This window comes from Eptesicus fuscus, chromosome 7, assembly GCF_027574615.1.
Source record: "Eptesicus fuscus isolate TK198812 chromosome 7, DD_ASM_mEF_20220401, whole genome shotgun sequence".
NCBI classification, from domain to species: Eukaryota; Metazoa; Chordata; class Mammalia; order Chiroptera; family Vespertilionidae; genus Eptesicus; species Eptesicus fuscus.
The window spans coordinates 100,871,736-100,932,683 of record NC_072479.1 but is presented as its reverse complement, the minus strand read 5'-3'; the positions used below and the strand labels follow the sequence as shown (position 1 = coordinate 100,932,683).

At 57.8% G+C, this 60,948-nt stretch overlaps 2 protein-coding genes across 3 annotated transcripts; both read left to right on the top strand.

Annotated features, from left to right (window-relative positions):
* The first annotated feature begins 1,123 nt into the window (after nt 1-1,123).
* CARD10 (caspase recruitment domain family member 10) lies at nt 1,124-29,394 on the top strand. 2 transcript variants are annotated; one of them, XM_054719494.1, is made up of 21 exons: nt 1,124-1,403; nt 1,574-1,825; nt 2,673-2,810; nt 4,404-4,729; nt 8,820-9,041; nt 10,222-10,377; nt 10,948-11,073; nt 12,175-12,366; nt 13,827-13,961; nt 14,427-14,542; nt 16,108-16,136; nt 16,577-16,700; nt 22,330-22,489; nt 22,913-23,024; nt 23,486-23,729; nt 23,913-23,982; nt 25,059-25,161; nt 26,856-27,014; nt 27,109-27,224; nt 27,611-27,723; nt 27,927-29,394. In XM_054719494.1, exons 1-21 carry the CDS (start codon nt 1,256-1,258, stop codon nt 28,159-28,161), a joined length of 3,276 nt encoding a protein of 1,091 aa, XP_054575469.1. In that variant the 5' UTR covers nt 1,124-1,255; the 3' UTR covers nt 28,162-29,394. The 2 variants fall into 2 exon arrangements, with proteins under 2 accessions (XP_054575469.1, XP_054575468.1); XM_054719493.1 differs by having other exon boundaries at nt 27,608-27,723.
* Nucleotides 29,395-31,949: 2,555 nt separating this feature from the next.
* MFNG (MFNG O-fucosylpeptide 3-beta-N-acetylglucosaminyltransferase) lies at nt 31,950-46,519 on the top strand. The gene is made up of 8 exons (XM_008144657.3): nt 31,950-32,422; nt 37,201-37,249; nt 37,583-37,685; nt 38,553-38,706; nt 41,499-41,584; nt 41,836-42,001; nt 44,161-44,246; nt 45,548-46,519. Exons 1-8 carry the CDS (start codon nt 32,168-32,170, stop codon nt 45,612-45,614), a joined length of 966 nt encoding a protein of 321 aa, XP_008142879.2. The 5' UTR covers nt 31,950-32,167; the 3' UTR covers nt 45,615-46,519.
* Nucleotides 46,520-60,948: the final 14,429 nt, after the last annotated feature.

Here is a 60,948-nt window from a genome sequence, read left to right as displayed (position 1 = left end):
GGTGTAGGTTGTGTAGGATACTGTGCTGTGGGAGCTCCGGTGTGGCACCGTGTGCCCGTGGGACTGGGCCCGAGGGACCTGTGCGCCTCCATGCGAGGTCCCCGCCAGGTGCGAGCAGGAGCCTCTCGAGGGGTGCAAGGGGGGGGGGTCGTGTGAGTGTGTGTGTGTGAGTGTGTGTGTGTGTGTGAGAGTGTGTGTGTGTTTGAGTGTGTGTGAGTGTGTGTGTGTGTGAGTGTGTGTATGCGTGTGTGTGTGTGTGAAATGTGAGTGTGTGTGTGTGTGTGCGTGTGTGTGTGCGTGCGTGAATGTAAGTGTGCGTGTGAGTGTGTGTGAATGTGTGTGTGAGTGTGTGAGTGTATGTGTGTGAGTGTGTGTGAATGTGAGTGTGAGTGTGTGTGAATGTATGTGTGTGTGAATGTGAGTGTGAGTGTGTGTGAATGTATGTGTGTGTGAATGTGTGTGAGTGTGCGTGTGAGAGTGTGAGTGAGTGTGTGCATGTGAGTGTGTGTGTGTGTGTGAGTGTGTGTGAGTGTGTGTGTGCATGTGAGTGTGTGTGTGTGAATGTGTATGTGTGTGAGTGTGTGTGTGAGTGAGTGTGTGTGTGTGTGTGTGTGCGTGTGTGTGTGAGTGTGTGTGTGTGTGTGTGCGTGTGTGAGAATGTGAGTGTGTGAGTGTGAGTGTGTGTGTGTGTGTTTGAGTGTGTGTGTGTGTGTGAGTTTGTGTGTGTGTGAGTGTGTGTGTGTGTGAGTGCGTGTGTGAGTGTGTGTGTGTGTGTGAGTGTGTGAGAGTGCGTGTGAGTGTGTGTGTGTGTTAGTGTGTGTGTGTGTGAGTGTGTGTGTGAGAGTGAGTTGTGTGTGTGAGTGTGTGTGTGTTGTGTGTGTGAGTGTGTGTGTGTGTGTGAGTGCGTGTGTGAGAATGTGAGTGTGTGTGAATGTGTATGTGTGTGTGTGTGTGAGTGTGTGTGTGTGAGTGAGTGTGTGTGTGTGTAGCGGGTGGGGTGGCGCGCAGGGGGCGTGGGGAGCCCGCCCCGTGACGGGCAGGTGTGTGGCGGCGGGCGTGCGGGAGGGTGTGGACCTGCGTGTCCAGCCCCGCCCACGGGAGGCCGGGCAGGTGTGGGCGGGCCGCGCGGACCCCGCGGAGCCGCGCCGCCGGGAGAGCCCGCGGGAAACAGGAAGCTGGGGGAGGCGCGGCCGGACGGCGGGGAGGCAGGGCGTGCGGGGGGCCAGCCGGACTCTCGGCCCGCGCCGGGGCGGCGATGAGGGGAGGCCCGGGCAGCCCCGGCAGCGGCGTGGACGGGGACGGAGCCGGGAGTGTTGGGGGCGCCGGGGACACCGCGCCTTTGCGCCGGCGGAGCCGCCGCCCGAGCGCAGAACCCGGCGCCCGAGGCGGCGGCGGCGTGCGGGGTGAGTCGGGGCCGCGGGGGCCGCGCACAGCCGGGCCGACGGGGCGCAGAGGGGGGCGCCGGGGACGTGGGGCGCCGGGGCCGGCGGGCGACGCCCTGAGATGAGATCGCCGGCGCCCCCCTCCCCCGCCCCGGGGCACCCCGCTGATCTCCGGCTCCTCTGGCCCGCAGACCCCGAGGACGCGACCATGCCGGGCGGGGCCGAGGCGGGGGAGGCCGAGGAGGAGGCTGGGGCCGGTTCTGGGTCCGAGGCGGAGGAAGACGCTCTGTGGGAGCGGATCGAGGGCGTCCGGCACCGGCTGACTCGCGCCCTCAACCCGGCCAAGCTCACGCCATACCTGCGCCAGTGCCGGGTCATCGACGAGCAGGACGAGGAGGAGGTGCTGAGCACCTACCGCTTCCCGTGCCGCGTCAACCGCACGGGTGAGCGGGGGTCGGGGTCGGGACCCCTCGGGCCGAGTGGGCGGCGCCCGGAGCCCGGAGCCAGAGGCCAGCAGCTCCGTCCCTGGGGCCTCGTCTCCACACCGCCGGGGGGGATGGCCGGTGTGCCCACCATCCCGCCACCTCCCAAACCACTGTCACTGCCGGGACCAAGCAGGTCCGCGGCGCCCACAGCGGCGTCTGGGTTTTGTCTGCCTTGGGGTTTCCTCCCACGTCCTGGGCCCACATTAGAGGGGAGGGGGGTGGATGTGGTCGCCAGGGCGGCCAGGCACCTCGGGGTCACAGCTGGTGCCTTGCATCTTCCTGCGCCCTTTGGTTTCCTCAGTTCTCTGTGCCCCCCTCCGAGCCACGCACTCCTTGGAGGCTCATTTTCCTCCAAGTGCTCAGGACCCAGCTCAGCTTAACGAGGGTGCCCTCCCGCAGCGCGGGGCTCTGAACCAGGGCCGGCAAAGGGCTGAGGGCCTCATGGACTTGCAGGAATTGGCCATGGGAGAACTATTTTACTTTGCTTTTGGCGATAGAGGGGGCTTCGGTGGGTGTGTCATGGAAAAGACAGGCAGCATTTGGGGGGCCTGCGTGTGTGTGTGTGTGTGGGGGGGGGGCAGGCGGGAGGGGGCGCACTGCTGAAGCTCAGGTGCTGTGGGGGGGCTCCTGGCTCTCCTGGCTGTGGCAGGCGGGTTCTCCCCACGATGAGTTGAGACAGGCCCTGTGTGTATCAATGTCTTAAAAATGTGGGGAATGTGGGCCCTGTAACACTGTGGGGGGGACTGGCTAGGCACTGGGGGAAGCCCTCACCTTGAACCCTGGGCGCCCTCCTGCCGCTTCCCAGGGCGCCTCATGGACATCCTGCGCTGCCGTGGGAAGAGGGGCTACGAGGCCTTCCTGGAAGCCCTGGAGTTCTACTACCCCGAGCACTTCACGCTGCTCACGGGCCAAGAGCCCGCCCAGCGCTGCTCCATGATCCTGGGTGAGTGGGTCCGCAGTGGGTGCCGCAGCTCCCACACCCTTGCAGAGGTCCCTTGCCTTGTCCCTGTCAGGGAGGCACTCCCATGAACCCTGTTGAACAGATAGGGAGACTGAGGCACAGAGAGACCCGAAGAGGTTTGCCCCAGGCCCCGGAGCAGGCTGAGTGTGGGGCTGGGATTCTAATCCCCTTAGTCAGAGTTCAGAACGCAGGCCCCTAAAATTGATTGCAGGCATGTATGCGTCAGACATCCATGGGTGTACAGTTTCTTATGTAAAAAGTTCCAACAGTCCAGGTGACTTTAGAATAAAAAGGAAAGACCTTTACTTCTTCCTTCAGCTCCGCGCTGCTGGTAACACTTCGTCGAGTCTCCCTTTTCTTTGCATGTATACACACACACACACACACACACACGCACGCACACACACACGGGATCGTTCTACATGTGCTGCTCTGTATTTTGCTTTTTCTCAGAACAGTTGATTTTCATGATTCCCCCCACATCTGTTACACTTGTTTTAAATGACTGCATAGTGTTTGTTCCTTAGCGATGCTTGCCGCAAGTCACTTACCTGGTCCCCTGTTGATGGACATCTAGGTTGTTTCCAGTTTTGCAACATTACAAACAAAGCTGGGAACATCCTTCTGCGCGCATCTTTGTGCAAGTGTATATCTCAGGAGGGGAGGTCTGAGAAGTAGTTTCTCAGTGAGTGTGTGTATTTTAAATGTGAAATCAACATACATCCGAGCAGCAGTGTATGGGTGTCCATTCTGCTGTACCCTCATGCATCCTGGGGATGTAAAAACATTTTTGCCAGTTTGATATGTCAAAAATAATGTTATTGTTTTTAAGTTTGTACTTCATTGAGAGATATAATTCATAGCTTACAAATTAGTAAACCTTGGGTAAATGACATGACCTTTCTGTGCCTCAGTTTCTCTGTCTTCAGGGTAGGTACAATAATAGCACCTTTCTTAAGTGTTGTCATGAGGATTAAATAAATTAACATGTATCTAGCCCAAAGAATAAAGTTAAATGTTAGTGGCTATTATTATTATAGCTGGTGAGGTAGGGCCTATTTATTAGCCACTTTTGTTTTGGCTACTGATAGTTTTTTCCCTTATTTTTATTTGTTTGTTTGCCTTTTTAAAATTGATTTGTAAAAGCTCTTTATATATTGTGGCTCTGAATTCTTATATTTTTCTTTTGCTTTGTTGCTTGTTTTTTTAAACTTTGTTACATCTTTCATCATTCTGAAAGTTTAACATTTGTATAGGGATTTGTCTATCTTTTATAGCTTCTGATTTTGTGCCTTATTTAGGAGGGCCTTCCTTACCCCTAAATTATAAAAACATAGGGCGCCCCCCAAAAATGTATATACACTTTGAATAATTAAAAAGGCACTGTTTATAAAATACATTTCATTTTCAAAATTGAGCTATCAGCTATTAAAGTGTGTATACATTTTTTGAGACACCCTGTATATTCCAGAGTTTTCTTCTAGTGTTTTTGTGGTTTGGGTTTTTCTGTGCAGTTTGCTATCCCTGTGGGTTTTATTTGCCTGACTTGGCTTTTCTCCCCACTGTGTCCTGCAGATGAGGAGGGCCCTGAGGGCCTGACCCAGTTCCTGATGACAGAGGTGCGGAGGCTGCGGGAGGCTCGAAAGAGCCAGCTGCAGCGGGAGCAGCAGCTGCAGGCTCGAGGCCGGGTGCTAGAGGAGGAGCGGGCAGGACTGGAGCAGCGGCTGCGGGAACAGCAGCAGGCTCAGGAGCGCTGCCAACGGCTGCGGGAGGACTGGGAGGTGGGCAGCCTGGAGCTGCTGCGGCTCAAGGATGAAAACTACATGATCGCCATGCGCCTGGCACAGCTCAGTGAGGAGAAGAACTCTGCCGTCCTGCGCAGCCGGGACTTGCAGCTGGCGGTAGGCCCTGGGAGGTGGACAGGGCACCGTGGGGCAGGGGCGATCTTTATTAAAATGGATGGTAATATGGTAGCCAGCTTGTGTCCCAGAGCCACCATCTGCCAGCTATTGGACTGTGGGCAAGTCCTTTCACTACCCAGAGCCTCAGTTTCCTCATCTGTAATATGGGGGTGTTGATGGCACTTATTTCATTGAGTTATGGCTGTGGTTCTCAACTGGGGACAATTTTGCCCCCCAGAAACAATGGCCATGTCAGGAGACCTTTTTCGTCATTATAGCTAGGTGTGTTCTATTGGCATCTAGTGGGTAGAGGCCAGTGTTGTTGATAAACATCCTACAGAGCACAGGACAGCCCCCCAAACCAAGAATTATTTAACCCAAAATGTCAGCAAGTGCTGAGGTGGAGAAAACTTGGGTTACAAGGGTGTATCCGTTTAAGATATGTACAGTGCCTGCATAGAGTTAGTGCTCAAACCCTGTATTGTCATTAGCCATTGTTGGTTTTTGTTGTTGTTATTATTATTATTATTATTATTATTAAGTGCTTCTGGGTGCCATGCTGGTTACATGCATCACGTCACACGTTCCCATGAAGGTGCCATGCACTAGGTTCTCATTTTGAAACCCAGACACTGGGCGGAGATTGTAAAGGGACTTGCTCATCACGAAGCTGGGAATGGAACCTGGATTTGAACCAGGTCTGCCTGGCACCAGTGCTGGCCTTGCCCCGTGGTGCTGTTCTGCCCCATCTTGTCCAGGTGAAGTCTCACCCGGCCCTCTCCGGCAATGAACGAGGCCCCGCCTCTTACAGGTGGAGACACCGAGCCTCGCTTCTTGGTTTCCTATTGGCTCTCAGCATGGGGATGAAACTGGAATTTTACTGCCCCAGGGGATTGTTTCAAGGATTTTATTTTTAATCCTCACCTGAGGATATTTTTTCCATTGATTTTTTTTTTTCTTTTCCCAGAGAGAGTAGAAGGGAGGGAGGGAGGGGAGAGAGAGAAGGAAAGAGAGAGAGAGAAAAACAGAGAAACATCAATGTGAGAGAGACACATCGATGGGTTGCCTCTCACATGCTCCCCCATCGGGGCTGGGAATCAAACCTGAGACCCTTCATTGTGTGAGTGGATGCTCTAACCATTGAGCAACATGGGCCAGGGCTGTTTAAAAACCATCGAGCAACTCGGGCCAGGGCTGTTTAAAGGATTTAACGGTGCCAGCAGCACACAGTAGGCTCTCTCCAGCAATACTGTGCGAGGCTGCCTGGGGGGATGCTGACCCTGGGGTTGGAAGACCCATGAGCTGCAGCGGAGGCTGCGGCATTGCAGGTGGTGACAGGTGCCTGTTGGAGGCTGTCGTGTGGGTGGGTGCACTGGAGTGCGGGAGCCTGTGGCTGTGCACACCAGCATGTTGAGGTTTGGGGAAATGAGTCCTGATTGGGGGTGTTGAGGCCACAGGTTGAAGGGCCTAGACTGCCAGGCCCGATCGGGGGTGTGGGAGGCAGATGCTTGGAGTGGGGTGGCCAGGAGGCTGTTCTCTGCCTGCTTGGTGTTTGGCATGAGGTAGGGCTGTCTGAGGCCCAAAGACTGGCTGCAGATTGAGCGAAGGGTGGCCTGGCCAAGGGTTTCCTCTCTGGGCCTCAGTTTCCTCACCGTGCTGGAGGCAGGAGGTCACAGAGAAGGATGACGTAATGAAACAGCACCTCCTATGCCCAGGCGCGGTCCTCACTGCCTGCCATCCACCGACTGCTTGGATTTTCCAACAACTCTATCGGGACAGGGGTGGTGGCACTATTACTGTCCCCATTTATGGATGAGGAAACTGAGACACAGAAAGATTGATCAGAGCACTTTCCCAGGGTCCCACGACTGAGAATTTCTGACCTTGCTCTTGGCACTGCTCGGGTGGGGGGGGGGGTGGCAGGTGGGGAGAGCTGCGTTCCCCATCTTCATCCATGCCTGCTTTTTCTGAAATGGACATGAGACCTGCTGTGAGTGTCCTTGGAAGAAGGGTTCTGCTGCTCAGAGAGGACAGTGTGAGGGCCACCGGCCCAGGGAGTGGGGAGTGGCTGTGGCTGGATTATTTGTGCACCAAAAGGTTGCTGGTTTGACTCATGGTCAGGGCACATACCTAGGTTGAGGGTCTGATGTTCTTCTCTCACATTGATGTTTCTCTCTCTCTCAAAATCAGGTGAAGATTAAAAAAAAAAAAATAGAGGCATTGGAGGTGCCTCTGGATCTGCAGATTAGCTGTAGGTGCGCATAGTGTGACCACCTAGGGGTAAGAGAATCTGACACTAGGCAGAGAGTGGCTGCTTTTTCCCAGTTTAGGGGGTAGAGGGTAAGGGGTGAAATTCAGCTAGTGGATAAGTTTTTCTTTAAATGTAGCTACTGTAAATTTGCCTAAATTTTGGGGGCTTTTTCTGGCCACAAAAATTAGCCAAGGCATTGCAGATGGAAATGAGTAGAGCAGCTGATGGTTCCTGTCTTGGCAGCTTGGGTCTCCTTTCGCCACGGACAGGTGTGTGGTGGCTGTGACTTAATACTGTGCTTTATAAGGTGCAAATTTAATGAGCTGCCATTTCCAAGCAACATAAACTTACGGAACCAACACTGTAATTTTGTGCTAAGTGAGTGTGTACCCCAGGATTAAATGCATCCGCATTTCCTGGCATTCAGCAGAGACTCCCAGGTGCCCTGCCCGCTGAGCTCACTGCGGGAGTTTGCTGGCCAAGGGTCAGGCGGGGAGGCCGTGGTGTGTGGCTGCGGTTTGCTGGAGAGGGTGTGACCACGCTTGCCCTTGTAACTAGCTGTCTTTCTCCGACGGTTTACAAAGCATGTTTTGTGAGGGAAAGGAATGTGAGAATCATGAATTTCTTTCTGAGCCCTTTGCGGAGGAGGAGAAACTCCTGACCCAGCCTTCAGACCCGTGTGTGTGTGTGTGTGTGTGTGTGTGTGTGTGTGTGTGTGTGTGTGTGGCCATGCTCAGCTCTGGAAAGTGTGGGGCTGCCAGTCATTTCCCGAGAGAGGCCAGGGCATTCCTAGGGCACCAGAGGTCATTGTGCCTTTTTTCAACAATGACTTGGTTTTGTGACCTGCCACCTGCTGCTCCTCTTGCCACTGTCTAGCAACCTCGGACCCCACACGGATTTGGAAAATGCCTCTGGCTGAGTGCGGTTATCATCCAGCAAACCGATCGTGCATATGCTCTCAGCCCGCCGGCCACCGCACGGCCGCCCAGCCACCACCCTGGCCAGCTCCGGCTGCACACACCGTGTGGCGGCAGGTTGGGATTTTTTTTAAAGCTGTGCAGACAGCCACTGTCACACCCCTGGCAGCTCTGCAGCCAGCCTCTGACAGTTTAAAGGTCTCGGCCCACCTTCTGTCTTGTTTGATTCTTGCAATGACTTTGGGAGGCAGGTCATGGAACGGGGGAATGAACGGGCCCATTTTACCGATGAAGAAACTGAGGCCCAGAGGAGGTAAGGACTTGCTCAGGATGACAGAGGGCAAAAGTAGTACAACTGAAACCTGGACCCAGGCTTGGAGTTCTTGTTGAGGATGAACTAACAGCCCGATCTGCTAGAGGGGGGCCTGGGAACCCTCAAAACCAGCCTCTTCCTCCTCTTCCCTGGGAGATGAGGAAACTGAGGCCCAAAGAGAGCCCATGACTTGCCAAAGGCCACACTGAGTTAGAGGCGGAGCTGGGCCCAGACCCTGGTCCCCCAGTTCTTGGTGTAGCCCTCCTTCTCCTCCGTCAGCCGGTACTGGGCTCTGTGGCCTGTTCTCCGTGTCGGAACCGTGGGACTGATGAACCGACGAGTCGGTTGTGATGCAGCACCGCGGCCCAAAGTCCTTGAAGCAGAGGCCCCTGGGAGGGCGGCTTGGCCCTGCCACCCCCTTCCTTTCTCATCGTCTTTGCCCAGCCGGTACCTCCTTCATAGACAAGTCCAGGAGGACTCCTGCCCAGGCCCCTCTGGGGATCTGGGAGGCACCCAGGAAGGAGGAGCAGGCCTTCTCCCCATGGGCCTCCCTGGGGTCCTTCCCTGGGCTGCATCCCTCCCTGGGCTGACCCCTGTGTTGCTGCCCAGGTGGATCAGCTGAAGCTGAAGGTGAGCCGGCTGGAGGAAGAGTGTGCACTGCTCCGCAGGACCAGGGGGCCGCCCCCCGGGGCAGAGGAGAAGGAGAAGGAGAAGGAGAAGGAGAAGGAGAAGGAGAAGGAGCCGGACAGCGTGGACCTGGTCTCCGAGCTGCGTGCAGAGAACCAGCGGCTGACAGCGTCCCTGAAGGAGCTGCAGGAGGGGCGGCAGCAGGTTCGAAGGTGGCCACTGGGAGGGGGGTCAGAGAATGAGGAGTCTGCACCTGGGAGGAGATCGGATCGGCCCGGCTGGCTTCTTATCTTGGCTGAGCGTTCCGCTCTCTCTGGCCTTTAGTCTATGGTCTGTGGGTGGCCCCACAGGGTCTCTGGATGCTTTGCCACTGTGCACCTGATTTTGTGTGTGAGCATTTTTAGGGGGGAAGGGCTCCCAGCTTTTTTTTTTTTTTTTTAAATAGCACCATGTGAAAGGCACCAATGGTTCCATCCAGAGATTACTATACAAAGTCCAGTCCTACTGATTCCTTTCACACTTATTTTTTTCAATATATTTTATTGATTTTTTACAGAGAGGAAAGGAGAGGGATAGAGAGTTAGAAACATCAATGAGAGAGAAACATCGATCAGCCGCCTCCTGCACACCTCCTACTGGGGATGTGCCTGCAACCAAGGTACATGCCCTTGACCGGAATCGAACCTAGGATCTTTCAGTCCGCAGGCTGACACTCTATCCACTGAGCCAAACCGGTTAGGGCGGGCCCCCAGCTTTTATTATTTGTAGAAGAGTCTGGAAAGTTGAGACCCCTGAGGTCTGGGTGGCCCAGGGCTTGCTGGGGGTCCTGTGGCCGGTCAGTGGCAGTGTGGGCTGGCCACCTGGCCATTGCTCCACACAGGAAGTGGGGGGTGGGAGCCAGGGTTCTGGTGTACTTCATAGGCTTGGGGGTGCTGGCTGGGGTGTGGGTTTGGGGTGGATCTTGGGCCCATGGTCTACCTGCTGGGGACAGGCTCAGCCCCTACGAAGACCCCTTGTGAGAGGGGCAGGAATAGGCCTTGGAAATAGCACCGATCTGCTGCCCTGGCAGCTGGTGGGGGCCGGAGCAGGAGAAAGCGTGCCTAGTTCTTGTTTGGGAACATGATCCTGGCGGAACTTGTTCAAGCATGCCTCACGCCCTTAGCTCATCTGCACCCCAGATGTTCCCTGGAGGGAGGGCAGGGCTGGTGGACCACGCCCACTCTATATTCGGGAAACCAAGGTCCTGAGAGGTCAAGGCCCTTGGCCCAGGTGGCAGAGCTAGTGGGGTGGGTCTGAGGGCTGAGGGCTGCGGGTCCCCCTTCCCCTGACACTCAAGGTGGGCCCTAGGCCAGAGGCTGAGGCAGCCCTGAACTCTGACCCCCAGGAGGCAAGCCGGCCGGGAGCCCCGGGCTCAGAGCGCATCCTCCTGGACATCCTGGAGCATGACTGGCGGGAGGCGCAGGACAGCAGACAGGAGCTGTGCCAGAAGCTGCACACTGTGCAGGGGGAGCTGCAGTGGGCCGAGGAGCTTCGGGACAAGGTACCGTCCCCACCGTGCCCTGCCCCCGCCTTCCTTCTTACACAGCTGCGGAGGCTCCCGAAGAGGAGAGGGTGGTGGGCATCACCAGTTCACCTGCCGACCTTCCCTGCAGGTGTGCCAGGCACTGTGCTAGGAACTGCATTCATTCATTCTCAAGTATTTATTGAGTTACATTAGGGAACAAAACAAATGTCTCTGACCCTGTGGAGGGTAAACTCTAGCGGGGGCGACACACCGTCTGCCATACACGCAACCTAAGTCAACCGCTTCCCGCAGGGGAGGGTGATGAGGGCTGTGGGAGGAGCAGAGCAGGGCCAGGGAGCAGACTGCAGTTCCGACGGGAGGCCCAGGTTGGTCGGGAGGCAGTCATCACTATTGGTAGTCCCCTTTTACAGATTAGGCAGCTGAGGCCCAGGGAGGTGAAGTCAGGCCCAGCTGGGGAGATTGGATGGGCGCTTGTTTTGGGGGCTCAGGCCTCTCTCTCTGGACCGGTTGGGCACCTGCTGGTGGGCTTTCCGTGGTCACCAGCCTTGTGTTCCACCCTGTGCCGCTCCACCCGCCCGCCCGCAGTACCTGCAGGAGATGGAGGACCTGCGGCTGAAGCACCGCACGCTGCAGAAGGACTGCGACCTGTACAAGCACCGCATGGCCACCGTCCTGGCCCAGCTGGAGGAGATTGAGAAGGAGCGGGACCAGGTGAGCCCCGCCTGCTGTGCGTGAGGCCCTGGCCCGGGAGACGGGCAGACGAGGAGAAGCGGACGGAACTAGGATTGTGGAAAAGAGGCTTCCACAGGGCACTGATTGGCTAGGAGGGGCGTGTAGGCCAGGAGGACACAGACGTGGGGCCTTGAGCACTGTAGGTATGCCAGCCTTGCCCCTGAGCACACCTGCTCACCTGAGCTCCTGGGACAGTTAGGGAGTTGGTCCTGGCGCTCTTTACTCCTGAATTTCTATTCCCTCCAAGTCAAAAACAAGACCTACGCAGGGGAGGTGCTTGCAAATATTTGCTGATGAAGAAATTCTCAAAAGTTCTGGCTCCCAAGCCCTGGGCACCACGGCCCTCTCCGTCTGAGGCCACAGGGTGGGTGGGCTGAGGGCTCAGGCCAGCTCCTCTGGCCCCCAGGCCGGTGTGAGGCTCCCACGCACGGGGGCGGGCAGGAGGTTCTATCCTCGGACCAAGTTTGCATCCCGCTAGAGGAGTTGACGTCAGCACGCTAGAACGGGCCTCGGAAGCCCCTGGCGGGCTTGGTGAGGAGGCGGATTCAGGCTTCGTCCCGGACACTCTGGTTCTGTGCTTTGGGTGGGCTCAGGGATCTGCCCTTCGCCCGGTTGCTCCTGGCCGCTGGGCCTCTGTCTCCAGCTCCCTCTGGGGCAGTGGGGCAGTGGCAGGTCCAGGCACAGGCCCAGCTCTCAGGGACCCTGGGCTTCATCGTGGGGGAAAGTGCTTTGGATGCAATGGGATGGGTTTGAATCCAGGCTCCTCCACCAGGCGGGGATGCTGTGAGTTAAGCTGGCCACACACAGTAGGTCTCACAGTTTTAAGTTGTTCTTGGGAAATGGTAAGAGCCTGGACTCGGCCTGGGTTTGAATCCCAGCCCTGCCCCTGTTGCCTTGGTTTCCTTATTTATAAGATGAGAATGATGTGACGGTCTCACTGGGAGGGTGAGTGTGCTGATTAAATGAGCTGATACTAAGCCCAGGGCCCGGCACACAGGAAGTGCTATTCCCGCTGCCACCCCCATCTGTGCGGTCGGAGGCCAAGCCAGCCGAGTCACGGTGGCGCCTTCGCCCTCCCAGGCCATCCAGAGCCGCGACCACATCCAGCTGCAGTACTCGCAGAGCCTCATCGAGAAGGACCAGTACCGCAAGCAGGTGCGGGGCCTGGAGGCCGAGCGGGACGAGCTGCTGACCACGCTCACCAGCCTGGAGGGCACCAAGGCCCTGCTGGAGGCGCAGCTGCAGCGGGCCCAGGGCGGGCCCTGCCTCAAGGTGATGGGCAGGAGGAGTACAGGGTCCTGGTTGGCACGCTGGGGCCCTGGCAGGAGCTTTTGGCCAGGGGTGGGAACTCGTGGGGCCTGGTGGGAGGCCTCGGTTGAGGGTGGGAACGTGGGGGAACTGGCAGGAGCCCTCAGCTGGGAGTGGGACTTGCAGGGTTGATGGGAGCCTTTAGCCATGGTGGGATCACGTGGGACCCACTGGGAACGCTCAGCTGGGCCTGAGAAGATGCAGGTTCTGGGAGGGAATGTGTGGGTCCTGGCTGGATCCCTCACCCTGCGCCAAGAACGTGCTGGCTTGGAGGGAGCTCTTGGCCAGGAGGGAGGATATGCCCGGCTGGTGGGGGACCCCAGCTAAGGTGGGTGTGGGTTGGTGCATAGGGAACGGGACAGAGGCATGGGGCATGTGGGTCTCTGAGTTTCTGGGCTTGCTCCTGGGGCACCAAGACTAGTTTGAAGCCTGTCTTTGCAAACACTTGGAGAAGCCCAGTGGCCTGAGGGCCTGTGAGCATCTTGGAATGCAAAACATGGGCCCTAAAAGCCCCTCAGAGACCAGCCAGTCCAGTTCCCTCATTGCACAGGGCCCAGAGAGGGTCAGGGGCTTGCCAAGGTCACACAGCCAGCCAGTGCTGGAACTGTGTCCACAGACCCCTTGAAAACAGTTCCTAGTTCTTAGAACTCCGCCTTTTCTTATCTTGATTTTACTTGGAGATAATCAACAGGCCAGGTGTTTAATACCCGGAGGAACAGAACAAAGGAAGTGTGAGTCTGTGACTTCTCACTTTTTAAACCCCTCAGTGGTGTTTTGCTCTTAGGTAACAACAAAGCCCTTACTATGCCCTAGAGGCCCTTCAGGTGGGCCCTTCCCTCTTTCTAGCCTGGTCCCCTGGGCTCCTGGAAGGTGTCACAGTCCTACTCGGGGCCTTTGCACATACTGTTCTGTCTGCCTAGACCCGTGGTCGGCAAACTGCGGCTCGTGAGCCACTTGCGGCTCTTTGGCCCCTTGAGTGTGGCTCTTCCACAAAATACCACGTCCGGGCGCGCACGTACAGTGCGATTGAAACTTCGTGGCCCATGCGCAGAAGTCGGTTTCCGGCTCTCAAAAGAAATTTCAATCGTTGTACTGTTGATATTTGGCTCTGTTGACTAATGAGTTTGCCGACCACTGGCCTAGACCATCCTCCCCAATTCTATTTGGCGCCTACTTACCCTGAGTGCTCAGTTTAAAGCACACGTGCTCTGGAAAGTACTCTGATGCTGCCCGGCTGGGTGGCCTCTGCGTGCCCGCCCTGCGCTCTGCTCCGGGCGGTGTAGGGCTACTTCCTTCGTCTGTCTGCTTGTTTACAGCTTGTGTCCTCTGGGCGGAGCGCTCCATGAGGGCAGGCGTTCACTAAGGGACTGTGGCTGGCCCTGGTCCAGCACTGCTGACCTCATCCCTCCCCCTTCCTCTCCCAGGCCTGCACCTCCTCCCACTCCCTGTGCTCCAACCTCAGCAGTACCTGGAGCCTGAGCGAGTTCCCCTCCCCGCTTGGAGGCCCAGATGCAGTCGGGGAGGCCACTGTCCTGGGGGGATCCGAGCCCCACATCTCGGTAAGACACCTGCCCACCTGAATATGGGGGGGACACTGATAGTACTCACATAATTACTAACATGGAGAGGGCCCTCCAGTTTGCTGACAAAGCCCTTACTAGGTCCCAGAGGCCTTCAGGGGGGCCCCTCCCTCCCTTTAGCCGGGTTCTCTGGGTCTCAGCCTTTGGCTTCCTGGCAGGTGTCAGAGCCCTGTCTCAGGGCCTTTGCACATGCTGTGGAGTGTATTTCACATAGGAGGAAATTGAGACCCACAGAGGCAAGCACCTTATTAAGCTTATCCAGAGCCAGCTCCGCTGCTGGGCCTGGTACTGGGAGACCTGGGGGCCACTCACACTGTAATCTTGTAGAGCTCACTCCTCCGCTCTGGGCCCCAGTTCTCACCTGTGGAATGGGCACACACCTAAGTGCACTGAGCTGTGGGAAGGTGCAGTGGGGGTGACCCAGGCCCTGTCGTGACATTGCAGGAGGAGGCTACAGACAACGAGAAAGAGATCAACCGGCTGTCCATCCTGCCCTTCCCTCCCAGCGCAGGCTCCATCCTCCGCCGGCAGCGCGAGGAGGACCCTGCACCTGCTAAGAGGTAAACAGGCCCTAGCCAGTTTGGCTCGGTGGATAGAGAGTCGGCCTGCAGACCGAAGGGTCCTGGGTTCGATTCTAGTCAAGGGCACGAACCTCGGTTGCAGGCTGGATCCCCGGCCTGAGAGGCAACCAATCGATGTGAAAAACAAAACAAAAGGTAAACAGGCTGGAAAGAGAGCGGCAGAGGCCCAGCCACCTCCCAGAATCCCTCATGCCAGAGTCAACACTTGGCGCTCACCTCCCTAACTGCCTTGAAATGGCTAGAGCGCTGGAAACCCAGGCCCTGAGAGCATAGGTGTGACTGAGGTCAGAGGTTAAGACAGGGCCAAAGGGCAGAATAGGCTCAGCCCCAACCCAACACTCTGGCGGCTGAGTCACTAGAAACTGAACCGCAGAGTTGCTCAACCCAGGGGAAGCCTGGTGGCCTAGGCCAGGAGTGGGGAACGTCTGGCCCACGGGCTGTATCAGGCTCGTGAAACCACCTGGTCTGGCCCTGCCACGGCGTTAGGGGTGAGTTAATTAAATGTTTGACCCAATATAGCAGGCTGACTTTTAACCCTTTGCACTCGCTTGCTTTTTTCTCGATTCCTTTATTCTAATGCTAACCGTGTTGAGTCACACTCAACATCCGAGTGCAAAAGGTTAAGTGGATAATTCTGTATGGCCCTTGAATGATGTTAAAAATACCCACCTGGCCCTGGGCAGAGAAAAGGTTCCCACCCCTGGTTTAGGACGAGGCCTTGCAGAGACTGTTTCCAGGTGTCAGGGGCCTCAGGCTAGAAAGCTGGCCTCAGGTTTGGGCGTCAGCAGCCAATGGGGCCAGAAAAAGGCAGCCATGTCCACTGGTGGCGGGACTGAGGGTGGGGACGACCTGCCCTTCCTGGTGTAGGTCCCAGGCACGGGCTCGATCCGATGGGTGAATCTGCCAGGAATGGGTGGGTGACGAGGGGGTCATGATCTCGTCAAGCCTGTCATGGCCGCGAGTTTGACGTGCTTGATCTAGCCCAGTGGTCGGCAGACTCATGAGTCAACAGCCAAATATCAACAGGACAACGATTGAAATGTCTTTTGAGAGCCGAAAACCGACTTCATGGGCCACGAAGTTTCAATCGCACTGTCCGTGCGCGCCCGCACGTGGTATTTTGTGGAAGAGCCACACTCAAGGGGCCAAAGAGCCGCATGTGGCTCACGAGCCGCAGTTTGCCGACCACTGGTCTAGTGTGAGAGGCAGCCCAGGAGCCACCAACGACAGTGTAGAAAGTGAAGATGAGATGGGGGTGAGAGGTCAGGGGAGGCTTCCTGGAGGGGGTGGCGTTAAAGAACAGGCCGGGGCATTCGAGGTGGAAGGCCATGGGGCTGAGGCCAGGATGTTACCTTCTTGTCTCTGAGAGTTTAGGGGAGCTGGGTGGCATGAGTGCCCTGTGCCTGGGACTCCCACCTGGTCTAGCCGGCATGTGCTTGGGGGCTGCAGGACCTTTTGGCGGCATAGGGGCAGGAGGAGGGATTGGGGCAGATGCCCACGGACTCTCAGCTCCTGCCCCTCCTTTCCGTCCTCTCTCTGCCCAGGTCCTTCAGCAGCATGTCAGACATCACAGGTAAGGGCCCTCGGACACTCCATGGGGAGCTCACGGGGTGGGAGTGGGGTGGAGCTTTTCAGCTTACCTGAGGCCCATGCGGCCTGCTCTGCCCCTGGCCTGTGACTCCCTCCCCGAGGCCCAGCTGTGCCCTGGACAGACAGGAAGGCTCTGCTCCCCACCCCCAGGAGGCGTCTGGGGGAATGGGTTTACCCTGAGCTCTGCCCTGGTCCTGGCTGTGCTGTGCGGGGCCCCTCCGCAGTTCTGGTCCACCCTTCACCCTCTTCTAGGGACTGCAGGGCCATCCGGACAGGCCCCGGCCCAGCCCTGAGCCCAGTGGGTCCAGTGTGTTCTTGGGGCCTCAAAGCTGCCTCAGCCCCAGGCCTCTGGGCAATGGGTGGTCTCTGGGCCCTCCCCCGTTTTTCAGTCCAGCACTCTTGAGCCCCATTCCTTCTCCCCAGGGAGTGTAACGCTTAAACCCTGGTCCCCCGGCCTCTCCTCATCCTCGTCCTCCGACAGCGTGTGGCCTTTGGGAAAGCCGGACGGTCTCCTGGCCAGAGGCTGCGGCCTGGATCTCCTCAACAGGTACGGAAGCCGCCTGGGTGGGGGGAGGTGGGGGCCTGCGGCTCAGATCCGGGAGCAGGATGAGGTGGGAGGGAGCAGCAGCCAAGCCTTTGCTGTATGCAACTGCCAGTTGGATTCAAACCCCGTCGCCACCGTTTATCACCTGTGTGACCTTTCTCAGTTTCCTCAAAGGGAACAGTGAGCTCTCTCTTCTGCATGTGGGTGGTTTGAGGGTTAGGACTCATGTCAGTCAAGCGCCTAGCTTTGCCAGGCACAAAGTAGATGCTCAGTAAATGGTAGTTGTACTTGTACTGACACCGGCCCTCTGCCTGTCCTCCCCAGCTCTGAGCTCCTGCCCAACAAAGCTTCGAGCTGTGGGTGGGGCGGGGCCACTCAGGAGCCAAGAAACACTTTGGCTCAGAGTGTGCGGGAGGCAGTGAGCTCTGTGTGTTGGTCATGAAGGGCCTCCCCGGCCAGGCTTTTGAGCGGACCTCGGGAGGGGAGAGAGGGACCTCGGGAGGGGAGAGAGGGACCTCGGGAGGGAAGAGAGGGACCTCGGGAGGGGAGAGAGGGACCTCGGGAGGGGGAGAGAGGGACCTCGGGAGGGGAGAGAGGGACCTCGGGAGGGGGAGAGAGGGACCTCGGGAGGGGAGAGAGGGACCTCGGGAGGGGAGAGAGGGACCTCAGGAAGGGGAGAGAGGGACCTCGGGAGGGGGAGAGAGGGACCTCGGGAGGGGAGAGAGGGACCTCGGGAGGGGGAGAGAGGGACCTTGGGAGGGGAGAGAGGGAGGCCCGGCTGAGAATGTGGCCTTTGAACTCAGCCGTGGCGAGAGGGCAGGTAGGGAGGGCGGCTGGATGGCTGGAAGAGGGAGAGAGCAGAGGCTGTTTGGGATGGGCTTGGAGTTTGGCGTTGACTGGAGCACATGGGGGTGGGGGTGGGGAGGAAGGCCAGGCCACCACAGGCTCTGAGTCAGGCTGGAAAAGTGTGGACTTTGGCTGGTGCGCGCTGGGAAACCTGCGAGGGATTAGCTATTACTGACTGCGGGCCCGCTGCTGGCTGCCTTCTAGCATTCTCCCTTTCCCTGGAGGTGGGCGTTACTGTGATTATCCCGGCTTCCTTGGGAAGGAGCTGAGGCTCAGAGAGGTTAAAGGGCTTGCCCGAGGTTCCGCAGCTGGGGAGTGCCCTGGCCCAAGTCCACGGTGACCTGATCAGACTTGGGTTTCGGAGAGGGCGTAGGAAGCACTGAGGTCAGAGCTGGAAAGTGGGGATGCTAGATACAGAGCACAGGTCACCAGGAAACCAGGGCAGAGCAGGACCCGGGGCCTCCCGCCCGCTGGAAGCCGCTTGGCCAGGCCCGCGTCCAGAGCCCCCCCCCCCCCCCCGGCAGTGGGCCAGCGGGACATTGTTTCTCCCTGTGCAGGACGTGCTTCTGAGGGAAGGGGTGGGGCACCTCCCTTCCTGCCTGCCGGGCCCTTCCTCCCTCCAGCTCGGGCCTGCACAGGGGTCTTGGCTCCTGTCCAGGGGGCGCCGGGATGTGGCAGGGGGAGCAGGAGCGTGGTCAGGGGCCACCGCTGATGCCCGAGCTGTTCCTGAGGAGGAGGGGGATGGGGAGGACACAGGTTAGGGTGGAGGCAGAGGTGGTGGACGGGGAGAGAAAGAGGTTGAGGGACAGGCGGAGAGGGAGGTGAGGTGCCGAGGCATGTGTCCTGGGCTGTGCGACAGTACGGTGCGGCAGGCAGCTTGTCAGTCGGCTGAACTCTTGCTCTACTGTGGAATCTGGGGCATGCCACTTAGTTTCCCAGGGCCTCAGTTTCCTGCTCTGTAAAATGGGGTCACAATTGTGCCTGTCCCCTTAGGTCGCTGTGCGGGTTCCAGTGTTCCTGTTAGAGTGGCTCAGAGTGAGTGGATGTGCCAGCTCTTAGCTAATGTCATTGTTGCCCTTGTTGCTTAATTCTCAGAGTGGCCTGCGGGGCTGGCATTTCTAGCCCCTTATTCATTTAAGGAAAGCGAGGCTCGGAGTCAGGAATTTGTCCCAAGGCCACTGAGTGGTGGAGTCGGGGATTCCTGGGTGCCGTCCTTCTGTCTAAGTCACATTTTTATGGTTAATCCTCACCTGAGAGTATTTTTTTCCATTGATTTTTAGAGAGAATGGAAAGGAGGGAGAGAGGGGGAGAGAGAGAGAGAGAGAGAGAGAGAGAGAGAGAGAGAGAGAGAGATCCAGAGAAACATGGATGCCTCCTGCACGGGCCCTGACCAGGTCTGGGGATTGAACCTGCAACCAAGGTACATGCTCAAGGTACATCAAATCTCCATCCTTCGGTGCGGGGCTGGTGCTCTAACCACTGGACACACTGGCCAGGGCCCTCTAAATCAGTGGTTGCCAACCTTTCGGACCTCACGGACCACCGGTTGGTGACCGCTGGTCTACGTCACTTTAATCTCCCACTTGTGTTCAGTACTCACTCCATGCTGGGTATTCTCAGCCCTGTCTCCCCGGCCCTGCTGGGCTCCTAGGGCCTTGGGGCAGGCAGAGGAGATGGGCAGTGGGGGTGCTGGGGCAGGCTGACGGATAGATGGACAGATGGACAGGCTGAGGTTGGAGGGGCGTGTGGGGAGAGGACCAGGTGCCGTGCCCCCCGCCAGGACCCGCCTCTGCCCGCACTTGTTCACATGCACTCAGGATCCATGGCCCCTTCGGTTTGCACAGGGGCTTGAATAGGTCATTGCCCGACTGTACCACCCACCAGCTGTGCAACCCTTGTCTAGTTATAACTGCGCCATGCCTCAGTTTCCCCTTCTCCACATGAGGGGAGTCACAGATGTCTCCGTAGGGCTGCTGGCAGGATTAAGTGAGGTCATCTGTGTGGCTTGCTCAAGTCTCTGCTTCACGGGCCCCCGACCTGAACAAAGCAGCCATGTTCACTGCCGAGGGATCTTCCCACAGTGCCCTGGGCTGGGGTTGGGGCCACCACTGCCAGAGCTGGCCGAGTGAAGGCCTGCCCTCCCCGCCTGCCTTCCCTGGGACTGACCTCCTGACCTGATACTGAGGGAGGGAGTGGGAGCCCTCACCTGGTGGGCAGGTTATCCCCATCCTCTCCCTGCCCACAGGCAGGGTTGGGGGGCAGTCGGATTGTGTTGCTGGAGACCCAGGAGTCCCAGGAGGTTGGAGCAGGCAGCCCTGCCCGTACCACGTCCCTCTGTCCCCTGCTTCTTGCTTGAGTGCCGAGGCCCGGGACTGAGGGGGACTGGATCTGGACCCTGCCCTCAGCGAGCCCAGGTGCCAGGCGTTGGTAGCCTGGGGCTGTGGGGGCTCAGAGAAGTTACTTGGCCCCTCAGGGGGGTCCTGAAGGAGGGGATGCCTGGTGTGTGTCTTCAGGAAGCACAGGAGTTGGCAATAAGACACGGAAGCAGGAACAGACTGATGTATTTCAGAGGGAAGGGGGAGCGGGAAGGCATTAACCAATGAACTTATATGCGTACGTGCATAGCTCACGGACAGGCCTGGGGAGGGAAGGAGAGGGGAGTGAGGTGGAGGGCGTTAGTGGGGGGGAAAAAGAGGACATCTGTAAACCTCAACTCTAATTGAAAAATAACAAGATGTTACTAAAAAAAAAAAAAAGAGCCTGAAACCCGGGTTGGAGGGTGGAGTTGCCCCCACGCTGGGATTGCAGGGAAGGAAGGGGCGTGCAGAGGCCAGGTGGAGGCTGGGTGCAGGCTGCTCACTGGGTCCTGGGGAAGCCGTGACGGTGAATTGACTGTGGGTGTGAAACAGGTGGGTGACTGCGCACAGAGGGGTGGCTTGTCCTGAGTCACCTGATCACAGTGACTGTCGAATGTTCACCCGGCACTTGGTTCTTACCAGGCACTGTTCTAAGAGCGCCCGTGTTCTGACTGGCTGAATTGTACAATGAAACAGGAGGCTGCTGAGGACCGGAAGTGGAGTAGCCAGGCCTTCTGGCCCCAGAGTCCTGCTGGCGCCCACCAGGCCACATTTCCAAAACTCTTCTGTCCGTACCCCAGCGAGAGAAACCGTGTGCCCCTGCCTGAAGCACAGGGTCACCGTAGTTGGACTCACTTGAAGGGAGGCAGGCTTCTATGTGCTAGTCTATCCCATTAAGAAACCGAATTCTTCTTCCCCTGGGAACAGGCCTGCAGGTGGGAGGCCCCGGAGCCCTCTGGTCCCCCTACCTGCTCTGGCTTTACATTCCTCTGACCCTCATGTGCAAAGTGGGAGACGGGTGCTGCCATGTCCTTGCTTGATGGATGTGGTGACTGAGAACCAGGCAGCCAGCTCGCTTGCCCCGGTCTAGGGCGCACTTCATGCTGGGGTTTGGAACTGCTCCAGCCGGAAGGCCATTGGGCAGCATAGCCGGGCCCAGCATCCGGTCTGCCACGTCTGCACAGGCCTCTCCACGCCACCTCGATGCAGCCAGGACAGTCCCAGCACCCATGTCTAGCCTCAGCCCCCCCAGGCCTGGTTCTTTGTTTTGACTGAGAGAGGACAGGAGCTGAGATGGGCTCTCAGGGCCAAAGTTTCCCGCTCTGGGTGCTGATTGGGTTAAGGTCCTTGTAGCCTCGCTCGCCCAGGCTGGCAGTAGGGGGCAGTGTGACGGGGGGCTGCAGCTGGAGGGTGGGTGGGGAGGTGGGTGGATGCCTGGGCTCTCCCTGAGCCACCTCTTCAGCTGGGGCACACCCCCTGACCTTGGCCTCTCCCCTCCCCAGTACCAGGCCCAGGGGGTCATGGAGGAGACTTCGAGTCAGTGGTGTGTGAGCCTGGCCATGAGGCCTCATCAGTTCTCATCCAGGGACAGGCAGAGAGCCCTGCCACGAGGGAGGTCTTAGTGACTCTGTCTTAGCCTTCGGTGGCTCCCACCGCCCGTGAGAGGAAGGACAGAGGCCGCGCTCCCCGAAGGCTGGCTGCCGCTGGCCTTTCTCGGGAGCTGTCTCCCGGGATGTTAAGTTAGTCAGGAGCTTCACATGGCGTCTGGCACATGGGAAGCACCCAGCGTGTATCGGCTGCTGTTATTATTGTTACTGAATTCTCCCACAGTCCTATGTCCTGTCCCCCACACCTTTGCTCGTGGCCGCCCCCCAGCCTGGATCACCACCTCTGCCTGTTACTGAAGGGCTTCTGTTCTTGACCACGGAGTAGCCCAGCGGCGGCTTCCTCCGGGGAGCCACTCTCGTTGCTCCCACTGCCCCTGTGGCCATCTCTGGTCTGCGTTGTGTTCTCATGGTGACCTTCCTTCCTCGACTGTGAGCATAACAAGCTTTCATTAGTCATCTACTATGTGCCAGGCACGGAGCTGGGTGCTGGCACCCAGAGTGGAGGGTGTTTTCTGATGGAGGAGACAGCAGGCGACATGCACGGTGTGGACGGTTGTGCTTCTGCACCTCACCGTTTGCTGGGGTCTGGGAGGGAGAGTTCGCTTTGGACCTGAGCTCTGGAGGACGAGCAGAATCTGCCAGGCAGAGAAGAGGGGGAAGTGCCTTCCAGGCATTGGCACAGCAGGTGCAATGGACCAGGGGTGGGTGGGTGGGGCGTGGGCATCATGGCATACTTGGGGAATTGCTGTGGTGTTCCAAGAATGTTGAACTGAAGCAAAATGTTGACTGAACTCTAATTCCCATCCGCTTCTCTCTTCTCAGGTCTCTGGCCATACAAGTGTCTGGCCGGAGCCCCCCGGGGGGACCCGAACCCCAGGACAGAGGTCCAGATGGCCTGCCTTTCCTTGGGGACAGCTGGTCCGGGACGGTGGTGCGGAGGGTGCTCTCTGGGCCTGGGTCTGCCAGGGTGGAACCGAGAGAGGTGAGCCCCTCACCCAACTGTGGGCTGGGGGAGGAGTTAGTGCTTTAGCCAGGGCTGGATGCCTTCTCATTGGTGGCTCTAGGTCACTGGGCGGGGTTTCTAGGGATTGGCTAGAGAGGAGGCAGGCTCACTGATTAGCGGCTGGTTGCCCCGCCTCAGCCAGCATTAACTGAAATCTGATTGGGCAGGGGCTGGGAGGTGGGGCAGAATGACAGCCCGCCTGCTTTTAAATATGGGAAGGACCTGGCTGAACCTGCTGGGTGGAGAGGCCTGTTGAAGGTAGCGGAGCCGCACTGCCCTCCGAGGTGGAGGCGTCTGAATTGTGGAACATGGTTGGTCCCACACTCAGTCTTCCTCCAGAGCCAGGGCTGTCCTGCCTTGGGGAGCTGACCTTTCTCCCTCTCTGCCTGGGTTTTCTCCCAGCCAAGGGCAGAGGCTGCGGGCCTGGAGGGGGCCGGCCTGGATGGCGAGGCCCAGCGGAGGACCTTGACCTGGAACCAGGTGTCCACACTGCCCTTCCTGATGGATTCTAAGGGTAAGTCTGGCCCGGGGGCAGGGGGAGTGGTGACTGGGAACTCGCCCGTCCTCCAGGGTCAGAGCTGAGGGCCCAAGAGAGGGTTCATCCAGCCCCGGGGGATGGCACAACTGAGGCCCGAGCCGGAGACCTTCCACCTCCTGACCCTTGGCGGTGCCCTGCCTTCCCGTGTCGCTGCCTCATGCTGGCTGTCTGTCCTTGTGCCCTTCCTCTGTCCTCAGCAAGCAGCTGGCAGTGAAAGGAGCACTGGACAGGAGTCCAGACACCTGGGTTCGAGTCCTGGTTCTGTCCCTCGTGGGCTTGGTGGCCTTGGGCACGTCCTGCTCTCTCTGGGCCTCGGGCTCCCGAGTTAAGAAGAGGAAAGGGGTCCTGGTAGCTTGGGCTTTGAGAGGGCCACATCCGATGCCTGACTTCCTCCTCCTCTTGTTCTCCCTGCTGCCCCCTGCCCCGTCCATGCCCAGCTTGCCAGTCCTTCCACGAGGCCCTAGAAGCCTGGGTGAAGGGGCTGGGCGCCGAGCCCTTCTACATTCGCGCCAACCTCACTCTGCCCGAGCGGGCAGACCCCCATGCCCTGTGCGTGAAAGCGCGGGAGATCCTGCGGCTGGTGGACCCGGTGTACAAGCGGCGGCAGGAGTGGTTCTGTGCACGGGTCGACCCCCTCACGCTGCGGGACCTGGATCGGGGCACAGTGCCCAACTATCAGAGGTGACCCAGAGCCAGGAGCCTGGGGGTGGGGTCCCGTTGGGAGCAGGGACGGGGTGGGGGCCTCTTTCTCCCTTGGCAACCCCTCACTATCCTCTGGAACAGGGTGGGGGGCTAGAGGAGAGGCTGTGAGGGGTTCCCTGTTGCCATACTAACATGACAAGACTCCCCCCTGTACCCCTCCAGAGCCCAGCAGCTCCTGGAAGTTCAGGAGAAATGCCTGCCCTCCAGCCGGCCCCGAGGGCCCCGCAGCAATGTAAGCAGGGCGGCACCAGCTGGGTGAGGGCTGCGGGGAGGGGGTTCGAAGGGCGGGTCCAAAAGGGAGAGGCCAGGCTCCATTCTCTGGCAGCCCCGCGGGAGGAGAGGGGGGAGGCCCTCACCTCGCTCCCTCATCCCTCACCCCTCATCCCTCACCCCTCATCCCTCACCCCTCACCCCTCATCCCTCATCCCTCATCCCTCATCCCTCATCCCTCATCCCTCACCCCTCACCCCTCACCCCTCACCCCTCATCCCTCATCCGTACTTGGTTGGCGTTTGTATGCCAGCAAACAGAACAGCAGGACTCACGTGCAGGGTGGTTGAGAGAGTAAATGAGATAGAGCGTGCCTCGTGCTCACGAGTATGCCTGGCACACGGTAAGCACTTGACAGAACAACAGTCACATCCCCTTTTCCAGTCCCTGGATAAGGACTGGGCTGTGTGGTCCGCCCCTGTACACCTGGGCAGAATGAGTTGCCATAGTAACGCAAGAGACTATGGCACTAGAGTGGTGGCTGAGAGCGCAGGCTCTGGAGCCAGACGGGCTGGGTTTGAATCCCAGCTCTGCCACTTAATCAGCCATGCAACCTTGGACCACCACCTGCCCCTCCCCGGAGGCTCTGTGTCCTCAGCTGTAAAAGGAGGGGTTACACTGCCTGCTTGGCCCCTTGGCGTAAAAGGCTTTAGTGGTTCATGCACATCCGTGGCCTACTTAGTATGTGTCACATTGTAGGCTTTTGATAACTGCCAGCTATTGGTATAATAAATGCTGCTGTTGTTGGTTTCATTCATCTTCCTCCCCAAGGCCACATTGCTAGTTCATTGGAAGAGACCCCAAAGTTTCTCTCTTGTGACATCAGGTTCCTCTGGTCTCTGGGCCTCAGTTTGTCCATCTGTAAAATGGGGGTGGGCACACCTCACTTCTTGGGTCCTTGCCTGCCTGGGCAGGGACAGGAGAAGACCCGGTGGCATGGGGCCCCCTCCGCCTGGGGTTTCATGTACTCTCCCCTCTCCCCAAGGGTGGAATAACGCAGAGTTCACAGGTGCCCCTCTTTCCCTCTGCCCGCCCCAGCTGAAGAAGCGAGCTCTGGACCAGCTGCGGCTGGTGAAGCCCAAGCATGCCGGGAGTCCTGCAGGGGACTCCCCGGAGCAGCTGCTGCCGGAGCCCTGCTCAGGTGAGTGCGCAGGTGTGAGGGCGCAGCCGGGCTGCCTGTGGAGGCCAGGAGTGCGCCTCTGGGTGTCCTTTGGCCTGGAAGGGCCTGTTGGGAGGGTTCCGGTGGGGCGGGGCCCACGCCAGGGGCCTGAGAGACACGGCTCCCTTGGTGGGAGATGGGCCTCCGGGGTTGAGAGAGCCGGTTGGTGCAGGAGGCGCGTGTGTCCTCGTGTGTTCGTGGTCTGTATGAGTGTGGGGCACGCGTGAGCTCGGGCCTGTTCTCGTCTGGCAGAGCAGGTGTAGCTGTGCCATGAGGACCGCAGAATAGGTTCCTGGAGGCAATAGGGTGAGGCTTTGGGCCAGACCAGGGGGGAGGGGCTGGGAGAGCCCACATGAGAGAATGGCAACTCTGAGGGGCAAGGAGACGAGGATGGTGAGGGAAGACGTGCTGGAAGGGAGATGGTTTAAACCGAGTCCTTCAAGGAGGAAGAGGAGTTTGTTCCAGGCAGAAGGCACAGCTTGGCCTGGCCCGTGTGGCTCAGTTGGTTGAGCGTCATCCTGTGCACCAAAGGGTCATCGGTTTGATTCCTGGTCAGGGCACATGCCCAGGTTTCGGGTTTGGTCCTAGTTGGGTTGTGTATGGGAGCAATTGATCAGTGTTGCTCTCTCTCCCTTTTTCTCTAAGAAATCAATAAAAAACATTTAAAAAAAGAAGGCACAGCTTGTGCAAAGGCCCAGTGGCATGGCTGTGCCTGGTGTGTTGGGAGGACATCGGTATCAAGGGTCAGAACTGTCATTCTTGGTCCACAGGACACAGTGGTCCCCCACCCCTTTGAAGCTTACTGCCTGTTGGGGATGGCGAGAGGCAGACACCTGTCGGCCACATAATCTCATTCATGGACATAACTGCAAAGTGTGACACTTGTAATGGAGGAGAACTGGATGCCAGGGCACCGGCAGGCCCTGTGATTGGAGGCGGCTGAAGGGCAGTCTGGGTCTGTGTAGTAGGAGTGGAATCTGTGATGGGGTGCGAGGCTTGCTGCTCAAAGGCTCTGGCGGGGCTGGGTCACCCACAAGGAGGATGTGGGCTTTTTCCTAAGAGTCATGGGAAGTTGGCACATTGAAAACATGAGTTATAAGATCTGACTTTAGTTTTAAAACCTCTCTCTGGCCTGGCCAGTGTGGCTCAGTGGTTGAGCATCGACCTATGAACCAGGAGATCATAGTTCAATTCCCAGTCAGGGTTGTGGGCTAGATCCTCAGTAGGGGGCATGCAGGAGGCAGCTGGTCCATGATTCTCTTTCATCATTGATGTTTCTATTTCTCTCTCCTCTCTTCCTCTTTGAAATTAATAAAAATTAATATATTAAAAAATAAATAAAACCTCTCTGGCTGCTGAGAGGACAATGGCCTTTAGGGGGCGAGAGTGAGGCAGAGATTAGGGAGGAGTCTACTGCAGCAGTCCCAGGGAAGACTGGGGGCAGTGTGTGTGTGTGTATGTGTGTGTGTGTGTGTGTGTGTGTGTGTTTAGGGAGCAGGGGGGCAGGGGGAGGGGGCAGAAGGTTGGGAGTAGCCGCAGGACTTAAGAAGGGAAAAAGATGGGGGGCGTGAGAGGAGGTGATGGGGTTTTGAAGATTGAGGGGGCTGGCTGCCCTAGAAAAGAGGAGCTGGGGCCCTGCCTGCACCCTCATCTCTTCTGCACCCGCCCTGCCCCAGATCCAGAGTGGAGCCTCAAACCCTACAGCCTGGTGCGGCCGCTGCTGGTGCCCTCCCTGCGGCCCGTGGTGCTCCTGCCCGAGTGCCTGGCGCCTCGGCTCATCCGCAACCTGCTAGACCTGCCCAACTCCCGGCTGGACTTCCAAGTGTGCCCAGCGGGTGAGCCTCTGTGCCCGGAGAGGGGAGGGCAGGGTGGCACTCTGGGGCAGCCAGGCCCACCGGCCCTTTGCTCTGGCTTCTTCCTGCTCTCCAGAAAGCCTGTCTGGGGAGGAACAGTGCGCACCCTCAGCTCCCGGAGCCCCCAAGGCCCGGCCTGCCACCCCTGGGCTGGGCAGCAGGATTCGTGCCATCCAGGAGTCTGTTGGGAAGGTAGGTGCTGGGGTGGGGCTGCTCTGGGCAGTCCCTTCCATTCTGTGGGCCTTCCCTCACCTGTGAATGGCTGGTGCATCTCGCCTATCTGTCTCCTTGTCCTCAGACTCCCCTGTCCTGGGAGCTGGCTGGGACAGTGGGGGTGGGGGTGGAGGTAGCTTGATCCTATAGATGTGGAGGCTGAGGTCCAGAGAGGCAAAGTGACTTATTTTCCCAGGTCTCCCGCCTCCCCCCGCCTCGTTGTTTCCTCACTGCCAAGGTCCCTCTGGATGGGGAAGCGGGACCCTGTAGGGGCGGTGCTATGGAGCCCAGTGCTGGGGTGTGTGTGGGGCAGGGCCATTAGTGTCTCTGGGCCGGAGTAAAATGTAACCTTGACCCCCGAGAAGAAGCACTGCCTGCTGGAGCTGGGCACACGGGGCGTGCGGGAGCTGGTCCAGAATGAGATCTACCCCATCGTCATCCACGTGGAGGTGACCGAGAAGAACGTCCGGGAAGTCAGGTGAGGCCGGACCCGAACCTCCTTCCTGGGGGTATCCGCCTCTGGCTCTCTCTGGCTCTTCTCCGTCCTTCTTTGCCACCTGTCTTCTTGTCTTCCTCCATCTGTTGGTCCTTTCTCTCTAACTCTCCGTATCTTTGTCTCTCTCTGTCGTCGCTGTGCCCTTCTCTGCCCACTGCCCACTGCCCACTCTCTTCTCTTGGCAGGGGTCTGCTGGGCCGGCCGGGCTGGCGGGACTCGGAGCTGCTTCGGCAGTGCCGCAGCTCGGAGCAGGTGCTCTGGGGGCTGCCCTGCTCCTGGGTGCAGGTGCCCGCCCACGCGTGGGCCCACTCGGAGGAGCTGGCCAAGGTGGTCCGCGGCCGCATCCTGCAGGAGCAGGCGCGCCTCGTGTGGGTGGAGCGCGGCAGCAGCAGGGGCAGCAGCGGCAGCAGCGAGGCCTGAGGGCCCTTCTGAGGCCTGCGACTTGCTCATGCGCTCAGATGCCCCCAGGAGACCCTGGTGTCTGTGGTGGAGCTGGGTCCTCCCTGTCCTGAGCCTTCGCAGGCCCTTGGGCTCAGCTCTGGGCTGCCACCGAGTGATCCTGCTGGAGCCGGAGCCAGAGCCGGAGCCGGAGCCAGATCCCTCCGACAGAGCTTCCACCCTCCGGCGCTGTACCTGCTGCTCTGGGCCTTCCCATGAGCCCTCAGGTCTCCGTGTCCCCACGCGTGGGGCTGGGTCCCTCCATCGCTGCCTACGCGGAGCATCGGGGTTCTCACTCCTGTGTACTGTTTGATCCGCCCAAGTTCTCACGGGCAGGCTGCTGTCTGTGCCTGCCCCGGGTGCTCGAGGTCTCCCAGGCTCTCGGCCTGTTCTGCTCACAGGAGCCCCGAGCCCGCCCTTCGTGACTCCCGCCCGTCAGCTCGCATTTCTGTGTATAGCTCCACACGTGGGCATTGTAGCTGCCCTGGTCCACTGTCACCTGTGCCGTGTCTCCAGGTCACACACGTGTCCGTGGTTCTCTCTCCTGTGTAAATGTCATGTCCCCCACCCCCACGACACTTGGGCACTTAACACGGGTGTGTTCCCGGTGAGCACACCCAGGACCATGTTCTCAACAGCACCTCCTCCCTGCCCTGCCGCCTCCCAGAGGGACCGGTGGGGGGCGGGGGGGGGGGGCCCGGCTGCTCCGGCACCAGAATGTACGGCTCGTTTTAATGGGCCCCTGTCACTCAGAAGCTGCACATTATGGAACATTAAACAGTTTGTCATAGAAGGTGGTGGCCTTTTGCTTGTTTGCATCCCCAGTGGGGGTGGGGGGGCGCTTGTCCCACCTCCAGCTCAGCTTGATACCACCTTTCAGGTTCCCTCTTGCCCTTGGGGAGGGTCAGATTTCACTCCTGACTCATCCCAGAGCCGCTGGCCATCTGTGCTGGCATCACCTTACCCGCCCCCGAATGACTGGAGAAGGGCCCCACAGATGGGCCACCCCCACAGTTGGCCCCGCTTGTGTCTGCTCATCAAAGGAGTGTCCCCGCCGAAACCGGTTTGGCTCAGTGGATGGAGCACTGGCCTGCGGACTCAAGGGTCCCAGGTTCGAGTCCGGTCAAGGGCATGTACCTTGGTTGCGGGCACATCCCCAGTAGGGGTTGTGCAAGAGGCAGCTGATCGATGTTTCTAACTCTCTATCCCTCTCTCTTCCTCTCTAAAAAATCAATAAAATATATTAAAAAAAAAAAAAAAAGAGTGTCCCCTCGGGTGGGGACACTGAAGCCAGCAGAGCGTGGTCTTGCGTTTAAGGGCCTGGCTGTGGAGTCCAGGAGACCAGGAGCAAGCCTTCAGTGTGCAGTCGGGTCTCTGAGAGCTCCTCCAGAGGGGTCAGTCACCTCCACTGGGAGAAATCCAGGCAGGCCTGCTGGAGGAGGTGCCACTTGAGTTTGAGGTTCCTTTCTTCAAGAGGCATTTATTGGACTCGTGTGCCTATGTGCTGTGCTAGGTCCTCCTATGACTGTTCTTGGTAACAGTAATGAACTTGGGCTGGCCCCTGGGAGATTTTGGGCCAGTGGGTTACTAGGTGGAGAAGACCTCAAGAACAAAGGCTCAGAGGCAGAAAATGGGTTGAGTTTGGCCACTGGGAAGTGGTAGGAAGTGAGGCTGGGACGTTTGGGGGGGGGGGGGGGCGGCGCTGCCTGATTCTTAGTGTCCTTTGAGGTCTGGCTCAGACACCATCTCCATGCAGCCTGCTTGATTCTCTCAGCCCTTGGGGCTTCTCCTTGGCCATGCCATACCCTGCCGTGTGGCAGGATGGCGGGCCTCAGGGGGTGGCTGTGGGCTCCTTGGGGGAGGAAACTGGGTCATTCTCATCCGGGAAAATGAACCTCTCCCCTCCTTGCTGTGTGCCTCGTCCTTGGTCTAAGGACCCGTGAGTCTGGGTGAAGAGGTGGGAACCCGGTCCCATGTTAGGTGACCTTCCAGGGGTGAAGGAGTCCACTAATCCTTTAATTTTTACCCCGTCTTAGGTTGTCCTCATTTTATAAATGATGTAAGTAAAGTTCAGAGAGGTGAAGTAACTTGCCCCGAGTTACACAGTCAGGATTCGAACCCTGGTCCGTGTGGCAGGAAGCCTGGTGATGCTGGTCTGAGAAGATGAGCTGTGAAGGGGCCTGGCGTGGGGCTAGCCCTTAGTAGGGTGATTCAAAGGGTTAGTTACAGTCCTGCTGGTGTGGCTCAGTGGTTGAGTGTCAAACTGTGAACCAGGAGGTCACGGTTCAACTCCTGGTCCCAGCTCTCCCCTCCTTGCTGGTCCCTGATGCCTGCCAGACTTTTGCTTTTGCAGGGGGCTGGGGCGGGGTGGGGGTGGGGGAGGGTCCCTGCCTCACTCCCTTACACTTCCTTCAGGTCTTTACGTAAATGTCACCTTCCCCCTGAGGCCTTCCAAGACCACTTTATTTAAATTGCGATCCTGCCCTGGCTGATGTGGCTCCGTTGGTTGAGTGACCTCCCTCATGCACCGAAAGGTCAGGTTGCTGGCTCTGTTTCCAGTCCGGGCACATGCCCAGGTTGTGGGTTCAGTCCCCGGTTGGGGTGCGTGCAGGAGGCAGCCAATCAGTGTTTCTCTCTCACATCAATGTTTCTCTCCCTCTCCCTTCCTTTCTAAAATTCAATAAAAACATATTAAAAAAATAAATGATAAGTAAATCCCAATCCCTTCTCTCCAGCTACTTCCCAGGCCCCTTTTCTACTATGTTCTCTCCATTGCACTTCCACCTCCCCACGCCTTTATGTTTTACTTATCTATTGCCTGTCTTCCTCATGAGACTATCAGGGCAGAGATTTCCTCTTTTATTCGCCGAATCTACAGTGTCTAGGACAGTGCCTGGCACATAGTAGCTCAGTAAATATAGTAAATATTTGTTGATTACACATAAGGAAGTACCACGTGGCTGTAAACTGAGCTGGGCCTGCTATATACCCAGCCCTACATTAGGACTGGAGAGAGTGTAAAGGAAAACCAATCTTTTTTTTTATTTTTAGTATTTTTATTAATTTCAGAGAGGAAGGGAGAGGGAGAGATAGAAACAACAATGATGAGAGAGAATCATTGATTGGCTGCCTCCTGCACGCCCCACACTGGGGGGTCGAGCCTGCAACCTGGCATATGGCCTGACCAAGGATCAAACCATGACCTCCTGGTCCATAAGTCGACGCTCAACCACTGAGCCACACCGCCCGGGCCATTGTAGACCCTTCTGTGAATAGCAATCCTAGTCTGTTGTGGAGACCAAAGGAACTGGGCCAACCACTGTGGGAGCCTGGGAGTTGGGAGGGGCATCAGAGAGGGCTTCCTGGAGGAGGGAGCCCTTGAGCTGAGCCTTAATATCCAAACAGAATTCATCCTGGTGGAGGGAACCTGGGTGAGGACGCAGGGGATGGGGGAGAGCGTGCAGGAGGAGGAGCCTTGGGCACAAGCTGGGAGGCCGGAGAGCAGGGCACCATACAACAATGGGTGTTGAATGAGCTCAGCTGGCAGTCTCTGGGGAGTGGGAAGGCTGGAGGGCCCCTCCCTTCCCCCCTGGCACGGAGGGCTTGTTGTTGCCCCCACCCCCATTGCAGCAGCTGGCAGGAACGGGGCTGTCCCTTCAGCTGCCTCTTTTGCGGCCACCTCTGGGGCTCCCAGGGGCCGGCCCCGCCCCTTGGGCTGCGCTGGAGGGAGGGGCGGGGCCAGGAGCCCCAGAGCGGGCGGGCTGCGGTGGGGAGGGTGGCCAGAGCAGGTGGAGGGCTGGCGGAGCAGAGGCAGAGGGGCTGCCGGGGCTCGGCCTCTGGGGCCCGAGCACCAGTGCCCAGCTCTCCCCTCCTTGCTGGCCCCCGATGCCTGCCAGACTTTTGACTTTGCCGGAGCCCCTGCCTGACCAGCCGCCCCTCCCCGTCCCGTCGGGATTTGGGGGCCGAGCTGTCTGGGGCCCCAGGGCCAATGCAGTGCCGGCTCCTCCGGGGCCTGGCAGGAGCCCTCCTCACCCTCCTGTGCATGGGGCTCCTCTCCCTTCGCTACCACTTGAGCCAGTCCCCGGGGAGCGTGCAGGAGACCCCCGGGCTGAGCCCGCCGAGCCCGCCGCCCCCGGAGCTGCAGCTGCAGGACGTCTACATCGCAGTCAAGACGACCCGCGCCTTCCACCGCTCTCGCCTGGACCTGCTGCTGGACACGTGGGTCTCCAGGACCAGGGAACAGGTGACACGCCGGTGACGGTGGGCCCCCGGAGTGGCCCCTGGCTGCGGGACTCAGGAAGGCTTTTCTGTGGGTTGGGGTCCCTGGCAGCCTTGAGGAGAAGCGGCTCACCCACCTGCCCACTCGCCCTTCTTCCCAGGATCCGGGGGCTCCCGCGGTCCTGGCTGTGCCCTCCCTGGCCCTGGGGTGCACTACCCTCGGGCCCACTGCTCCGTCTCTTTTAGGGGCCAGGCTGGGCTCATGCCCCAGGTTTCTGGGTCCCTCCTGGGGATCCTCTGTGTCCTGGCTGTTCCGGTGCAGGCTTCACTCCTGCCCAGCCTGGCCCAGCCTGGCACTGGGGGCAGGGGTGGGTGTTGGGCAGCGGGGCCAGAGGCCTCGAAGGGGTCCTGGCTGACATGAGCCTGGCCAGGCTGCCCCAGTGCGGGCCCTGGTGCTGTGAGAGCAGGGGTGAGCCCCTGAGGAGGGGACCATCTAAGTGGGGCCTGTCTGGAGAGGGCGGAGTGGGAGGCACCCACGACTCTGGTGCCCAGGGTGTGCCAGGGGAGCGCCCCTGCCCCCTTGTGCTCATTTCCTGCGGGGGGCAGTTTCTGAGGGAGAAGGAGGGGGACGTGCTGTGACTGTGGTGGCTGAGGCAGAGGTCGGGGTAGGGCCGGCCCAGCATGTGGGATTGTGTGTGTGTGTGCGCGCGTGCATACGTGTACACTTACATGTGTGGAGCCAGTGTCGGTGCTAGACATGCTGACAAGACGCATGTGGGCGACAGGCTCGTGGCTTCTGTTTCCCCCAGAGGCGGCTCTACAAGCTGAGTCCCTTCTGGTTCTTCCCTTTCCCTCAACCATCGCCCTCCTCAAGCAGTCAGTGGTTTGGGGTGTTGGGAACCATCTCTGGGGGAGGTGGGGGGCATATTTACACATGCACACACACACACACACCACATGCACACACACACGCGCACACCACATGCACACACACACGCGCACACCACATGCACACACGCACATGCTGTCTCCACTTTGGCGGGTGGCTCCGGGAAGGAAGTGACTGAGCCTTCAGAGGGGCTTGGGGACTCCTGGGGACCAAGGATGGGGGCAGGTGATGCCTGGAAGAGGCCAGGGCCCCCTGGGGAGAGGATACCCGCCCCCCCCCCCCCCCGCCCTGTCCCAAGTTCCTGGCCCTGATGTCCTAGCACCTTGGATTAACACTTCCCCACGGGGCCCCCAGCACATTCTTGTCTGGGGGAGATTCTAGTTCTACTGGCGGAAGTCCCTGCGCCTGGCCCTCCCCGCAGACCTTCCTGTTTATGGCGGTGTCTGTGTGTGCCCGGGAGCGTGGCCTCACGTGGTCTGAGGCCCCTTCCTGTCTTGTCTGGATCACCATGGTGGTGCCCTTGCCCCGGACAAGGAAACTGAGGCCCACGGGGAGGAAGTACTTGCCTGTGTGTCACCCCGAAGGCCTGAGGGGACAGAGCCCAGTGGGACCAGCCCCCACCTCTTGGCCAGGGCCCTGTCTTCTCTGCGGAGACCGGGATCCAGCCGCCTGGTCACTGGGCTATAGGAAAGGGTCCTGGGCCTCCAGCCGGGGCGGCTGGGCCTGGCAGGACCAGGCCGGGAGAGGAGAGGCAAGCAGCCAACCCCTCTGTGTCCCCGATTCAATCCCAGATGCCACCCCGGCAGCCAGGGGGAGAACCCGCTCAGCATCTAAGGGGCCGAGAGTCAGAGCCATCAGTCAATCTAACCCTCCCAACAACCCCACGTGGTAGCCATTATGGGGTCGGTGGCACCTTCTAGTGTCCCCACAACGTGCCCTCCTGGCATGCAGAGGGTTTAGAGCTGAAACACATTCAGGAAGAGGCTCAGACCCGCGCCTTTCGTGCCTAAAGAGACGGGGAGAGAAAAAGCTGGTCCAGGGCAGGAGCCTTAGCACAGCACCTCGTCGTGAATGAGTGGGACTGACAGGGAGGACGCAAGCAACAGCTCTTTCCCAGAGTCCCCTTCCCCCAGATGCCCCTTCGTGTCCGTTATTTCTGGAGGCCCTGCCGGAAGCTGTTGAGCAAATGTTTGCTCCTTCTCATCTACCTGTGGATTGCCTGCCTCCCCCTCTTGGTCCAGAAGTCTCCCTATTTCGGGAATTTCCATCCTATGTGAAGTCCCTGTGTGCAGGCATTAAACTTTGATTTTCTCCTGCTAAGGTGCTGTTTGAATGATTGGGCCAGTCGGAAGAACTGAAGGGGCGAGAGGAGAGTGTCCTTGGCTGGCGCGATTGGTAGTCCCATTTCACAGGCCAGGAAATGAGCCCAGGGAAGCAGGGGTGGGCGATGAATTCCCTCAGCTGAACTCCCGCCCTCGCCCCGCAGTGCAAGGGCGGAGTCTCGAAGCGTGTCTTTCTGGGCAGAGGTGAAAAGAGGAAGGAGGCTCGAACAGAGGAAGAGGAGGGGGGACGGGGAGACCCGCTCCGCCACTGCAGCCTGTGGCTCCTCTCTCTCTCTGTGACCTCGGCCAAGGCCCTCCCGCTTTCAGCCCTCAGTTTCCCCATCTGCACAGGACAGGAAGGTCTTGGCACCTCTCTCAGCTCTGCCATCGGGAGCTGGCCTGAGCTGGTTAACTCCAGGGCTGGGCGCCCACCCCAGCTGGTTAAGGGCGCCGGGTGGCAGGTGGGCCTTTGTGGCAGTGGGCTGGGGCGGGCTGGGGCTCGTGCGCGGCCTTTGTCCCAGGCAGAGGGGGTGGGCTGGGGGAGGTGCGTTTTGTGACCCAAGAGGAGCCTTTCTCTTCCCCACAGTCCCCTCCAGGGCTGGGGCGGGGCTGGGGGAGGGGAGGGGTGGGTAGCAGCGAGGGCCCCTCACTTCCCTCCTCTGGAGCAGATGGCCCTCCAGCCCCCCCTCCTCCCCCTCCCCCCAGTAGGCTGCCTGTCCCTTTGTTTTCCTGCGAGATTTTAGCCTTTGCCAGGGTCCCCTCTTTAAACAAATCAGATGCAACCCTTGCTCAAAGGACACTGCCCACTGCCCCGTGCCACCCTCAGGATTCCCATGTGCCCTGCCCACCCCCCAGGCCCTGCTGTGGGACCCCTCCCCTCCCCCCCATTCATTCCCGCTCACTCGCCCATCCACAAACATTCCCTGGCCCATTTGGCTCCGGCTCCAAACTCTAGAAGAGTTCCACTATCTGGTGGCAAAAGTTGGCCAGGGAGCAGGGGGGAACGGCCTGGCTGATTTACTGGCTCCCGCGGGGGCTGTGTTGAAAACAGACATGGGGTTGGGGGCAGGACCGAGCAGGGAGCCCGGGGGAAAGGTGACTTCGAAAGCAGGCAGGAGGTGACGAGGGCGGGTGGGCTGGACCACAGTGAGGCCTGGGCTGTGAGGCTGGTGGGGAGAAGTTACATTTTGGGCCATTTAAAGGTTAAAGGTTAAGCTGATAGACTGGATTGCGGTGAGGGGGGGGCAGGCGGTTTGAGAGAAAGAGAGGAGGCATAGTGACCCCAAGGTGTTGATCTCAGAATGATGGGGAGGCCAGGAGAAAGTACAGATCTGGGGAGCGAGCTCAGTGTCGAGGCTCTGGGTCTAGGTGCCTTCCCCGGGTCGCCGGGATTTGAGAGTAAGGGAGTGGTCCCCGGCCTGTGGGTTTGATCCCGGCTCCACTTGCCAACTGCCACAAGCCTTGGTCCGTCACTTCGGCTCAGATTTGCCATCTGTGAGGGGGACAGACGGAACACCTGTCTCCATGTTTAGTTGGGAACCAGGAGTGTGAAAGCCCCTGGTGGGGGCCTGTCCACCTGGGAGAGCTGCATGAGGGCAGGATGCAGGATTTCTGAGATGCGTGGGGCCCCCACGCTCGCTCGCACAGGGGTTTTGCGTGGCCGTGAAAGCTACGGCTGCTCCCTAAGGGATGCCGTAGCCCAGCTTGGGGGTCTTTTCACACAGTCTGCCTCCTGACAGTGTTTAGGGTTGTGCATATGTGACTGGGAAGGAGCCAGGTGGGTCTCTGTGCTGTGTTTTGTGTGTGACTGACAGGGTCCCTGTGGGTGCTGGTCTGTGAGGGGGCCGAGTGAGTGAGACGCATGGGTTGGTGCACACAGGGAAGTTGTGTGTCTACAAAAGGTGGCTGTGGAGGGAACCAAAGCTGTGTCACCCTGTGGCTGCTCTTTGGGACGCGGATTTGAAGCTGTTTATGGAGAAACAGACCCAGAGGGGCTTTGCCCCGCCCCCTCTCCTGCCTGCCTTCCGATGGGAGCCTGGCTCAATCAATCACCTTAAGAATCTTCACCTTCACAGTTAGCCAGGCACCTCCTGTGTCTCGTGCCAGGTGTGTTCTGCTCTTCCTTAACGACCTGTAAATGGCCCGTTCTCACTTCTGAAATCCAATTCCTCTCCCTTTTCTGCTTTACCCAAAATGTCTTCTATACCCAATGTTGCCCCACTCTACTTGGAACGTTTATGCTTCTGTGGATTCCCCATGCACACAAACTAAAACTCATTTTCTCCTATGATTCTCTCTCTGGTAGTTTGATTATTCGCCCAGCTAGAAGAACTTAGAAGGTGGGAGGGAAAGTATTACTATTTTTTTAGCCCCCACAGTTGTGTGTGTGTGTTGCATGGGGGAGTAGCTGAGAAAGTCAGGTTGTCCTAAGCGAGAGTGTGACAGGGCGAGGGGTGTGCCCCTCCCTGAAGGAGTAGAGAGGTCTGCTGTGTGAGTCTACCTGGACGGGTGGCCCATCGGGTTGCAGGCACCCCTCCCCACCTCCCACGACCTTTGGCTGAGCCCATCCTGACTCCTCTTTCTTCTTCCTAGACGTTTGTCTTCACTGACAGCCGGGATGAAGGCCTCCAGGAGAGACTGGGTAACGGCCTGGCCTGGGGGGAGGCTGTCTCCTGGCCTGGGAGTCCCCGGGAAACAGGGCTGCCTACTCTTGGCATGTGGGGATTCCCCTTTGCCCCAGAGCAGAGCAAGCTTCTTCCCTGGAAATGGGTGTGGGTGTGGGTGTGGGAGGGGCTGTGCTGGACAAGTCCATCAGCTGTGGGGTCCTGGGCAGGTCAGCCCTCCCTGGCCTCAGTTTCCCCGTGTGTGAAATGGGAGTGGTGGACTGGCCTTGCTCTGCCCTGTCACGGAGCCTGTGTGCAGAGCTGTGGGGAGGAGGCGGGCAGGGGCCTCACACTAGTCCTCCCTTCTCCAGGGCCCCACCTAGTGGTCACCAACTGCTCTGCGGAGCACAGCCACCCAGCCCTGTCCTGTAAGATGGCTGCTGAGTTGGATGCCTTCTTGGCCAGTGGACTGAGGTGAGTGCATCTGGGTCTCTGAGGGCAGGTGTAAGCTTCGCCTGAGGCCACTTCCTGTTCGGGGTGTGGCACCAAAACAGTGACATCGTCTGGGTCCTGTGAAATTCGTCGTGTAAGCCCTCCTGTGGTAGGTCTCTGGGCAGACTGTCTAGGTTCAAATCCTGCCATTCACTGGCTGTGTGACCTGGGGCAAGTGTCTTAACCTTTCTGAGTCTTAGACCCCACTGGTTAAATGGGCACACCTTCTTCAAGAGCTTACACAGATGCTGCCTGGCACAGAGCCACCCCAACCTCGTAACTCTTTATTGATTGACTAGAGGCCTGGTGCACCAAATTTGTGCATGGGGGAGGGGGGTAAGGGAGGATTGTGGTGTCCCTCAGCCCGGCCTGTGCTCTCTCAAAGTCTGGGAGTCCTGTGATTGATTGCCCCACAGAGGGAGGCCCCGCCCACCCACAGCAGTTCCACCGCAGGGTAGCCTGGGCCTCCCTCTTGGGGCGATCAATTGCAGGGCTCCGTAATCCACCACCCAAAGAGGTAGGCCTTGCCTATCCGTCCAGGGCTCCGTGATGGATCGCCCCCACAGAGGGAGGCCCCGCCCACCCGCCGCAGCCTGCTGGTCAATGGCCTCCCTCTTTGGGGTGATCATGGGGCGATGGCTGGGCCCCCAACCAGTCACATCGCACCCGCCTTGGCTGGCCTGGCGCCAGTGGGTGTCATAGCATGGTCGTCCGGATGGTTGTTCCGCTGTCTGGCCGTTCGGTCGATTTGCATATCATGCTTTTATTATTACAGATTATGGGGGCACAGCAGCCGGCAGCCCTTGGGAAGCCCCCTCCAAGCTCATTGTCCCCCTCCCATCCCCGCAGGTGGTTCTGCCACGTGGATGATGACAACTATGTCAACGCAAGGGCGTTGCTGAAGCTGCTAAAGGCCTTTCCACAGACGCTGGATGTCTACATAGGCCGGCCCAGCCTGAACCGGCCCATCCACGCTTCGGAGCCGCAGCCCCACAATCGCACGGTCGGTCCCTCCCTGGCATCTTCGGGCCCTGGCCACCTGGGCCGTGGGGTTTGGGGTGGGGCCAGGCTGGGGGCAGGGCTGCGGACGAGGCGGTGGGTTTTCTGGGTCTCGCTGTGTGTCGAGCTGGTGGCTTTACCTCTGACACTCTGTGGAATGGGGAGACTGAGATCATGCCAGGAAGGCAGAGGGACTGTCACACGGTCGGGCCTTGGTCACGGGGGAGCAGTGGCTGGTCCTGGTCACACAGTGAGCGCGGGGATGAGCTGGGCTCCTAGCCACCTGGTGCGTCGTGTGGTTGTACAGGTTGTTAAAATGCGAATACTGCCGGGCTGGCTGGCTAACCGCCCAGGCCTCAGTCCCTGAACGTGCCCCTCCCCTAGGGGACCCCCTCCCTTCAGACTTCACTAACCTTCGCCTGGAGAGTTGACCCCCGACATAACAGGGCCCCCAGTGCCAGCTTCCGCTCCAGGCCAGGGTGGACACTGAGTAAGGTTGCCAGGTTTAGAAGACAAATAAACAAAACCAGATACCTGTTAAGTTTGACTTTCAGATGAGCAGAGAATTTTCTAGGTCAGATATGTTGCATGCCTTCCCACCTGCCCCCAGGACGCCACCGGGGATTCAGTGTGGGGGGCCCGGGCCTCCAGGGCTCCCTCGGCCCCAGGAAAAGGCCAGTTGCTGCTTCTTCGGAGGCAGTGTCTGCAGCGGGCGCTGGGCCCGCACGGGGCCGTCTCCTCCCTCGGTCGCCATCTGCCTCATTAGGGAAACCAAGAGAGCAAGAAACACAAAACCTTAATTATCAGCAGCTAATCAGCCTCTGAGTCCTAATTAAATCCTCCAGAGCCCCAGGGTGTGTGTGTGAGTCGATTTCAGGTGAGCTGAGGTCCCCAGGCTCGCACACCCCCTCACCCCTGACCTCAGAGGTGGAGAGCTCTGCTCTGGAGCCAGACTCCCTGGGTTCACACACCAGCCCTGCCACTTTTTGGCTTCATGACCTTGACTGAAGTCTCCTTACCTCTCTGGCCTCAGTTTTCTCATCTGTGAAACTGGTGGTAATAGTCTCTTCCTCATAGGGTGGTTGAGAGCAAAAAAAAAAAAAAAAAAAAAGAGAGAGAATTAAGTGGCATCTATCCAAATGCTCAAAATGGGATCTGGTATATAATAGACACTAGTAAATGTTAGCAATCGGTACCCAACTCAGCCTTCATCTCTGAGCGGGTTCAGCACCCTGCTGGGCACACCCAGGCCCAGGCCCCAACAACGTGCACGAATGCCCTCCTTGGCACACAGCCTACCAGTGGGATGCCAGGACTCTGCCCCAAAGTCTCCTAGCCTGTTCAGAGCCTGGGACCAGCCTGTGTGGGACAGAAAAAAGGGCAAGATCTCTGGCTTGGGGTGAGTCCCAGCTCTGGGACCTCAGGCAAGTGACCTCACTTCTGTGCACCTTGGACACCTCATCTGCGCCATAGCCCTCGGCACAGCCAGAGCTCAGGGTGCGGTGGTTGCATTGTTACTGCTGGTGCTACTGTAATTCTCATCAGTGCATTAAACAAGCATTTATTGGGCACCTCCTGTGTGTCAGGTCCTTAAGAAGCCATTCATCCTGTCTTGCTGAGCCCTGACCTCCCTCTAGGAGGGCAGTGTTTCCAGAAGTCAGCTCATAGAGGTTTTCAGGAGGATGCTCCGGGCCAGGGGACCATCGGATTTTAGAACTTAGAGCCAGCGTCACGCTCACAGGTGACAAATCAGGCCCAGAGAGGGGCAGTGACTTTCTTAAAGTGGGGGAAGCAGGGAACCCAGTATCGGGCTCCCCAACTCCCTGCGGAGGCTTCTTCTCACTGCTGCATCATGGGAGATGCAACCCAATGCAACATGCATCAATGAAGCAACAGCTGTGTACGTGGGAGGAGGTAACCTTAGGGAGAATTTGCTTGACCAAGGGATGGTACAGCTCAAAAGGGCCCAGTGTTTCTCAAAAGCCTTAGAGAAATTCCAGGGTGAATTCACGGGACCTCGCAAAGGCGCTAGAAGAGGCCTTGGTGATGCTGGGCAGGGGCGGAAAGTGGTTTAAATCTCAAAGGGATGTGATTGGTTCCTGAGGTTGAGATGTCAAGGGGTTTCTGGCCTCAGCGGCTCACAGGCCTGCCGGTTCTCTTTACTCAGTGAGAGGTCTCATTCTCTCCTTTTGTGGAAAAGTGTTCTTGGTCCCAGGAGATAGGAGTGGCAAGAGCCGTCAGTGTATGTGTCCCCTGTAGGCGGCATCAGGATTATAGCTTGGGAGCCTGGTGAAAACATCTCTTCCTCACAGTTGCATAGAAAGCTCAGGAAAGGATTCTGATTGGTTGGCTTAAGTGACATGCCTGTTGGTGAGCCAATCACCTGGTCAAGAGGTGTGGCCCTGTGGTGATTCCTGCCCACCTCTGTGGCCTAGGGGAGCAGGTGCTGTGTTTGGTAGCCCCGCTCACACCACAGGGGTAAGGTGGAGACATTTCTCTGGGGAATCGGGGAAGGTGTGCAGGACACACAGATAGCACACCTGCCCTTTTTACCTGGAACCCAACCAATTAACTGGTGTAATTGGTAGACCCTTGATTAGCTATGTGACTTTGAGCCTCAGTTTTCTTATCTATAAAAAGGGCATAATAATGTTAGGCTGTAGCGAGACTCCAGTGAAGTGTGAATTAAAAAGCTTTGAAGCCATGCTAGATGGTGGTGAGGGGTGGCCTGGCTATTGCCCCCACTCCCAACCCTCCCCCCCCCCCCCCAGGCTCACTCTCCTCCTCTTCCCCTAGAGGCTGGTCCAGTTCTGGTTTGCCACTGGGGGTGCTGGCTTCTGCATCAACCGGAAACTGGCTTTGAAGATGGCCCCATGGGCCAGGTAAGTAGAGACCCCCTGGTGGGTGGGGGAGGGTGGGGGTTGCCGAGAGCAGGTGGCGCTTGGTGTGTGCTCGGGGACTTGGAAGCAGGAAGGTCTTCAGCGACAGCCCAGGCCACACAGTATGCAGGAGGCCGTAGCTAGAGCCGAGCTCTGCCGTGCCAGCTGGTCCCAGGAGAGCCTTCTGGGAGGCAGGGAGGGCTCCAGGTGTTGAGGGTCCAGGCCAGTGGCCACAGCACGGCTCTACCCCTCAGCGGCCCCCGCTTCGTGGACACGTCTGCGCTCATCCGGCTTCCTGACGACTGCACCGTGGGCTACATAATCGAGTGCAAGCTGGGGGGCCACCTGCAGCCCAGCCCCCTCTTCCACTCCCACCTGGAGACCCTGCAGCTGCTGGGGGCTGCCCAGCTCCCGGAGCAGGTGAGCGCCTCAGGGCACGTGGCCGTGGGGGAGGTGCTCATGTTTGGGGCTCTCCCCTATTGACAGGGAAACTGAGGCCCGGGGTGGCAGAGGATCCCTTAAGGGCATCCAGTGACTCTCCACCTTCAGACCTCAAGGGTTGTGATGTGACTGGTTCCTGAACTGGTCCCCAAGTGCCAGCCGGAAGGACCTGCGCAGATGAGACGAAGCTTGTCTTCAGGTTCAGAGAGCCTTGCTCCCAACCCGCTACCTCCTGTCCCTCTCTCCTTCCTTCAATCTGCCGTCCTCCCCACGTCCCTCCGAAGGGACCAGCCTGCCCTTCCAGCTGTACCCTTTGTCAGAGTCCCTTCCTTCACCAGAGCTTACCTGTCCACTGCTCGCTGCGCTTCCTTCGAACCCAGATCTCACTGGGAAGGACCGGTCTTCGGTGAGGACGCCGAAGCATGAAGTCAGGCTGGGGGAGGGGTAATGACTACTGAGGTCCCACTGGCTCTGCCTTGCGGATGCTCTTCTCCAGCTCAGAGGTTCCAGCCCTGTAGGTGGTCCTGGCTGGGGGGCCCCTGGGATCTTCCGCCCAACAGTGCGAGGCAGAGCCCTTTTGGCACAAGTGATAGCAAAGCAACAGGGACTGGACAAACAACGGGACAGTTACGGGCCGCGCACCTGGGTACCTGTGGGCTTGGCCTCACTGGCTGGGACTCGCTGGGTCTGGCTGGGTCTGGCTGGGACTGGCTGGGTCTGGCTGGGTCTGGCTGGGACTGGCTGGGACTGGCTGGGTCTGGCTGGGACTGGCTGGGACTGGCTGGGTCTGGCTGGGACTGGCTGGGTCTGGCTGGGTCTGGCTGGGACTGGCTGGGACTGGCTGGGTCTGGCTGGGACTGGCTGGGACTGGCTGGGTCTGGCTGGGACTGGCTGGGTCTGGCTGGGACTGGCTGGGACTGGCTGGGTCTGGCTGGGTCTGGCTGGGACTGGCTGGGTCTGGCTGGGACTGGCTGGGACTGGCTGGGTCTGGCTGGGACTGGCTGGGACTGGCTGGGACTGGCTGGGTCTGGCTGGGACTGGCTGGGTCTGGCTGGGTCTGGCTGGGACTGGCTGGGTCTGGCTGGGACTCGCTGGGTCTGGCTGGGACTGGCTCTAGGATTCTGTCCCCTGTTCACCTGCCTTCCCCCACGCCGGCCCGGTTCTCAGGCAGGCTCGCCCCTTTGCTGGCCCGTTGGCAGCCCCGGAGGAGGGGAATGCCTCCTTCCGCCAGATCCCAAGGCTGCGCTCACTGGTCAGACGGCCCGCTTGGGTCATGTGACGCGTCTCCTGTCAGCGCCCAGAGTTAGTGTAGGTCACTAGGCCTGGAACTGGGTGTGGGGTTGGTCCCATTAAGACCTCAGGGCCTGAAGCCAGGAAAGGGGGACAGATTTGAGGCAACCAGAACCAGGGCACCCTAATGGGGTAACCAGGGCACCCTAATGGGGTTTCCAGAGCACTCGCTGTGCCGGGCACCACACTGGGGCCTTATCTTCTTTAACTCCCTGGTTTCTCACAACATGCACATGCGGTTGGTACTAACATTTCCATTCCACAGATGGAGAAACTGAGGCCCAGAGAGTGGAACTAACCATGGCCACGTTAGTACGTGGCAGAGGGGGATTGGAGCCCTGGTTGGGAGGCCCCTACGCGGACAGTCGATGGCCACTGGCCTTGGCAGCCTTGGGCTGGGGTCGTTGTCCCAAGTCCCTGCTGCCTGCGGAGAACCTGAGGCTCTGGGGTGTGGAGGGGCATCTGCTAGGGCCCCACAGTGAGCCTCGGGAACCTCCACCCAGGCACACAGCACACCGGGAAGGTGCCTTCCCTCTTGGGCCTCAGTTTCCCGACCTGTAGACGAGGGAATCGTTGCAGCCTCCTAGTAAGCTGGACTGTTGGGGCTGCGATGGGGTTTGGGCCTGAAGGTGCGCTTCACACTTAGACTGCTGGGCGACAGGGGAGGGGGGGGCTCCTCAGTGACACTCCCTCCGCTAATGGGGCTTCAGGCGCAGAGGCAGGCTCTCTGTGCCCTCAAAATGCCTTGTGTGCCTTCCTGCTTCCCCCCAATTCTGCCCCCTTGTGGGGTCCCCAGTGGAACACCCCTCAACCCTCCCCCTTCTTCTCTGCTTCTTCTCACTGCCCAGGTCACCCTCAGCTACGGCGTCTTTGAGGGGAAGCTCAACGTCATTAAGCTGCAGGGCCCGTTCTCCCCCGAGGAGGACCCCTCCAGGTGGGTCTGGGGCTGAAACTGTCGAATGGGAGGAATGGGGGCTGAGCCCAGGCACCCAAAGGTGGGCGAGCCAGGAGGGAGGGGCGTGAGAGAGGCCCTTGGGCTGACAGCACAGAGAGGGGAGTGAAGGGCATGATGTTAGTCCCTGCTCCACCACTGGCTTGCTGTGTGATCTTGGGCAAGTGCCTTGCCCTCTCTGGGCCATAATCTCCCCATTTTGTAACCCCAGGAGGCTGGGTGCTGTGGATCTGGAGGCTCTCCCAGCCCCGGTCCTCTGGAATATGGAAATGTCTTCGCTGGGCAAGGACCTGCTCCATGGGGGACCTGCAGGCACCGATGGGGAGTTGTTATTTGATCTTTGTCGGCTCTTTGTTTCCTTCATTCCCTTCGGTGGCTCTTTCCTGTGGGTAGACGATTGGAATGGGGGCTAAGATGTCACCCGGGCACCTTCCGGTTCTGCCCCTAAACTGGCCCCAGTTTGATTGGGGCTGCTCAGCTCAGCCCCTGACTGCTGTGGAGCAGCTCAGAGCACAGCCTGTGCACACGGTGGCAGGAGGGACGAGACCTGCTCCAGGAGGTAGAGGAAGACTGTGGGACGAATGTGGGACGAGAGAGGAGGGTGGTGCCAATTCTTCTCCCCGCAAGGCCTTGGGCCTGGATTTTGGATTTATCTGAAGTATGTAACCCGTGGGGGGACCAGGCATCCTGGCCCTGAAGTTCTGCACAGCTGTCTGGTGGGGGGGGGGGGGCGTAAGACATAACTATTCCTAGGGCTGAGGGCAGGGGGTTCCTTCTAATGAGGCGAGCTCCCCGTCAGTGGAGGTGTGCAAACGGTGGCTACACTGCCAGGAGGTTTAATAATTGCTGTCAAGTTCTCTAAGCCCGAAGATTCCAGTGTCCACGGGTTTCTGCCTAATGGGGCTGGAGCCGACGGGGACCGGGATGTGCAGGGTTAGACGTCCCGGCTCCGCGGAGGAGGCCTCCTCCGGCTGCCCTGGCCTCGGAGGTGTCCCTAAGGCAGCAGTTCCCAGCCGGGGGCCGTTTGCCCCTGAGGTCATCTGGCAATGTCTGGAGACATGTTGGAATGCTACGACTTAGGGAGATGCTCACGACCTCTAGTGGGCAGAGCCCAGGGGATGCAGCTAAACATCCTACAACGGACGGGACAGCCCCACAATGAAGAATTTGCAGTCCCAAATGTGAATAGTGCCGAGGTGGAGAAACCCCACTCCAAACCCTAGGAGCCCACGGGGTAAGGGTCGGAGTGGGGTGACGCTTGTCCGTTTCTGTTCTCTCCGTAGGTTCCGCTCCCTGCATTGTCTCCTCTACCCTGACACTCCCTGGTGCCCACAGCTGGTGGCCCGATGAACCCTGAACTGCTGGGCGGCGGTTGAGCTGAGGCCTCTGGCTGTCCCTCGCCTCCCAAGGCGGCCCTGAGGGCCTGTGGCCGGTGCCCCGGGGAGGGTAGTCCCTGGCAGGGCTTCTGAGAGGTGGGCAAGCCCAGGATCGGATGGTGACTGGTGGTGAGGGCATCCCAGGCTCCGGAGAGGTGGGTTGGCTGGCCCGGGAACCGGGTGAAGTCAGAGAGGCCCCAGGGGCTGGGCTCCCATGGGCCCTGGGAGGCTGCATTGAACAGGGTGGGGGCCGTTGAGCTGGCCTGGGGCTCAGGAGTCTTAAACCTCAACAAAATTACACGGGCTTCTGGGTGGGGTGTGGCCCCAGCCCCAGCTCTGGTCTCTCAGTCACTCCCGGGGGGTCAAGCCCTGGGGCCTGCCACTCACTGCTGGATCCCTGGGCCTGATCCACACCACTGGGCACCCAGGAGGCGAGGTGGCCGGTGCAAGGTCTGTGGCAGGTGCTGTTGGTGCTGCGAGTCTCCAGCTCCTTGCTCCCACCCCTTGCTAACAGACCCCGGTTTTGTTTGGAGGATCAGCCTGCCCGGATCCGATGATGGATCATCCGGGGTCCCAGCCAAGCTTGATGAGCCTTTTGCCCCCTCTCTCAGCTCCCCGTGCTGTTAGGCGCTTCCATGAGCCCAGCTCTGCTACAGTCAGAGCTCTGCCCCTTCGTGTGAACTGAGCAAAGCCAAGGGGGAGGCATGTGGGGGAAGTGTTGCAGCCCCGCACGCCCTCCTCCTGCTGTGAATGTGGCATGATGCCTGGCTCTGGGCAGCCCCTTTGCTGCCGTGAAGGAGAGGCCGGACAACCTTCCGCTCCTGTCTTGTCTAGCTCCTGGTTCTGTGAGAAATTAAACCCCTGTTTGTTCACGTCTCTCTTGGCCCAGTTTTTTTTTTTTTTTTTTAAATATATTTTATTGACTTTTTACAGAGAGGAAGGGTGAGGATAGAGAGTTAGAAACATCGATGAGAGAGAAACATCGCTCAGCTGCCTCCTGCACACACCCTACTGGGGATGTTCCCGCAACCAAGGTACATGCCCTTGACCGGAATCGAACCTGGGACCTTTCAGTCCCCAGGCCGACGCTCTATCCACTGAGCCAAACCGGTTTTGGCTTGGCCCAGTTTTTTGTTACACGCAGTTGAAATGTTCCTGGCGGGGCCGGGTCTTTGATCTGCCTGTCACAGTGGTGGTGATTTGGGTCCCGAGCTATCCATCCTTGCTCCGCCCTCGCTGTGTCGCCTTGGGGAATCCACTAGGTCTCTCTGGCCTGTTTGCCCAGATGTTCCTGCTCTAATAGATGAGAAAGAGGATACCTTCCTCCCTGTTGATGTCTGGGTGGAAGGATGTGGTGTAGGGCCTGGCACAGAGCCTGGCTCAGAGCAGGTGGCCGGCTCAGAGAACGGTGACTGCTGTTAGCGTGTGTGAGTCATGGTGTGACAAGGTGTGTGTGTGGCATGTACTCTTCTACACATGTCCGTGCTAAGACTTGTGTGTGGTGTATGTATGTGTTTGTGCCCCTGTCACACGGGTGTACATGTACACGTGTGTGAATATGTGTGTGCCATGAGGTGCTGGTATGCGGGAGCTACTCCTCCTTTTCTCTGCCCTCAGGCCTGGGCTGGGGGAGGCCAGGGAATCAGGGAAGGCAGAGTGGAGACTCGGAGCTGAAGGATTCAGCCTCTGGTGTTGGATAAAGAGGGGGTGACAGCCAAGGTGGGAGCTGAATAAATGCAAGTGCCCTGAGAATGTCAGGTCCCAAAGAGCTTGGATGAATGAATGAAGTGGTTGTGGGAAATTTTGGCCGGTGGTGCACGACTGGGGAGGGTAAGGGTTGGGAGGTCTCTTCTCCCCACCGCATCACGCCCAGGGATGTGGGGAGTCAGGGTCACAGTGGGGCTCTGGGCTGGGGGAGGAGGGAAGGAGGAGGAGAGGGCCTAGGGCTGGGGGCTCCTGTGGACACACCCTCCAGCCCTTGAAGGACTGGTCCCTGCTGCTCTGTCTGGGACCACTGAGCCCCAGAGCCTCAGCCCTGTTTTCCAGGGTGGAGCCTGAGCCCCAGCGAGGGACCACTGTGCACTTGGGGTCACACAGCAGGTCAGATGCTGAGCCAGAGGGCTGGGCTCTTCCAAGCCTTCCCCCGCCCCTGGGCTACGTCTGTGGGATGTGAGCCAGGAGGAGTGGCCTGGCCCTGCAGCCCGGTGGGGGTGGTGTGTGCTCCAGAGCCGCGGTCCGGTCTGCGGTCCTCTCCCCGCCACACGTGGAAGGCTGCCTGCCGCCCTGCTTTTAGAAGCAGCATGAGACTTGCGGGCTGTTCCCAAATTCTGAGGGTCGAGTGGAGGGAACAGGCCATCTGCTGCCTCCATTGTCCCAAAATAGCTGTGGGAGGGGGAGCAGAGTCAGCAAGGACCAGAATTGGGATGGAGGCTGGAGGCTGGGTTTAACCCTGTGTGTGTCTGGATGGGAGAGCAGGCAGCCGCCTGTACTCTGTGCTAAGGTGGCCCTCGTGGGCAAGGGCTGGCAGTGGGGGCAAGGTGGAACTACCCCATCTTGCCTTGCTGTGCCCCTGGGGCAAATATCACTCCCATTTTGCAGGTTAGGAAACTGAGGCACAGAGAGGGAGAAGGCCTTAGTCTAGGTCACTGGGCTTATGGGTGCCAGAGCCAAGACTTGAGGCGCCCTGGCCCTGCCAAGGTCATCTCAGTGTGGGGCGGCTCTGGAGGTCAGAAGCCTCTCCCGGCCAGGCTCTACGTCCGGTCCACACCCCTGGGCAGGCGGCTCCCCTGTCCGCTGGTCTCCCTGTAGCACACGCACCATGACTTTTACACAACGGGCGGTGTGGTCTCCGTAGGCTGCACAGGAAGCTCCTGGTGCAGGTAGCAGCTTAAGAAGCACCACCTCCCTGCCCTCTCTGAGCTCAGTGTTCTTGGCTGTAAAAGGGGGTGAAAGGGGTGCTGGACAGGCCTCCCTCTCCACTCTGCCACCCAGGTCTCAGCCATTGTCAGTCCCACCTGCACAGAAGCCTCCTTGCTGGTCTCCCCATGACACAGACCCGGGCACACTGCCCCCACCCCCGTTTCTCCTGGTGGGTGCCCAGGCTCTCTCCCTGGAGTGCACCCCCATCTCTGCGTGGCTGGATCGGGCTCCCGTGTCCTCTCCTAGGGAGGTTCTCCCAGGCCGCCATGACACAGTGGCCTCCTCACTGTACGGTGGCGCTCTGCAGAGCTCTAACCCTCGCAGACACGGCTCTGGTGCGTCTGCTTGCTCACGTGTTGGTTGTCTGCTCGCTTCTGACTGGGGGCTCCGCAGTCCCAGGAAAAGTGTTGGTTCTGTTGCCTGCAGCTCGCTGCCTGGCACAGGGTAGATGCTCCACAAATCCTGTGGGACGAGTAGAAAAACGAGTGAGAGGGTTTCTCAGATCTCTCCCAGGTCTGTGAGTGCTTTCAGGCACCGCGTAAGGTGCTAAAACCTCTGGGGGGAAGGCGGCAGGGAGCTCCATAATGGGGAGGTGAGGCTGGTGACACTGGTCATTCTTAGTACAACCCCAAAAGGGAACATCCGGCTTTAAGTGCTCCTGGGAGATGCAGGAGCAAGGGCAGAGCACCACCTAGGAACTCTGCTTATCAAAATAATTGACCCTTCACAGAGCAGCTCTCCGGATCGAAATACCCATTTTCTGGAAATGGGGGGAGCAGTGGAACATGCCAAGTGACCCCATGAAGGTGCAATCCACCAGCCAACAGTGAGGGCAAAGGACCTCGTTTCTTTCTTTCTTTTTAAAATATATTTTATTGATTTTTTACAGAGAGGAAGAGAGAGACAGAGTCAGAAACATCGATCAGCTGCCTCCTGCACACCCCCTACTGGGGATGTGCCCGCAACCAAGGTACATGCCCTTGACCGGAATCGAACCCGGGACCCTTCAGCCCGCAGGCTGATGCTCTATCCACTGAGCCAAACGGGTTTCGGCAGGACCTCGTTTCTTCAACAAGTAAAAGGGCATAAAAAAGGAGGAGAGGGACTAAGGGAGAGGCGAGAGATTGAGAGTCATGACCACAAAATACAACACAGGGACCTGGTTTGGTCCTGATTAAATGAGTGGATCCTGAAAGGACATTTTTTTTTTTTTTGAGGAAAATGAGACTATTTGAACATGGACTTTATTCGACTGGGATTCAGAAATAGTTAATTTTATTAGGTGTGATAACAATATGGAGGTTTTTCTTGATGTTGTAATGTATGAGAGACCCATTTGGAGGTATTTATAAGTAAAATGATGAAACATCTGGAATTTTTTAACAAGGTGCTCGAGGGGAGAATGAAACGAGAATGGCAACATGGGGATGGTTGGTGAAGCTAGTGATGGGCACACGGGGTTCATTATGTTGTTCTTTTTCCGTTGGTGTGTGCTCGGAAACTGCCGTAATACACAGCAAACTTCGGTAAAGGGGGCCTGTGGATATTCCGTTTTGCGGGGAGCCTCTCCCCCTTCCCTTTCTCTTTCCCCTGCCCCCTCCTCCATGCCCCACATTCAAGCCCGGAGAGCATCTATTTTCATCAGAAACAGCTGCCCGGACTCCACTTCCTGTTCTTCCCAAACGCCCAGAGAAAGGAGAGGCTGACCTTGACCCCTGCCTGATTTGCATTTGGCTGGTTGCCTAGTTTCACCCCCCCCCCCAGGCCACCCTGATTTCTTTTGGTTCTGAGCACTTGTCCCAGCTGCTTTGTAACCAGCAGCACTTTCCTTGGGCACAGTCATTGGACACATTCCTCCACCCACTTACCACGTCCCCCAGCCAGCCAGCCAATAAGGATTTACTGCTCACCTTGGGGTGGGATGGGGGATGTCCCTGCGCCAGAGGCTACACAGGGGACTCAGGTGCAAGCCCTACCCTCAGCAGGGAGCTCAAATCCCAGTTGGGACAGGATAGCAAGCATGTCATTGATAACATGCAACCATGGGGCACAAGGAGGGAGGACTGAAATCTGGGGGTCTGCGGGGCAGCAGCGGCCAAGAAGACTTGATGTGGGAAGTGATGTTGGATCTGGGGCTGGGTCCATGAGGGGGTGAGAAGGAGCAGAATGCATCCCATGCTGCCTTGCAGAGAGGGCTGGGGAGACCCTAAGGAAAGACACAAATGCTATGGTTATGAATACGACTGTTTTCATGCATCTACTTACCTTGCAGGGTGAGTTGAAGGGGGTACCTGGCCCAGTGTCCACATAAAACACGGAGGACTCGCCCTCCTTCCCTCCCTACATGTCCTGAATGATTTTGTAAATTCCCCATAGAGTAGAGACCATATCTGAGGCATCTCTATACCTCATAGGATCTGGCACTTTACAACGACTGACGATGTAGGTGAGCGAGTCCGCCTCGGGCCAGAACCAAGACTCACAGGTGCTTGATAAAAACATAATCCAGGGCCCTTAAGCTCTAGACCTTCAGAACCCAAATCTCCAAAGGAAGGGCCAGAGACGCTGTATTTTTACCTGGTTCCCCAAGGGGCTCTAGTTGCTAGGTTGGAGAAAAATGGGAGTTAAAGGGAATTCAGCACCACGGACAGATCATCCATGGCGGCCTCTGTCTATGCTTCCTAGGGACTAGCTGGGGCAAGGGCATTCTACCTGTGCATGTGGCGGGGGCTCTTGGTCTAACTGACAGGGGCCAGGTGGACACCTGTGGCCTTGGCCCCCATGTGCCACGGCCCTCGTCTGAGTTTCAGGAGTGAGTCTCAGGGCGGGCACTGGTCCTGCTGTGGGAGATAGCTCTAACTGCCCAGGAGACATAGCATAAATATCCCCTCCATTTCTTTTATTCGTTGTAAGCAACCCCGTACTGCGCAAGCAGCAAAGTATGAAGCCTGAACCTCTGTGAACAAATTAATCCCCCAAATATGGTTTGAGCACCTACTCTGTCCAAGGGCTGTGCTGGTGGACGAGGGTCACGTAGGGATGAGCGAGATGCAGCCGCCAGCCTAAGGAACCCACAGGTTGTCAGACACGGTTGTTAGAAGGGAGAGCTGCCTTCATGATAATGAGACTCGAGGTAGCGAGTGTGGGTACTGGAGAGGCAGCCAGGGGCGTGGAGAGAACAGACATTTGGCGGGGGAAGCTTCAGGGTTTGAGACTGGGCCCTGACTAGCTATGTGGCCTTGGCTCTCAGAGCCTCAGTTTCCTAATCTAACAAATGGGGATGATTACATCTATCCGGGCCCCCCTCCCAGGCATTTGTACGAAAAGGGCCCCTCAGTCCAGTGCCCAGGACCCAGCCCCAGCACCATTCATTCACTCATAGACTCCACCCCTGTGCCAGGCCCGGTGCCAGGCATCTTGCACTGGGGAGCAGGGCAGCGGTGGCTCTTCCTCTTCCTGCTGGCCCCCCAGCCAGACTACATGTCCAGCCTCCCTTGCAGGAAGGGTGGTCATGGGACGAAGCTCTGGCTGCTGGATGCGCCCCACATGCAGACCTGGCTCATAATCCCCACCCACCCCCCTCCACTCGACATGATCTCTCTCTGTCCTTATCGTTGTTTGGATGGATGGAGGGGACCGAGGTTAGAGGTGGGTGGAGCCTGGAGATGGGAGGAGCCCAGGTTCCAGAATCTCCTCCCAATCTTTTCTCTTGGTGGCCGTCTGTGCACCAACAGAGCAAAGAACTGTTAGAAAACCCAGAACCAAACTTGTGTTGAGTTGAGCCCGTGGGTTCGGGGGTGTTTGCTACAGGGCTTAGCCTACCCTGACTCATACAGGGAGACCCAACCCCCAGGAGAGAGATGAGCAGGAGCTGCAGTGAGTGACCAAGTGATGGGGAACAGACACGGGAAGGCGGCCACACATGGCGGGTTTGTTTGCAAATTGTCCTGAGCTTAACTCTTAACCCTGCAGCCCTAGTGGGCCTGCTCCGAAAGCCTCTAGCTCTGACCAGGTAACTTCCTCTCAAGCCTCCTGAAACCCCCTCTCGCGTGGCATACAAATCCCCCATACAACTCCCACCGGCTAGATTTTATTCCAAGGACCTGCCTGCCAGGTTTGCCTCTCACTTGGCCCCGCTGGGTGGGAAACCATGCTGGGTAGCTCCAGCGACCTTTCTCTCCCAACCCATGTCCTTCCCTTGTGGGTGAACAGCCCGCCAGACAGACCTACGTTCCCGGCTCTCCAGCCCACGGGCCACCCCCACCCAGCTCACTCAGTATTCAGTGGAAGCATCTTTGCACCTTTAGTGGCTTCATAGAGGCAGGATACGGACCACGAGAGCGAAATCACCCACTTTGCCAGTTGGTTTGCAAGAGGCATTTATGAAGTCCAAAGCGGTTTTATTTGTATCTGATTATTTTCAAATTAAATGGAAATAAATTGGAATACATAAGTCATGTGCTTACTGTTCCATTTAGCCATTGTTGCATAACAAACTATCCCCGAAGACTCAGTGGCTTAAAGCAGCAACACCACTTACTTTGCTCACAGATGTGTGATTTGGGCAGAGCTCCCCAGCCAGGTGGGGCGGCCCATGGTGGGGCTGGGAGCATGCACAGGCTCCCTCCTGTGTCTGACGCCTTGTTGGCCTCGTTCCCCATCCCTGTGAGGTTGCAGGGCAGCTGGGCTTCCTATGTTGGCTCAGGGCCCCCCTCCAAAAGAGCTAGGTAGTCGCTGGGTGGCCTCTGAGGACCCGGCCTAGGAGTCGGGCAGCGTCACGTCATTGGAAACCATTAACCAACGCCTGCCTACGTGCAAACAGAGGGGATCTAGGCTCCTGGCAACCCCCCTATAAACAGTACATTACAAATTTTAAAAATTGTGTTTAAAATATATTATATATTCCCATTTTAACCATTTTTTAAGCGTACGCTTCAGTGGCATTGATTATATTCATGATGTGCAAACACCACCAAAACTTTTTCATACTGTTTAAGCACGATGCTTTCAAGGCCCATCCCTGTTTTACCATGTGTCAGAACTCCCTTCCTCCCACGGCTGCATACTATTCCGTTGCAGGTGTCTGCCACATTTTGTTTTTGCATTTATCCGCCCACGAACACTTGGGTCGCTTCTGTCTTTTGTGAACAATGTTGCTATGAACTCAGGTGCACAAATACCTGCTCGCATCCCTGCTTTCAATTCTGTTGCGAATGTACCCAGGAGTAGAACTGCTGGATCATATGGTAATTTCATGTTTAAATGTGTGTGTGTTTTTTTAGGAACTGGCATACCATTTTCCACACCAGCTGCACCATTTTACATCCACACCAGTCACGCACAAGAATCCCAATTTCTCCACATCCTCGCCAACACTTGTTATTTTCTCTCTGTGTGTGTGTTTTTTTAAATAATAGTCATCTAACTCAGTGTGAGGCGGTATCTCATTGTGGTTTTGATTTGCATGTCCCTAATGATTAGTGATTTTTGAGCATATTTCCTAGTGCTTTTTGGCATTTGAAAATCTTTGGAGAAACGCCTGTTCCAGTCCTTTGCGCAGTTTTTAATTGGCTGGTTTTGTTGTTGCTGATGACTTGTCATTCTTTAGTACAGCCATGTAGTGTTTCAAAGGATAATTAGATAGTTATTTATTAGCCAGTCTCCTATTGACGGGTATGAAGGTTGTTTCCAAACATGTGCTGTTCGAATCATTCCACAGGTTTTCTCGTCCAGGTTACTCCGTGCACTGTGAGTCTATCGGAGGGTACACTTGGAGCCGTAGGGTTGGTGGGTGAAAGAGATGGTGTATTTGTCATGTATGCAGATACTCCAATGCCCTTGAGAGTGGATGGACCGATTTATATTCCCCGTAGCCACCTAAGAGAGCCAGGCACAGCTTTAAAACTAACATGTACGTTTTCAGCATTGTGCCAACGATTTCTCCCTCCTCGGGGAGGCTACTCTGACATTTCCCAACACGGATTAAGACATTGGCCTAACACTGTATTCTGTTAAGGGGTTTGCAACTTAATTGCATTTGTTCATAAGTCGGAATTAATATCGGATAACTTGCCATCAACAGAACTAATTTTGACCCTGTGCTATGAACAATCCATTCACGTTTTATGTTTTAAAAAAATATGTTTAAAAAATTGCTACTTGAATACCATTAAACTGATATTAAAAATCAGGGTCAATCTCGATTTGTATGTTCATCCTTCCAAATAGTACAAAATTTATTTTTATCAATGCTTGCCCAGAGGTACAGCCATGAAAATTCATGACTGAAAATTCCTTGCTCTTATCAGCAGATCTAACAAGATAACGGAACAACTCACACGTCAAATATTAACTCAACCTGCATGTTCACGGCTATGTGATTCAGAAGCAGACAGAACCCTTTACAAGGCCCGCACCAAACATTCACTCCTTCAACTTCTAATAAACAAAAGTAACTCAAAATTGTTGAGTGAATTAGAGTCCAATGAAAACAGATGAATACATTATAGCCACATTACCAATGTTATATTAATATATGCTCTTTTTTTTTTTAATCCTCACCGAGGATATTTTTTCAATTGATCTTTAGAAAGAGAGTGGAAGAGAGAGGGGAGGCGGAGAGAGAAACATTGATGTGGGAGAGACACATTAACTAGTTGCCTCCCGAATGGGGCTGGGAAACAAACCTGCAACCAAGGTATGTGCCCTCGACCAGGAATCAAACCTGTGACACTTCGGTTAGAGCCGATGCTCTAACCACTGAGCAACCTGGCCAGGGCTAATATATTTTCTTCATGAACGGGTCACAGTTTTTAAGAAGGGGAATTTTTAATTCCCCTAAATGAAGCACTAACTTGGAAATAAACTCAGGGCAGCAAACACTAGTATGTGTCCTGCACAGAAAGTAATGTCATATTGATAGTAACCGATACTAAACATAAATGGCAAATGAAGCGTGATGTGCAGGGTGAAGAAATGAGAAATAACCAGTGTGTGAAAACCAGAGTAAATACACATTAACTTTACGCCGTGGGTCGCTTTAGAAGCTGGTTCACCTTCCTTGCATGATACCTCCGAGTCCGTCCGGTCCAACCTCTCCCGCAGCTCAGGAAGCCCAGGCCGCCCAACAATGCCCGCTTCCCCCAATGACGACAGTTTCACCATCTCAAATGGCAGCGAAGCCAGGCGGTCCTTACACGGAACCCGGCGGGGTGCCCTGGCTTTCTCCTCCACACACACCCGCGCCCCCTCAGCCTCCCCAAGTTCCGAGAGGCATACCTGCCCTGAGATCTTTTTGAAACCGCTCCAGGCGGTTCCACTGTACAGCCACGGCTGGAGCCCACTGCTCTGGAAAGCTCCCCCATCATCGGCCTGGTCCTCCCTTCACCCCTTCATTCACTAGTATCTATGGAACCCCTCTATGCCAGGTCCCGAGACACCGCCGTTATTCACCTGATATTTTTCTTTACATTGACCCTTTTTACCTACAGACATTGTTTTAAAATCATGGGTTTGATGGGCCAGATATATTATATCATACACACATCAAAAATAATTGTATAATTCCTAAAATAAGTTCATTATTATTATCTAAATACTTCCTTGTATATTATTGGTGATACATTACCATTTAGGAAACAGAATTCATTTCTTCATTCATTAACTCATTCCTCCATTCATCACACATTTCCTGAGCTCCTCGGAGGGGCCATGCTAGATGCTGGGCATCCTCCGCTGCCCACTTGCGAGGCCATGCTGGGTGTCCACCTGCCTGCAGCAGCCTCCTCTGCTCCTGCTGCTGGGACAGGCATGGAGCCATCCCCAGCTTCTCCGGGACCCGATGAACTCCTCAGGCCTTCCTGTTCCCTTGCCCTGCCAGGCACTTCTAGGGGTGGCTGCCTAGACTCCAGGTTGGAGTCTCGCTGGGCAGTGCAGGCCATCACCACTAGGGGGCACTCTGGCCCCACCGCTGGCTTCTCGCTCAGGCCAGGGCCAGGGCCAGGTGAGTCTGTCTGGAAGGTTAGTGTGCCCGGGTTGCTGCTGGGGGGACAGAAGAGGCTGGGAAAGGCCTTATGGGATAAGGGGGCATGAAAATGAACCCTCTGAACTCAGATTCTAAGCAAAACCTCTCTCCTCCCTGCCGGGGGGGGAAAAACACACAGGACATCTCTTTACCAGGTTTAACAAAACAGGACCCATTGGGGACAGCCGCCATCAATCAACCCTGAGATTTGGTGAAGGTCTAGGTGGCCCACTTGCCGATGCTGAGCCCACCACGAGCCCAGACAGCATGCCTGCGGCCTGATCCCGGACCTGCCCCGTGCCTCAGCCCTTTGCTGATTCCTTCCAGGGAGAGGAGAGGGGCAGAGAACAGGTTCAAAGGTCAGTGGCGGCCTCTCCTGGGGACCGGGACTGCTCTTCAGCCAGGAAGACCAGGACAGGTGGACTGGGCTTTCTGCAACTGTCCTCCTCCAGTGCCCTGTGCCTCAGTTTCCCCTTCTCTAAAATGGGGCTGAAATCATTTCTGTCCTGCCTGTCTCTCTTGAGAGTGTGGCTGTGAAAGCCACTGCAAACAGCAGAGAGCAGGTTTACACAAAAACAAGAGAATCTCAAACGGAAGCTGCCCACCCTTCTCCCGCCCTTCCTGCCTGGGAATCTGCGGATCTGTGATCTGGGGGAGCGTGCCTTCCTCGGCTGGTAATTAGGTGCCGCGGTGGCTCCTGCCTTGCCCTCCAATGCCTTTTCTCTAATGGCTCTAATCTGTGCTTGCAGGCCCTTGCTGGAAATGAGAGGAGCGACAGCTTCACAGGAGTGAGCCCCAGGCCAGGGGTGGAGGTTGGGGGCCCAGCACCTCCGGTCTGCAGCCCCTGGGATGGGGGGTGGGGAGACCACAGAAAAACGGCATGAGGTCCTTGTTCCTGGCGTCTCACAGTTCCCAGGGCTAGGAGGGTGGTTGTGGAGGAAGTACGGGGGAGTGAGGAGATTCGGGGGGGGGGGGGCGGGCAGGGAGGGCTGAGGACTGGGAAGGGGATGAGGGATGAAGGGAAGCCTGGTGGGCTTGGTTCTCGGAGAGAAGACTTGGGGCTCCCAGGGGGAGGAGAGGAGCTGAGAGCCTCTGGGGCGGGATGCCTCCCTAGCTCAGGTAGGAATGGGGGAGCAGGGATGGGGCGCCCTCCATGTCTCCCTTGTTTCTGGGCGTGCACAGCCTTGGCCTTGTCCTTGGTGGACGGTTCCGTGCGGCCCCTCTGGATTTGTCGCGCCTTCGGGAGGACAGCTCAGCGTGTGTCTGTGTCTGGTGTGTTGTCTCTCACTATGCACGAGCGTGTGAGCCCGGGCAGCTGCTGGCTCCATTGCATTCGACTCCCAGCTCTGCAGGTTTCCTTTCAGAGCCTCTGGGAGCCCCCCTCCTGGGACCGAGGTGGCTGGTGCCGCTGGGGGCGGGTGGGGCTAGCCTAGATAGCAGCTTACAGCCCCTACGGCTGGGATAAAGCGATTAGGGTGTGTGTGTGTGTGTGTGTGTGTGTGTGTGTGTGTGTGTCATGTGTGGGTGGATGAGGCTGAAGTCACAGCCTTTAGCTGCAGGCTCCTCAACCACTCGAGAAGGTCCAGGGAGGCCGCCCTCCTCGCCCTTGCCATGACTCACTCCCCGGCTGACCTGGCTGCGTGCGTTTACTTCAAGACGCTGTGCGTCTGAACTGCTTCTTTTCCTGGGGGGTTCTCTTGCCTCTCAGGGGGGACTCTCAGCCGGCGTCAGAGAGGAGAGAGTTTGGGATGCAGGGAGCTTCCCGGCACCGCCTTATGACAAGGACACATTGAGATTCCTGACCTTGTGCTTGACAAATGAATCGCTTATAATCACCACTTATTTTGACTCGCATCAACCTAAGTGGCAGGAAGGGCTCCGCTGGCTCCTTCCGGTGCCAGGAGGCTCTGCGCGGGGTTAATTATAATGAGAGCGGTGAGTGTGAAGTCAGCGGTGAGCAGGCTCAGTTCCCTCTCACGCACAGCGGGAAGAAAGGCATTCACGCTGCGAACATCATGGCAGCCGATCCTCATCCCCCGTCCCGAGGGGCTGGCACGGCTCCAAGCTCTGCCCAGGTCAGCTCCTCATAGCCATCCTGGGTGCCCGTTTTACAGATGGAGAAACTAAGGTGCAGAAAAGGGTAAGGCGCTTGCCCTGAGATGACCCAGCTCATGGAGCAGCAACCTGAACCCAGGCTGTCTGGTGCCTTTGCTGCGATCCGGCCACGGTGCCATGCGCAGCAGGATAGCCAGGGAGGGTGGTCGTGGTGTGGGTTTAACGGTGCCCCTCTTTCCGGGGAACCACAGACCTTAGTCCCACCGGGGAGCTTCTGGCCAGCGACTCCGTTTCAGGTGGCAAAGGCAGATGAGGAGCAGTTTAAGGGGGACGTTTCTGCTCCCTGGCTAGTGTTTGTTTTGTTTGCTTGTTTGCTCTTTGTAGCTATTATCCGGCTTCCCCTTTATCTCCCTGACCGGCGTGCTCTCCGGACCTGCGATTTGCTGGCTCAACAGCACTGTGTCAACAGCTCCAGCCAAAGTCAGCAGATCCGCGTGGAGCGCCATTGACATTGGGCTGACTCACAGGGGCTGGGAGCTGGGGCTTGAACGCTGGCCTGTGGGGCATCTGGGTACCTGGGAGGAAGGCGGGGAGGCAGGGAGGCTGGGGCTGCATCTGTAAAATGGGGATGCAACGGTGCGGGTTGCACAGTAATACCACCTCACAAGGCTTTTGTGTATCACTTAGGGAGTGTTTCCATTGCTGACGAGAGGCTGGAGATAACAGCGAATTAAACAGACTGAGCGCTTTCTCTCTCTCTCCCTCTCTCTCCCTCCCTCTCTCTCTCTCTCTCTCTCTCTCTCTTTCTCTCTCTCTCTCTCTCTTCTCTCTCTCTCTCTCTCTCACACACACACACACACACACACACACACACACACACACACACACACGATGTCAGGAGGTGGGCATCCAGGACTGGTAGGGGGCTCAGCAGTGTCATCAGGGACCCAGGCTCCTTCTCTGTGAGAGCATATGGCCTTCCATCCTCAAGGCCCCCTCATGCTCCCAGAGGGCTGCTGGGCCCCCATCATCACGTCTGTTTTCCTGGGAGGGTGTGAGCACAGACCAGCTGCAGGCTCCCCGCTGTTCCACCTAACAACTGAACGCTCGCCCCTCGTTGGCCTCCCCTAGCTGCAAGGGACTCTGAGAAATCAAACCTTTTGGCCGGACACATTGTCACACAAGTGTTCGTTACTAAGGTAAATGGGAGACAGAATATATTTTTTAAAAGTTTGCTTTTATTGGGATTTGTTTTGAGAGAGAGAGATCACCAATTGGCCAGGAATCGGCTTGGCGACCTTTTGGTGCCTGGGTGAGGGGAAGGAGCCCAGCAGTGAGTCCGGGCTCAGGCCTCAGGGCCTTGCTGTTGGGGGTTAACTTCCCCTGAGTGTCTGTCCTGCGGCAGCTCCAGCCTTGGGGCTGGGGGAGAGGAGGAGGCTGCGGGGCGTGGGCCCTGTGCCTGCAGGAGGCTCCAGGCGGAACTGTGATGATATCAGGGATGTACAGTTGGCACTGAGTTGGGAGGTCTGAGTGGACCAGCTGGGGGGCAGGATGGGGGAGGCTGGGTCTTGAGAATGTGGGGGGCCAGCAGATGGTGGCCCGTCTGGGAAAACCTCCTGCTTCTCCTGCAGGCCCAGCCCCAGGTGACCCCGACCAGGTGACCCCGTCCACGCCCCTCCCCCTCCACATCTGTGGGGCCCACGCCCCTTTCCAGTCACGGACTCCCCCCCACAAAGGCAGCCCCTCTCCTGACCTCGTCCCTGGGCCCTGGCTTTGCCGGTCCTGCACTCCACGGAGACAGAGTCACACAGCGCCGTCTCCCGCTGTTGGCTCCGTGGACTTCGCCTAAGGCCAGCGAGAGTCACCCAGGCTGTGGCCTGTGGCTCAGCAGTCGGTTCTTTTAAAATCCCGTCGTGGGGAGAGACCACCATTTTTTGCTCCTTCCCCTGTGGGTGACATCTGGGTTGTCTCCGTCCAGAGCTGTCACGAGGAAGGCCGCAGTGAGCATCCCGGCCAGTCTCCGTGGCGACAGAGGCTTCCGCTTCTCTTGGGTAAAGCTGAGGCGAGGAGTGGCTGGGTCCCGGGAAAGGCGCGTGTGTAACCGAGAAACGGCAGACGGTTCTTCAGACCCACCGGCACCCGCTGTGGACAGCGATCCCCATCTTTCCATCGCTGGATGTGATCGGTGGTTTAAAGTTCGATCCTGTGGGTGCGAATGGGGCTCACGGGGCTTCACTCGGCGCGACTCCGTCAGCTGCTACTGTTGACCGTCCTTTCGTGTGCACAAGGCCCTGTTACACGCTCTTTCGTA

What these genes read in the sequence shown, in the direction of transcription:
- CARD10 (XM_054719493.1), top strand. Translation starts at nt 1,256, where the DNA reads ATGAGGGGAGGCCCGGGCAGCCCCGGCAGCGGCGTGGACGGGGACGGA. An exon ending in GTGCCGCGTCAACCGCACGG is followed by an intron (nt 1,826 to 2,672) that starts GTGAGCGGGGGT and finishes GCCGCTTCCCAG; the next exon opens with GGCGCCTCATGGACATCCTG. An exon ending in GACCCTGCACCTGCTAAGAG is followed by an intron (nt 14,543 to 16,107) that starts GTAAACAGGCCC and finishes CTCTCTGCCCAG; the next exon opens with GTCCTTCAGCAGCATGTCAG.
- MFNG (XM_008144657.3), top strand. Translation starts at nt 32,168, where the DNA reads ATGCAGTGCCGGCTCCTCCGGGGCCTGGCAGGAGCCCTCCTCACCCTC. An exon ending in TCTCCAGGACCAGGGAACAG is followed by an intron (nt 32,423 to 37,200) that starts GTGACACGCCGG and finishes TCTTCTTCCTAG; the next exon opens with ACGTTTGTCTTCACTGACAG. An exon ending in AAGATGGCCCCATGGGCCAG is followed by an intron (nt 41,585 to 41,835) that starts GTAAGTAGAGAC and finishes TCTACCCCTCAG; the next exon opens with CGGCCCCCGCTTCGTGGACA.